Source organism: Apodemus sylvaticus, chromosome 5 (assembly GCF_947179515.1).
Source record: "Apodemus sylvaticus chromosome 5, mApoSyl1.1, whole genome shotgun sequence".
NCBI classification, from domain to species: domain Eukaryota; kingdom Metazoa; phylum Chordata; class Mammalia; order Rodentia; family Muridae; genus Apodemus; species Apodemus sylvaticus.
In genome coordinates, this window is record NC_067476.1 from 149,821,511 (window position 1) to 149,893,427 (window position 71,917).

Genomic DNA, 71,917 nt, shown 5'->3' on the forward strand with positions numbered 1-71,917 from the left:
AATTAGCCCAGAAGCTCTGAATACCGAAGGCACAAATCACATAACAAATGACTCCCATGAAGAAGTATGGAGAGGGTCCTGATCCTGGAAAGGATTGATCTAGCATTGGAGGGGAATATAAGGACAGAGAAACAGGAGGGAGGTGATTGGAGAATGGGCGGAGAGAAGAAGATTTATGGGACATATGGGGAGGGGGGATCTGGGAAAGGGGAAATCATTTGGAATGTAAACAAAGAATATAGAAAATAAAAATATTAAAATGAAAAAATGAATTCCAAAATTATAAAACTTTTTTCCAAACCCTCATTGCATTAAAATGAAAATTATCACTCATTTTTAATCAAAACATTCTTCTAATATGTTCAATTCTGTACAAAAGTTTCCTCCATTTATTAACTGTACCCACCCCCCTTGCACACCTACAAATGCAAGGCAGGAACAGCCATTCAGGTGGGAAATGTTAGAAGAACGTGTGTGCTCATGTTCCCTAACATGTCCAGATCTCAAATTTCTGCTCTAAAGCTGTAAAAGAAGTCTTTCCTTCAGGGCTCTGTTTGATGCATCAAGGTAGAGTCCCAAACCTCTTCCCTACAGCAGAGAAGGCTGTGATTTATGTAAATAAAGAGGTGAGTGGACTCTAGTGCTGAGGAGGCGTGGCTTTGGTAGCTATGCACAAGCCTTGTTCACACAGTACCAGGGGCGGGTCAGAGTCATTTTCTTACACTCAGAATTGCTCTTTCCTTTCCACCAGGGTCAAATTCATTCTTGATTAGGAACCTGTGTCAGTGCAGTTTGTCTGCAGAATCACAGAAGTGTCCTGACCTTATTCTGTTTTGACTATTATGTCAATGCAAGCTTTGAGTCTGCTATAATAACATTACATCCATGTAGACAATAGAGCTTTAATTTTGGAGAAAATAAAGATAGATTTGGTTGACAATAGATATGTTACAGATGTGGAATAGGAAACTAACTCCTCATCCACAGACCTACTTGGTTTGTTTGTTTATTTGTTTGTTTGTTTTCTTCTTCATGGTGATTTCTGCTTCTGGAGGATTCCTTCATGGGGTTCTTCTTAAATATTGGCGCTAAGGCTGGATGGGCATTAGGCTTTGTAACTTGAAGCTCCCCCTTGCCAACCATTGTAGCTGGCCCCTTGATGTGTCCCTTCCACATGGAATTGTTAAGCATATTCTCTTTGTATAAGCAGTAAATGCTTTGAATCTCACATGTAGGGACATTGAATCTTAAAGAAATCTCTACAATGAGTAAGATACTTGAACCAAGGGCAAAGGTATGTTACTGTGGACCGATGGCACTGGAGCACCGACAGATAAAATATTTACTGTGGCCTTTCCGAATGTGTTTTCTCTGACATTTCCCAGGTTTGAAGCCCCACTAGCAAAAGGGTCAAGAGGAGATTAGGGTTAGGGGCATCGTTAGTGACTGACAGAGTCCCAGACCCTTGTGTTGAACGCTGGGTTTCTATCCAGATTTTTTAAAAAAAATATATCTTGTATTATTATTCACCATAGTGATAGAAGAAGGTCACCTCCTTACATTTTAGAACTTAAAGTACAGGAATCTCACTCAGCTCCTAAATGTGTGACAGAGCCAAGAGGTCTCGGGAGTCAAAAGTTAATGATGCAAATTGTTATTTCTTTATTGGAAGAAAGTTCCAGAATAACTGTTAGGTTTAAGAACCTCAAGACAAACAAGCATGAGAGGGAAATGCCATCCAGGGACTGACTCTGAGACCACATGTGAGCTGCATGCTGAAGACATCACGGGGGTGGGGGTGGGGGCTTCGTTCAGGCGGTGTGGCTCCTGGGGAAAGAAAGGGAAAGAGAATAATTCTCAGGGTGGAGAAGTGGGAAGAGCGGCTGCGGCTGTGCAGGCGACCCTCGTGCCCTGGGATCACCTTGCTTGATCCTCCTACGTCTCCTTTGTCCCCATTAGTTCTCGCTTGTCTCTGCTACTTCTCCTCTCCTCTGATTCACAAACAGGGACTTCTCTTTGTACTCACACCTTTCTTTTATCGAGAGGAGAGAGGAGTCTGATTCCTGAATGTGTGTGGTCATTTAAAGAAGATCTTAACTATAAAACTTCCAACATGAAAAGTAAGAAATTAACCTTTGACAGATTAGACCATAAGAGCGAATAAAGTTATAGGTTTACAACTGTAGTGGACATTCGGGGTTTTTTTTTTCTTACCTTGTTGGATTATGCAAGAGACAACCATCAACAATACACACTAAGGGTAGGAACTCAGGACACAGTCACAGCCCAGGTACCTGCTTTGCTGGGTGCTTTTCTCACCTCCTCAGAGGTCATGCTCCACAGCTCCCCTAGCATGGACAGTGAGGATCAATCCCATAATGAGCCAGGGAGTGACCATGACCAACTTCTTTTGTTGTTGTTTTGATTCAAATAATTGTTTATTATTACTACTATTGTTATTATTATTATTTTAGTTATTCATGTTACAGCCAGCTCACTGCCCCCTCCCAGTCACCCTTTCCACAATTCTTCCTCCATTTTCCTCCCCCCTTCCCCTTGTCCTCTAAGCAGGTAGGGGTCCCCTTGGGTATCCACCTCCTTGGTACATCAAGTCTGCCATGCACAACTTATAAACACTGGGTAGGCGTCTGCCTCACTCAGGAAAATCCTTACCAGCATATTGGTCCAGATGTTCAGCTGGTCCATGCAGTATCAACCTGATAAGTCTTGAGAAAACCGGCTCCTCTTCTTCTTCGAATATGAGCTCTCGCCTTCCAGATTAGAACCACCGGAAGTCCTAGAGACATGCTTACTTCTTCTGCTACTACTTATTTCCTCAGAAGCTTCCTCTCCAAAGGAGCCATGTGGCTTATCTCGAGATAATTCATCAGAAGTACTTGACGAAGGGCCTCTGTCTCCAGCGCCTGATACAAAGCTCTCGCTGACAGTTTCTTCCGACTGCAAGAATTTTTCTGATGAAAGAGAAACAAGCTTTGTTCTCTATGTGTATATTTCTATATAGTCTGGGGTTGTCCTAAGTCAGGACACTGCAAACAACCTATGGTTTTGCTTTGATTAGTAAGCTATCTTGTGGTGCAATTTGCCTTTTTAGTTGTCTAGAGACGCCTTGATCTTTTGTCTGGTCAGAAATAGGTTTGATCTGTTTGAAGACTGTCCTTGATAATCCTCTTATAATGTACAATGGTAATCTTTAAGTTACATGACTTCCAACTGTTGCCTTAGAGTCTCCAACTCTGACTCTTAGTTTGTCAGTTCAGTGATATCCACACAGAAGCTATGGTTACAGCTAGCAAAGATTAACTTCTCATCAGAAATTAGAGACTCTAGAAAGTAACACTCTTTAGATTCTCAGAGTACCCTTTAAAAAACTCTGTCATTGTTTTCTTCTCCCCAAGATCATTTCTTCCTACTCACCCTTAGTTTTCCTTCCGATGACTCCTGTCACCAGGAGGAGGAGCAGAGAAAAGAGGAATAGGCTGGTAGACTTCATCTTGCCAGAAAAGATCTTGACTGAAGGCTGAGCTGAGTTTTTAATTTATATATTTCCCAAGTGGGTGTTCCCAGAGTAAGGGAACAACCCACCTTACTTATCTGTAAATGCTGGCTTCTTCCCCTGTGCTTTGCAGGGGGCATTGTCATTATCTCCTGGAATTCTACAAAAGTATATCATATCAAAGACCTTCTTTTATACCTCCAGTCATCACCAATCTTTATCAACTCTTGAGATCACTTCACACAGCTTTGGCATTTCTGAAAGACATTCAGTTGGGACTAAAGAAGAGCATCCCTTCATGGTATAAAGTAACCATACTGTGATCAAGCTTTCCACAGCACAAGTGTATGTCTCTTTCATATGCATCCTTTAACTTTGTGCTTATAATTCTCTCAAATAAACAAATATGTTGTACTGACAAATGGCACAGGGATAGAAAGACACACAATGAACTCAAGAAATTCAAATGAAAACCTCAATAGGGCAGCTAAAAGAACTTCAGGGGAAAGCTTCACCCACAGAATGGGTCATGTTGGAATCGGAAAGTGGAAAAGGCATGGATTCATTCGGTAAAGCTCAACGCGATTTTTTTGGATGCGTCAATGGAACCACAGGAGAGTTTTGAGACACTGAGAAAAGATGTAACCTATGAGTTGTGGACCTAGAGGACAGATGAAAGAATGGCAGAGCAAAGGCATAGAGAACACCTTCAGTAAAGGCATAAAAAAGGCAAAAGCCTAAAGAAAGAGATGTCCATCTGGGCACAAGAGGCTCACTGAACACCCAATAGAAACGACTGGGAAAAAATTCTCTATGATGTAGTTAAAACATCAAAAGCAGATAATAAAGGATATTTAAAACTGACAGAAATGTCATTACTTATAAAGGCAGGCTCACTGGAATAACAGGTGATAACAATAACAGGAATCCTTAAAGCCAGAAGTGCCAAGTCCTGAAATGTCACAACTGTCAACCAGACTATTACACCCAGAAAAAACTAGCTATTCAACTTGGAGGAAAAAATAAAAATATCCCATGATTAAAAAAAAGAAAAGATTAAAGGAACGTATGACTACTAAGCCACTACAAGAAAATACTGGCTGGAAGGAATACTCAGGTCTGAAGAGAAGACGGTGCACAGCGACAAAGTACAGGGAACAACTGCAGAACATTGTATCAAAAGAATCGAATACAATCCTACAAAGTCAGCAAAGTGACAGGAATTGAGATGCAACTTTCAATAATAACTCAGGATTTTTATGTTCATGATCTCTGTTTCACAAACAAGAAGACAAAAGCTAAAAGAATGGAGTAGAAAACAAGATCTGTCTTTTTCCTGCCGCCAAGACACATCACCATCAAAGACAAAGAAAGACCTACTTTCTTAGGGTAAAAGTACGGAAACTGTACCAAACGAATGTAACTAAGAAACAGACCATGTAGCTATTCTAATATACTTCAAGTTTAAACTAATTAGAAGGATAGATGCCAGGAGCCATTCTCACATAGATCTCAAACCTTCTCCTTTCAGCCATCCTACATGCTTAACCCTGCTTTAGAAGGAAAAATACTGGATCCCAGGTTAGCCAAATAGCAAGCTGGTCAGAACAAAGAGAACAGTTGGTCAGAACAAACAGAGCTCAAGGGCAGTTAGGTTACCTGTCAGCTTCTATTCTCTTCACCTCCTTTGACCATTTTACCTAGTCAACATACTGCAGCTGCATCCAGCTTCCCCATGAGACTCTGAGAGACAATTCTGAGAGACTATTCCCTGGAGGCAATGTTTGCCCCCCCTTACCCCCTCCTTACACCCTGCTTGCTCTCCTTTATATTGCAGTGTGAGAAAATAAAAATTTGTAGCTTGATCAGAACTCCTGTCTTGTATCTGTCTCTTGTGTCTCTTGTCCCCCATTCTCTCCTAGGTGGTCCGGGGAACCCCATTCGTTGACTGTCCTGTGGATTGGGACAGATAGAAAGAGACCCTTACTACTCATTAAAGAAAAAAATTCAGTAGTGTAAGCATTAATAAATGGAATTTATTAATAATTAAAATAATTAATTGGAACAATTAATTATTAATGAATACATAGATTATAATTAATAAATGGAACCTCATGAAACTAAAAAGCTTCTTTACAGTAAATGAAACCATGACTTTGCTGAAGAGACAGCCTGCAGAATGAGAAAACCTGTATCAGATATTCATCTGACAGAAGCTTAATGCCTACAATAGACAAAGGGCTTTAATTTTTTTAAAAGATTTACTTATTTATTATATGTAAGTACACTGTAGCTGTCTTCAGACACTCTAGAAGAAGGTGTCAGATCTCATTACGGATGGCTGTGAGCCACCATGTGGGTGCTGGGATTTGAACTCAGAACCTTCCAAAGAGCAGTCAGTGCTTTTAACCACTGAGCCATCTCTCCAGCTCAAGAGTTTTAAATTTTATTTTTTAAAAGGCCCAGCGAGATAAAAGTCATGTTTTCTCTCATTTGGGGGAGTTTGAATCTTCAAATATGTGTGTGCCATTTGGAATATCCACAGAAGTCAGGAAATTATTTTGTTTGTTAGCTGTTGAATAAGGACTTGAAGACTTTTTCAAATATTACCTAGCCATTTGTGTTTGTTCTTAGAACTGTTTATCCAAACCTTTTCTACCTTGATTAGGTGATTTGGAGGCTTTTGTGTATAATTTTCCTTTTTGTTTATTTGAGAGACACACCGAGCCTGAGCTTGCTCTGTAGACCAGCCTGGCCTCCAACTTATGGAAATCCCCCTGCCTTTGCCTCCTGAATGAATGAGCACTCCTGATCTTGCCATGTGACTTTTGAGTACTTTAATACAACGTGACTCTCAAGTCAAGTGTGCAGTTTCAAAGACCTCTCCATTCTGGCAGAAACTCTTATTGCATAAAATCCCCTTTGCCAACACTTGCTATTTTTTTCCTTGGGCGTTTTGCCTCTTATAACCCTTGCCTATGTCCACACTTTACCTTCCCTATGTTTTCCTGTAGAGTTCTCAGTGTTCCGAGTCTTATATTAAAATCATTGGTTGATTTTGAGTATATTCTTGTACAGGACATGGGTCAGTAGTTTGTTTCCCTTACTTACATGTAAGTAGGCAATGCTGTCAGAATTATTTATTAAAAAACTGTCTTTAGCTAACATGGCACCTTTGTGGCCAGAACTACATGGGTTTATTTCTAAGTTCTCCATACTATTCCATTTAATCTGTGTTTTTTATTTGTGTGTGTGTGTATGTGTGTGTTGTGTGTCTGTCTTGCTGGTTTCAACTCTATAGCTCTGTTGTACAGTTGGACGGGGAATTGATTTTGCTATTGCTCCATAATTCCCATTTCTACTCAGGATTGCTTTGGAGACTCAGGATTTATTTAAACAAGAATTTTAGAATTGCTTTGTATACGTTTGTGAAGGATGACATGAAAATTGTGATAGGTATTATACTGAATTTGTAGATTGCTCTTCAGTAAGATGGCCATTTCCACAGTGTTAACTTTGCTAATTAATCTGTGTTCATGGAAGAATTCTGTCTCCTGGTACTTGGCTCAATGTCTTACTTTGGTATTTTATTTTTCATTTTAATTTGTTATTTTATGTTTCAAGTCTTTTGACTGCATGTAGTTCTATGCACCTGTGTGCCTGGTACCCTCAGAGACCAAAAGAAGGCATCAGATTCCCTGGAACTGAAGTTATGGATGGATATGAGCTACTGTGGGTGCTGGGAACTGAACTCCGGACCTCTGGAAGAGCAGCCAGTGCTCTTAACCACTAGGTCATCTTCCAGCTCCCTTCAGCATGTATACTGCACACTTTCACCACACTGGTTTTATTATTATTATCATTATTCTAATAGTATTTCTGAGATTTTATTTTTCAAGAGTTGTATTGGCTGCACAATTTTAAGCAAGATACTCAGTTTCTCTCAACTTTCTTTCTCAAATAATATTTGTAATAATTATTTGAGAATTTCATGCAATTATTTGATCATAGTCACGCCCCAAACTTCTCCAAGACCCACCCCTCCTTTCTAACCACCCAGCTCAGTTCTCTTCTTGTTAATCTATTCAGTCCAATGTACATTGCCCAAATATTTTGGGGTGGAACGCCTGCCTTGGAGATTGGTCACTCAGAACTAAAGAACCTAACTCTTCTCCTCCTAGTTACCAGAGCACCTTAGCTAGGGGTGGGAACATGATCCCCCACCTCTTCCATCCCATCTTGCTGAGATTTTTTTTTTAATGACTTGAATTTTTTTTAAGTCTTATGCATGCTGCCACAAATTCTATGAACTTGTATGTTTAACTTTCAAGTTGGGTTCAGAAAACTCTTTCCTTATCATCAACCACCACAAATTTATATATATACATCAACATCATATACATATATATCATATACCTGTACATATACATATGCATCTGCACATACACATACATGTACAATACATACATATAGATATGCATATACACCATAGACATAGACATCATATACATGTGCATATGCATATACATATCTATCATATACATATACATATATACATATGCATCAACATCATATACATATACAACATGTACATATACAATATATACATATACATATGCATATACATATATATCATGCAATAGACATAGACATCATAGACATGTGCATATGCATATACATATGCATATATATACATCATATACATAGTAAGATTTATTTATTTATTTTATGTATATGAGTACACTGTAGCTGTCCTCAGATGCACCAGAAGAGGGCATGGGATCCCATTATAGATGGTTGTGAGCCACCATGTGGTTGCTGGGATTTGAACTCAGGACCTCTGGAAGAGCAGTCAGTGCTCTTAACCGCTGAGCCATCTTCCCAGCCCCCACAAATGTACATTTTAACAATTTCAGGCATGTGCGTACTGTATTCTGATTCACCCTGGTTGCCCTCTCTTGTTCACCTTCTCCCCCCGCAGAATCATTTCTCATCTAACCTGCTTTTTAAATTTCAAACTTTTTTTGTTGTTCCTAGTGGATAGGTTTGTGGTTTTAATCTTGGGAAACGCAGGTCTTTAAAAGGTATATGACCCGGCATGTCTCACACTGCTGCTCCTGCACAGCCTCTGTGGAAACTGACACCTGACTCACAAAATGATTTTGATGGACAAAGGGGACAAGAATATTTCCTTAAGTGTTGTTTTGTCTTTTGCTTCGTACTATGTCCCCATCAATGGGGACACTATCTTTTCAGCTTTACTCACCAGAACCAGTATACACCAAAGTGGCTCAGATTCCTAAACTTTTTGACTAGGATACAATCCACCATTAAAATATAATGTGTAATTCTATCGGCTTGATGCTGTGCTGGCTAGTTTAATGTCAACTTGACATAAGCTAGAGTCATTTTGGAAGAGAGAACCTCAGTTGAGAAAATGATCTCATCAGATTGGCTTGTGGACAAACCTGTTGTACATTTTCTTGAGTGATAATTGCTGTGGAAGGGTCCAGCTCGCTGTGGGTGGTATCACCCTGGGGATGGTGGTCCTGGGCACCACAGGAAAGCAGGCTGAGCATCTTATGAGGAGGAAGTCAATAAGCAGCACCCCTCCATGGCTTCTGCATCAGCTCCTGACTCCAGGTTCCTGCCATGTTTGAGTTCTTGTCCTGACTTCCCTCTTAGGGAAGGACTGTTGCCTACAAGAGTAAGTCAAATAAAAGCCTTTCCTCACAAAATTGCTTCTGGTTATAGTGTTTTATCACAGAAGCAGAAACCCTAACTAAGACAGAAGCCAAATCACTCCTGATCACAGCTCTCCTAAACATTGCAACTTGTTATTGTCTTCCAATTAGTATATCTTCCAATCGAAAGTATCAAAGAAATATTATCTCTAGAGTATGGTTGAAGGCACTAGCAAAAATGACTTTGTTCCAAGAAGACATTGGTTTTAGGCCCCCATCGGGCCTTGCTCCTGCCCTTCTAAGATGCTGTGCACATGAGCAGACACTGTGCCCATGATCAGATGCTGTACATGTGAGCAGACACTGTGCACATGAGTGGACACTGTGCACATGCTGTGCCCATGAGCAGACACTGTACACATGAGTACACATGAGTGGATGCTGTACATGCAAGCAGACGCTGTGTACATGAGCAGATGCTCATGATCACACGCTGTGCTCATTAGCAGATGCTGTGCATGTGAGCGGATGCTGTACATGTGAGCGGACGCTGTACATGTGAGCGGATACTGTGCACATGAGCAGACGCTGTGCACATGAGCAGACACTGCACACATGAGCAGATGCTGTGCATGTAAGAGGACGCTGTGCACTTGAGCAGATGCTGTGCACATGAGCAGACGCTGCACATATGAGCAGATGCTGTGCACGTAAGAGGACGCTGTGTACATGAGAAAACGCTGCACACATGAGCAGATGCTGTGCACGTAAGAGGACGCTGTGCACATGAGCAGAGGCTGTGCGCATAAGCTGATGCTGTGCACATGAGCTGACACTGTGTGCACATAGTGGACGTTGTGTACATGAGCACACACTGCACATGAGCACATGCTGTGCACCTGAGCGGAGGCCATGCACGTGAGCAAGGACTAGAGCGTTTTCACCTTCACTAGGCTGTCCACCTTATTGTCTCATTCTGGTCGCCTCTAGTCTTTGGTTCCATTCTATATTTAATGAAAAACTCAACACTGTGACGTCTTCTTGACCTAGTGATATAGAGTAAGGAGAACATTCTCTTCTTTCATTCTCTCCAAACCTCAGCAATACTACCCTACGATAAATGGCCAGAGCAGTTCTTCTGGTTGAATTCCCCAAGGCTTTTCATGGATGCATATGAGTATGTGGTTAACCTCAGAGAGAAGTCAAAAGCACCGAGAGAACTGTGGCTTTGGGATTTGACAGGCATGTTTAAAGTCATTTAAAAGTTCCATTTGTTACTCACGGGGACTTGGTCTTGATGACAGATATCCAAGAACGTGGTAATAGATGGAAGCAAATATTCCCACCTTCATAACCTTCTGGCATATACTCACTGTATGTGGTACTGGGTTATACAACATCATTTTCATACCATTATATAATTTATTTTTAGTATATTCACCCACAGCCCCTGCCCTCACCAATCTCCTTTCTTTCATTCCTGGATTCACAAGGGAAAATGCACTAGGATCCTGATACCCTGTCTGAGGTCACATGGTCATCTCTCAGAAAAAAAAAACAAAAAAAAAAAAAAACAAAAAAAAAACAAAAAAAAACCCAAAAAACAACTAGAGCAAAACAATGGCCAGCCTAGAGGATACTTGAGTTACATCGTGTTTCATGTGCAGATTGAGAAAGGGAAACCATCTTCCACCCAGTACTGTTGCCCCGCTCGTGGGTAATCAGGCGCCAGCGTTAAGAGATAGCCAGGCAGGTACCCAGTGTTCATCAGTCTTGACATTTTTCCTGGCCCCACAGCCTCACATATCATGCAGAACAAATGATATGAGAAACCGTCTCCTCGTTATCCAGGACTTCATCACTGAGTTCTAGAGAGGAGGATGATGGGCTCTCCAATTCAGGAAGTGCCCGGGAAAGCACGCGAATCAGAGCCACCATGTTGTGGAGCTAACTTCTGAGAAAGCTCATACTTGATGAATTCAGTTTATCTGAGCTCAGAAAAAAATAGTGCGTAGCGTGGAGGAAAACATTCCAAAGTAACAGAAGGAGACCACCAGGGGCAAGGCAAAGGAAGATGCCATGCAGGCGAAGCTGCTTCTACCCATCTGAAAAGTCTGTTCTCCCTGGGCTCTTTGGCCCCCTTCTTCCACGTGGTTATCACAACATTGTGCCCTATTGTAATCTCAGTCTTCTTGGTTTCTAAAACCTCTTTAGCCTTCCATTAGTAGAGGGAAGGAAGGAGCCCTATATCTGTCTGTCTCTCAGACATCCTTACTTTTTTAAGTGCTGAAACTGAATAATGAGAAAGAGTTTTCCTAAAATAGTTAGTAAACTTGGTGGAAAACCAAAGGGGATACATACTGAGTTTTTTGTACCTGTTCTGATTATTTTAATCAATTTATATGAACATTATTGGTCTTAAAAAATATCCAGAGCTGGTATTGGATAAGTAATGATTGTGCTCTCCGCTGGGGAAGCCTGTCTCCCCCATGCAGCATTTCTTAGTTGTCTGTAGTTCTTTTCTAGGGTTGAGACATCATGGGCTTTTCCCCCCTCACAACAGGAAGTCTATTTTTGTTGGCTTTGTTTAGATCATGTTTAAGCAGCCATACTGGTAAGAAGTTATGGGTGTCGCCTGTGATTTTCCTAGGAGACAGTTTCAAAGCAAACTGCCTGGTCTGCAGGCTCTAACAATCCTTCCACACTGTCTCCTGAAGTGATCTATGAGTCAGGTGTAGAAGTATGCTGTGGATGTGTCAGTTGGGACTGGGCTCCATAAGTCTGCACTTTCGTTGGTTATAGTTTTCTGTAATGGTCTCCTTTAAAACAAATGATAGGAACAATTTGCCTATTTTTATAAACTTAGCATTTTATTCTTCTTAGAAAACTATTTCTCAGCGTACTTAACAAACTCTAATTCTAGAGTTTCTGGGCTCTAGATGTCCTTGTGAAAGTTAATCTCTCAGTACAACGTCTCAAGACTGTTCCATGTAACACTGAGAAAAATAAAACCCCATAAACTTAATTCTTTACACAGAATTAAAAATCTGAGACTTGGGGGAGGGCTTTAAATCCTGTATATAAAAAATACAAAGAAAAATTGAATGTAGATAATTCTTTATCCAGGTCATTTCCCTCTGTGAAGAATAGAGTAGGAGCCAGACATAGGGATGTAAATTAAGAGGCAAGAAAAGAAGAGCTAAGGTGGAATCAGCCTCACTCTCAGTCAGTGGAGGTGAGCAGGGTGTGAAGTGACCTGGAGACTCCTGTTAGGTCACAGTAGGAGCAGGAGCTCAACAGGCTCAGGGAAAGGGCATCTCATGTCTGTCTAGCAGTGCTGGCATCCCAAGCCTGCCTGGTGCTGCCCCGTGGTGAAGTTGGCACAGCGAATGGTTAACATTGCCACCCTGATACTAATTGATGTCATATTGCCCTCTGCATAATGATTCAGTTCTTCCCTAATAGTTTCTGTTTCAGGATCCCACCCAAAATGCCTTATTACATTGAGCCATCACATTTCTCTTTGCCTGAGAATGGGGCTTTTATACATACTTTTTAAAATTAGTTCTCAGAGAATTACATACATTGTATTTTGATCCCATTCACTCCTCCCCCTACTCCACACAGATGAACAATATTCCGTAGTTGCCCAATTGTGTGCCTTCCTTTGATAGATTTAAGTATTTCTTGAGTCTCACACATGAGTACTGTGTTTATATGTATCCCTTAGATCCTCCTATGTCTCCCTTATTCTTTTTAAAATTCATAACCCCTTCTTTAATGATTATTGTTAAATATGTATATATGTTACATACATATAATATATATCATATAACATATACTGATATATGTGTGTATGCACATAGAAATTCAACATGATGAATCGATTTACTGTTGGCCTTATCAGTATAGTTTTAGAACTGATGTGTTTGTGACTGGGTAACCAAATAGGAGCCCTGTCTCTGAAGAACACCAATGCTCCTTTTCACAACAACCATTAATTTCCTGCAGTTCCAAGCTCATGTGGGAAGAACATTGAAAGTCATTACCGAATCTTTGGTGGTTCCTGCTGCTCCACAGGGTATTCTGTGCAAGCTGAGGGCTTGCCTGCCTCAAGGGTCAGTTCTCAATGTTGGGGCTGCATTTGAATTACAACCTTGCCTTCTTTGGGTACCAAAGCTATTGCATGTCCTAGTGAATTTTGACCTGTGGATTTGGCAAGTTCTCACTCACTCCAGAAGACTTTCACCCAAGATAGCAAACAACCAGGCCATGGGATGACAGGTGAGAATGTCAGGGGTGGGGTAGTGAACAAAACAAAGAAATCTACATTGAAACTAAGGTTAAGAGCACTCATTTTTTTTGCACAAGAGTTTAAATGCAGACATGAATTATTGAATTATTGAAATGATCCATGTTCTAAACTCAGTCTTTCACAAGTAAATTCACCATAGAAGAGTTCCTCCTAGTATGTTCTCAACGGAAGTGCATGGAGTAGTGGATAAATGAGCAAGAAAAGGAAGACATTGGACTTCTTGGTAAAGTCAAATCTTGTGACTGGCATCTCTAGTAAGCGATGAGTTATCCTCAGGCTTGGGACACAAAGATAAGATTAGGAGGAGCTCAGAGCTCCTAGATTAAAACCAGCATCCTTGTGTTCTGTTGCATGGCTCAGTGCCTGTATCTTTGTTCCTCCCATGAAGCTTTACCTTAACCCCTTCCACATTGCATTCTTCCAGGTAAATTCACATTGGAGATAGAATGACCTAAAACACCTTTTCACCAGCCTTCTGCTGCATCCCCCTGCAGGGCTGGGTTGAGTGCATGCAGGCTCTCTGCAGAGATGACTGACTCTTCTGTGTTCTGCCCACAGCACTGTCTGCCTAGGAGAGCTGAGGCCTGTCTTAAGGACCACTCAGGGTCTTCTCACAGATGCAGGGAACGTCATGTTTCCAGAAGCAGACAGGCTCCCACTGCATCCAGACTCTGTACATTCCCAATACCCTTCTCTTAACATATTCACCAGGGAGGGCAGACACCAGCAGTGACTGGTGCAAGGTGCTTCTCATCTGCAAAAGAGTTTTCCCTCATTCAGCAGGTAATGTGGATTTTAGATGATTTCAGGAAAATATAAGGAAGCCATTTTCCATTCTCCATGTTCCAACAGTCATCCTGTCTCCAGCCAAATATGGTAAATTTCTCCCATACTTGAGCATCCCTCAGTAGCTCCACTCACTCCTGAGATGCAGCCCCAATGCTGATTCTGCTGAATACATAGACCAGGAAGCCCTCGAGAGCATGCTGCTACACATGCTGCTCTCTGCTGCTCTTCTACCTAGAGATGAGGGCTGCCGTAGTTCACTCAGAGTCCCTCACTAAACCTACTGGTGACAGGAAATGCTGGGGGATTCTCTCACATGGCAGTAGTAAGGTTAGGCATTGTAAAGTTTCTTTTATGCAGGTATATCTCAGTTATTTTTGAAATTTTCTTTGGCTTCCAGAAATTTACTTCTTTCCTGTGTCTTTTTTTTTTCTTTACGTGTATGAACAGACCTATCAGTTGAAACAGACTTTTGTCCATCTCATTGGAAAAGAAGCAAAAGTATACATCCTATTTTTGATAGAGCATGAACTACTAAATCTTGGACAGGCCCTGGATATTTCTGTGATCTAAGCCTTGACTTTCTCCTGGAGACATCAGGTGATGATCTTGAGGGTATGATAAAGATTTAAAGGTCTTCTGGGACATGTGACAAAGTTTCTGACATCATGTGTCTCTAGACTCTAGGAATGTTTACAACATCTCCTACTGAGAAAAAGAGAGAGGCCAGCAAGCCAGATAAGTGAGGCCCGGCAATGCCTTTGGTGACTTCAGCCACATTTCTGCACCCAGCAAAGAACATATAAAGGAGCAGATGAGCTGAGCTCTCAGTGGAGGCCTTCCTGGTAAGATGAAGTCCATCTTCTTCAGCCTTTCTCTGCTCCTCCTTCTGGAGAAGAAAGCAGCCGGGATAGAACTCTATGGTGAGTTCAGGGAGCAGCATGGCAGAGAGGCACTCAGGGAGAATGTCCAAAGGGTGTTCTGACAATGAGACGATCCCTCCACAGGGTGATCTTCTTGATGGACTTTGAGTCTTCTCCACCCACATCCACATACCTGGGTACATCAGTGGGTTGATGGGGGAAATTCTGGGGTAAGACTTGAAAGGGAACTGTCCAGATAATGTAACTCAGATTCTTGTCATCCATTAGCAGGTGGGACCAAAGGACACTTCCTAGTAAAAACATCCCCACTCATATTTATTGGGAAAAGTCCATTTCTCTATGGGCACAAAGAAGAACAGGAAGAGGCACCTGAAGAGAGCATCTTTGTGCAAACTAAGCAGCACACATATGGCCAGGATGCTGCTGCTGCTGCCATGGGAGAGGCTCCCAGCTCCCAGGAACAGACAGGCTTAAAGGAAGACATACTTTGTGATGAAGAAGATGAGCTTGCCCAACAACAATCCCAGCTGCAATCCCAGTCACAGATAAAATCCCAAACCCAAGTAAAATCCCATGCAGCCCAACTCAAGTCCCAAACAGGCCAGCTAAAGACCATAGGGCAGGTGAAATCACAAGTCAAGCTGAAATCCCACGGAACCCCTCTGAAGTCCTACAAAGCAAGATTAAATCTCCGGGAAGACATTCCTCAGCAAATCAAGGGCAAAGGCTATGTCCTGGATGAAGACCTGGCCCAAGTGCGCCAACAGCGTGCAAAGGTTCACAGGCTCAAAAGAAAGCTCGGCCGGTCCAGGAAAATGGCAGCATCCTTACCACAGTTCAGATACCGCTCCCAGCCCAGTCATGGCTACTTTCTGCAATATCAAGAGCAGATGCAGGGCAGTGTTCATCACACAAAATCTTTCCACCAAAGCCCTGGCATGTGCTACTGTCCAAAAGGAGGGTTAGTGCTATACCAAGACGCCTTCACTGGGTAATGCATTCATTAACCACCCAAGAACTAAGACACATTTAGAGGTAAGTATCTTAGGAAACAGGAGAGCCATCCTCCCCAGTGTTTGGAGGTGGTGCATGGTGGACTCCCTGGGCCCACGGTGGGATTGGTAGTGTGTCTAGAGCAGTGGATGTCCTGAGTTGCACACCTTATGGAGTTGAGCTCCATCCCCTGCTGAATGAATCAAGCACCTGGCAGAGGCAGAGAAAGCTACCTGGCTGTCACTGTGTCTCAAATATCTCTCCTTAGTGAGTATTTCCTACATGTAGCCATTAATTCTTAGAGCATGCACCACTTATATAAAATCATGCAAGTTTAAGATGTATTTTGGTAACTTCTTATGCTTTGGATTCACAAGGTTCTGTTTTTTGCTACATTGTTACAAAGTGTTGATGGTTTTGTTTTCCATACCAGTTAATGTTCTTCAGTGCCATTTAGGGTACACTTATCATTTGGAGCCCAGAGACTCACATGGTTTTTGCAGCATCTTTGTGAATACGGGAGGTACGGGAGCCCCAAGAACCATCCTTGTTTGTGATCCAGGGGCCGTGAGACTTGGGCCGCCAGGGTGCTTAGGAATTGGGAGAGCGGGTACTTGCTTTGTCAGGAGAGAAGTCTTAAACCTGGGGAGGAAAAGGGGGTGCTACCTTCATGTTTGCATTAAGGGGCACCTCATGTGAAGAGAAGGCAAGCAACAGAACTGTGGGTTCAGTGGTCAGTAGTAGCCAGCACCCCAAATGGCTGTGAGTTTATTAAAGAGACAAGGGACTTGGTCACAGTTGCCTGTCTGTTAGCCCTCACTAACCTGTGTTACCATCTGTGTCTTCTCTCCATAGGAGTCACCTGACCTGTGTGGACTGTGATGTCCTGAAGATGCTGACCACCCTGTAGTCCTCAACACCTTGCACAGATGCCATGACCCATTCACACCTTCCTTCCTGAGACTTTCTAAAGTTGGAGCAACCTCACACAGGTGCTGTCTAAGAAACAGAGCCTTCCTGACATCAGTTGCTTTTGACTGTCGAATTTTCCAAGTTCCTATGAGTTTTGGTGCTTGGATGCATCTTTTCAAATGATAAACTCACACTGAAAGAAAGAACAGAACACTCTTGAATCGTTACAAATAATAGAAAAGAAGTGTTTCCCAATAAAGACATTGTTTAGGCATCAATTGCTTTTTAATTTGTTTATATATTTTAATTGTGTGTGTATGTATGTGTGCATGTCAGTGGATGATCATTCCTGCCAGGACATGCCTATGGAGTTCAGAAGATAACTTTTGGGAGTTGGTTTCGTTCCTCTCCCATGGGACGCAGAGACTGAACTTGGGTCATCAGGCATGAAGAGTGACTGTCCTTTCTCACTTAGCCCCCATTCAAGCATCCATTACTCTTGCCTATTTAGATCCTTTGGTTCCTGTAGGTGGAGGTGTTTGGAGGGAATACCTCCACGTGATATTCCAATTGCAGATAATAGCAGTCGCAGCCCTGTATCTAGATCTCTTTCTAGAAATGCAACAACGAAAGAAGTGATGGGCTCTCCCGTTACTCTTTGCACAGACTGAACACATCTCCCCACCCTCAAACCCTTTTGTTAGTGGGATTTCAGAAACTTTATACTCAGAAATGTGCCATAAACTGGATTCTTACAAGCCGTGCAGGTTTCTGTGATACACTGGCACCCTCATTTGTATTGGTCAACAATACTTTACTCTTGTTTCAAGAGCATTTTCTTCTTCTGGCTTCCTTTCAGAAGCAAATTTCTCATGCACTCTATCACTCCAGCGAGGTAGAGTGTGTTGATAGAGTCTGTCACTGTGGGCAGACAGAATGACAAACCAAATATAATAGTTGGGAGCAGTGTCTTCTAAGTGGCAACTTCCTGTCTAAATGATCTATTTTCTGGTATCTTGGAAGCTTCCAGACAGGGCGAATTCTTTAGGAACAGAAGATAACATGGAAGAGTAAAGATAGCTTTTCAGTTCCAGGTTAGCCACAGGAACCACGTGTAATCAATAAAAGCTTACATCCTATCATTTGTACACAAGAAAAGTTCAGGTAATAATCTTGAGCCCCCTTTCACATCTGTTGGATGAGATGAGGCAAGGCTGTCCCTGTTCTGTGATTATATGACAGGAATTAACTGACTTATTTATTCTTGAGTATGTTTGAAGCTCTCAGTGTGGTCAAACATCAACACACCTTCCTCTGACAGCACAAGCCCAAAGTCACGTGACTGGAAGTCAGAGCCATCCCTTTGACTTTAGAAAGTGTAATCCTTCTAGCTGTGAACATAAAGCAGTGGCCCCTTTGCCGTGCATCCACAGGGGGTGTCCCCATTTCTCTATGTACAGTAAATAGGGGGAGCATGAAAATGGAGGAATACCCAAGCTTTAGAACATAAGAAAACTGTTTTTATTTTTTCTGAGGTCCAGAAATTTGGAGGCTCTGAATCCATCTTTCCTTTTAAGTTCCTTGTTTGAAAACTGCAATTGGAAGCACATGACATATGTAGGTGATACTAAAGTATTGTTAAGGTACAGCCAAGGGTAGAATAAAGCAGATATTTAAAGATTTAGTCATAGTATGATCATATTTTATATGTGGTAAGGACAGAGGGCAGAAGACAGAATGTAGATTGTTATAGGTTTAGAGTCTCTGCCAAACAAAATGTTGACTAAGTCCTGGACACTCTAAACATCAAAGTATTTGGAAGTAGAATCCTTGAGAAAGTTTACATTCACCCAAACATGATCAGAGAGTGTTTCCACTCAGAGTCAGTCATAACTGGCATCCTTTAATATTTCATTTCTACTATTTTAGAATTTCATACATGCTCATAATACTTTCAATTAAATTTGTTGCCTGGCCCATTTCCTCCGGACTCTCTTCTACCCTCAAACCACTGTTATTCAGTCTCAATTTTATGTGTTTGTTTCTTTTTTTTTTTAATCTACTGAGTCAACTTAGTGTGTGTTGGTGTAGGACGACCTTCTGGACCATGGGCTGGCTCTCGAGGCCTGCATCCCTGAAGACAACTGATTCTCCCTCTCCCCTCGGACATAAAGTGATGATAGTTGCTTACAACCCTCTCCTCCCATCCATGCTGGGACTTTGGCTGGTTTGATGTTGTGCAGGTCTTATGCATGTCGTCACAGCAGCTGTGAGTTTGAGGGTGCAACAGCACTGTCATGTCTGGCAAAGACAACTTCTCTGCAGAGCCCACCTAACTCTCACCATCCTTCCTCTCCTATCTTGAATAATGCTCCCTGAGCCTTGTGGGGAGAGAGTTTAATATTTGTTGGGGCTTGGTCTGGTGCTGTTCTATACTCAAATGCTATCTATCTCCCAAGATCAGGTTACTCCCAATGAGCAGATCCTCCTGTATATCAAGTAATGCTATGGGAATCCACTCCCCAATTTAAAACTTTTGGCTAAATAAAACTGGCAACATCCAATTGCTGGGAGGAACAGAGAGAGGTGGAGTTTGAGTTATCAGGCTGGGGGTCAGAGGTAGGGACCACAAAGAGAAAGGGAGGGAGAGATGGGCAGAAGGAGTGTGGAGGAGGAAAAGACAAAGAGAATGTTTTTAGCCATGAGGGACCAGCAGCCTGTGCCCAAGTGAAATGTCTCTCCAGGACACCTGATTGCAGGAGCAGGCAATTTTCCAACAGCAAGTATTTGGGGAGCACAGTTGGAGAAGTAGCGAGCCAGAACTAGAGAATTACATTAGAGGTAGTTTCCAATCGCACAGAGCCTAATAAATAAATCATAGTTTTGGTCTCATTCATTTGTAAGAGGGGAATATGCATATTTCATATTAATTTACAGATACTACTTTCCCATTTAGAGGTGAGTTCAACAATCTTGATCAGTTGTGGATCTCTGCATTCATCATAACCTACAGTAAAAAGAAGCTGCTTTGCTGATGCTTGAGAGATGTGCTACCTATGCCAACAAAGAAATTTGGGTGCGGTTTATTATTATTATGTCCATTTAGCAGTATGAAAAAGTTAGTTTCTTCTCAGGAGCCAATGATCTAGCCAGACGTGGCTTCTGAAACAGTTAATCAGCACGAGGCTTCCTCCATCTGCCCACCCCTTTGTGTCAGCCACAGTACACAGAGCATGCTCCACCTAGGAACCCATTCGCCCTGCCAGTGTGGGAATCAGGTAGGTGATCCTGGCTTTCCTTCCAGTCCTCCATTTTGAACTCCCTAGTCTCATACCCAGACCTGTAGCATACGACCTTCATTGGGCTGTCTTCCTCCATCTAACTCAAATCCCTGGGGACTCCATCAAACCTTGCAGTAACCCAGTTTTTCTCCTTTGGGTCAAAACCTAGAAACACCTAAGACCTCCACCTCACTCACCCTCAGTGGACACACCTAGCAGGGACTCACAAACACTCCATACCAGGCAAGTCATAGCCATTAAACTTTCCTAAGATCAAGAGGGCCACAGAAAGACCAAAGAACATAATACCCACTCAACAAAGACAGGACCAGGTATCAACATCTAGAACCACAATCATCCCAAACACAGATAGTTGCCTAGATACCAGTGCTAAAACGTAATCATTAACACTGAAGGGACAATATGTCTCCACCAAAACCTGTCACCTTTTCTCCAGTAGGTCCTGAGAAATGCAATAGAGCTGAAGAACAGACAAAGACTTCAAAGTAGTGATTGTGGACACATTCAAGGACCTCAAGGAAAACATGAATAAACCCCGCAAGGAAGTCTGTGAAAAACACATATACACAGTGGGATGAAATGAAATGTTAAATCCAATATAATTCAGACACAAAGATTTCAGGAAATTTGGGATGCTATCAAAAGGTCAAATCTATGAACAACAGGAAGAGAAGGATAAACGTTCAAACTCACAGAAAGCATTGTCAACAAAATTACAAAAGAAAATTTCCTTAACCGAGAAAAGGAGATGCTTATTAAGATGAAAGTATCATACAAAATACCAAATAGATGGGACCAGAAAGGAAATTCCACATGACACGTAGTAATGAAACACTAAACCTACAGAACAAAGAGAGAATATTAAAATCTGAGAGTGAAAAAGACCAGGTAATATATAAAGGCGGACCCATGACAAAATGCCTCACTTCTCAATGAAGAGTGTTAAAGGCAAAAGGGCCTGAATAGATGTTCTTCAAACTCTAAGACACCACAGATGTCAGCCCTACTACATGCTACTATACCCAGCAAAATATTGATTACAATAAACAAAGGAAAACATCCCATTGTCCCCCAAAAAACCACACACACACACACACACACACACCAAATTTAAGCAGTATCTATCTACAAATCCAGTTCTATAGAAGGCACAAGAAGAAAACTTTAATTTCAAGAGGTTGACCAGACCCAAGAAAACACAAAGAATGAATAATTCCAGACCAGTAAGTTAAAAGAGGGGAGTAAACCCACAGGATAGCAAGTGTGGGGGCCCAGCCCAGGCTGTTTTTCTTTCCGGTCCTCTCTTGAAGATAACCTAGAAGGAAAAGCATCTGTGGGGAAGGGCAAAAGTTGACCTTGAGAGATATTTAGGCTGCCTTTTCTAAAGTAAGATGTTTACCTGTCTTAAGTCTAAGCCACTTTGCAGTGGTAGCTGACCAGCCTGAGTTCCTCTGAGGCCACAAAGTACAGTCTTTGGGATTTAGCACCTCAGAGTAAAACAGCTGGGGGAGCAATTAAAAGGATTTATTACTGGTGCTCCTTTCTCTGGTCAATCCACCAGAAGCCTCTCTGGCAAAGGTGGTTAATTCTTTGTAAATTAGAGAGGAAAGAAAGGGAAAGAGTTAAGATGCTTTATACAGGCAAATATGAACAGACACATATACATTCAAACGTTCATAGACTCTGGCCAGGCCCTACTGTCTATCACAATGAACTCCACAAATTATTCATGCATGCTTACGTATATACACATACCTACACAAATATGTATAGAAAAACAGACATACTCATTTGAAGGGATGAATGGATGGATGGATGGATGGACAGACAGACGGACAGATGGATGCCTGGATGAATGGATGGGACAAAGTTCCCCAAGTCAAACCACTCAACCAAAACTTTATTTCTTTTCTCTGGTCTTTTATACATTCTTAGACAAAAAGTTGTTTAGAAAATTACCTCAGAGATAAAATGTTACATAGAATGGGAGTTATAGAAGGATGATGATATTAACTTCAAAGCAGTGTTTCATTATTATAACATGCTTATTATAAGTTCAAAGCAACAGGTTTTTTTCATGGCCTTGCCTTATATAGTGCACACTCGTGACTTCATCCTTGGACCTAAATGTTTTTCCTTGAACACAAATTTGTCCCCCAAGTCTATTTCTCTTTTTAGTGTAGTTATGAAAGTTCATTGCATTTCTTATTACATAGACTTTACTTACTATTATGAGGAGACTAGGCACAATAGAATGAGGCACATTCTATTCTTGAATCTAATTTTATTACATCTTTCTACCAAGGCAACTAAGACCATCTCTAAAGACTTTCTTCTTAAAATAACTTGAATCAAATTAGGAATTCTATAAAATCATTATCTATTTGTCTATAGCATCACTACAAGATAGTACATCTTCGTAGGTCTGTAGAAAACATAGTAAAGCAATATACAGCAAACCAGTAGCCAACATCAAACTAAATGGAGAGAAACTTGAAGCAATCCCACTAAAATCAGGGACTACACAAGGCTGCCCCCTCTCCCCATGTCTTTTCAATATAGTTCTTGAAGTCCTAGCTAGAGCAATTAGACAACATAAGGAGGTCAAAGGGATACAAATTGGAAAGGAAGAAGTCAAACTGTCACTATTTGCAGATGATATGATAGTATACTTAAGTGACCCAAAAAACTCTTCTAGAGAAGTCCTACAGCTGATAAACAACTTCAGCAAAGTGGCTGGCTACAAAATCAACTCAAGAAAATCAGTAGCCTTTATATACTCAAAGGATAAGCAGACTGAGAAAGAAATTAGGGAAATGACACCCTTCACAATAGCCACAAACAGCATAAAGTATCTTGATGTGACTCTAACCAATCAAGTGAAAGACCTATATGACAAGAACTTCAGATCTCTAAAGAAGGAAATCGAAGATCTCAGAAAATGGAAAAATCTTCCATGCTTGTGGATTGGCAGGATTAATATAGTTAAAATGGCCATCTTGCCAAAGGCAATCTACAGATTCAATGCAATCCCCATAAAAATCCCAACTCAGTTCTTCACAGAGCTAGAAAGAGCAATTCTCAAATTTATCTGGAATAACAAAAAACCCAGGATAGCTAAAACTATTCTCAACAGTAAAAGAACTCCTGGGGGATTCAGTATCCCAGACCTCAAACTTTACTACAGAGCAATAGTGATAAAAACTGCATGGTATTGGTACAATCTCAGGCAAGTGGAACAATGGAATAGGATTGAAGACCCAGAAATGAACCCACAAAACTATGGTCCCTTGATCTTTGACAAAGGAGCTGAAAGCATCCAGTGGAAAAAAGATAGCCTTTTCAACAAATGGTGCTGGTTCAAGTGGAGGTCAGCATGCAGAAGAATGTGAATCGATCCATTCTTATCTCCTTGTACTAAGCTCAACTCCAAATGGATCAAGGACCTCCACATAAAACCTGACACACTGAAACTAATAGAAAAGAAACTGGGGAAGACCCTTGAGGACATGGGCCCAGGGGAAAAGTTCCTGAATAGAACATCAATAGCTTATGCTCTAAGATCAAGACTAGACAAATGGGACCTCATAAAACTACAAAGTTTCGGTAAGGCGAAGGACACTGTCAAAAGGACAAAACGTCAACCAACAGATTGGGAAAGGATCTTCACCAACCCTAAATCTGACAGAGGGCTAATATCTAATATATATAAAGAACTCAAGAAGGTAGAACCAAGAGAACCAAATAACTCCATTAAAAAGTGGGGTACAGAACTAAACAAAGAATTTTCACATGAAGAACTTCAGAGGGCTGAGAAACACCTTAAGAAATGTTCAACATCATTAGTCATTAGGGAAATGCAAATCAAAACAACCCTGAGATTTCACCTCACACCAGTCAGAATGGCTAAGGTCAAAAACTCAGGAGACAGCAGGTGTTAGCGAGGATGTGGAGAAAGAGGAACACTCCTCCACTGCTGGTGGGATTGCAAGATGGTGCAACCACTTTGGAGATCAGTCTGGCGGTTCCTCAGAAATCTGGGCATGACACTTCCGGAGGACCCTGCTATACCACTCCTGGGCATATACCCAGAGGATTCCCTGGCATGCAATAAGGACACATGCTCCACTATGTTCATAGCAGCCCTATTTGTAGTAGCCAGAAGCTGGAAAGAACCCAGGTGTCCCTCAACAGAGGAATGGATACAAAAAAAATATGGTATATTTACACAATGGCGTACTATTCAGCCATTAGAAACAATAAATTCAAGAAATTCTTGGACAAATGGATGGAGCTGGAGAACATCATACTAAGTGAGGTAACCCAGTCTCAAAAGATCAATCATGGTATGCACTCACTGATAAGTGGATATTAGCCTAGAAACTTTGAATACCCAAGACATAATCCACATATTAAATGATGTCCAAGAAGAACGAAGGAGTGGCCCCTAGTTCTGGAAAGACTCAGTGCAACAGTATAGGGGAATTCCAGAACAGGGAAGTGGGAAGGGGTACATGGGGGAACAGGGGGAGGGAAGAGGGCTTATGGGACTTTCAGGGAGTAGGGAGCCAGAAAAGGGGAAATCATTTGAAATGTAAATAAAGAATATACTGAATTTAAAAAAAAGAAATCTGCTCAAAAGGGTGGGTCAATACCTAGTTATTGTTATATATTTAATGATAATAGGAAAAGCATATTAATAGAAAGAATCTTTCCTCAAATATAGTCTCCTTTGCCTTGCCTAAAGAAGCAAATCCATCATAGCTTTACAATCCATAGCAGAACCATCTCAGGAAGATCACCTGCTGCATAATAATGAAGAAGAAGAAGAAGAAGAAGAAGAAGAAGAAGAAGAAGAAGAAGAAGAAGAAGAAGAAGAAGAAGAAGAAGGAGAAGGAGAAGGAGAAGGAGAAGGAGAAGGAGAAGGAGAAGGAGAAGGAGAAGGAGAAGGAGAAGGAGAAGGAGAAGGAGAAGGAGAAGGAGAAGGAGAAGGAGAAGGAGAAGGAGAAGGAGAAGGAGAAGGAGAAGGAGAAGGAGAAGGAGAAGGAGAAGGAGGAGAAGGAGAAGGAGAAGGAGAAGGAGAAGAAGAAGAAGAAGAAGAAGAAGAAGAAGAAGAAGAAGAAGAAGAAGAAGAAGAAGAAGAAGAAGAAGAAGAAGAAGAAGAAGAAGAAAGAAGAAAGAAGAAAGAAGGAAGGAAGGAGGAGAATAACAACAAAAACAAAAAATATCTCAGTATATACCAAATTAATTTAAACAAACTTATAATACCTGGTGAAGCAGAAATAGTAATTAAAAGTCTCCCAACCAAAAAAAAAAAAGCTACATCAATATGGATGATTCAGGGCAGAATTCTGTCTGACTTTTGAAGAGGAATTAACAACAATATGCCTCAAAATTATTCTGAAATATAAAAACAGAAGAAATGTTGTCAAATTCTTTCTATAAAGCCATAGTTACCATGGCCCCAACACACATAAAGTCAAAGAAACATAAATATAAAACAATTTCCCTTATGATACACAAAATTATCAATAAAATGTGTGCAAACCAAATCCAAGAACACACCAAAAAGTATATGTATTGGGAACAATTAGGCTTCATCTGGGAGATGCAGGGATGGTTCAACATATGTAAATGGGTAAATGTAATTGGTAATTGATAAATGGAATGAAAGACAAAACTACATGATTGTCTTATTACACACAGAAAAGGCCTTTGACAAAATCTAAAATCCCTTCACGATAAAAGTTCTGAACAGACTAGAGATATAAGGAACATACCTCAACATAGCAAAGGTGTTTAACAGCAAAACCACAGCCAACACTAACCTAAAAAGAGAAAAACAATCAAACCATTTTCACGAAATTAGGAACAAGCTTTCCCACTCTTTCCATACCTGTTCATATTGTACTTGAAATCTTAGCTAGAGCAGTAAAACAACAGAAGGAGATCAAGGTGATACAAATAGAAAGAGAAGGTGATATGATTGCATACATAAATGAACCTAAAATTTCCACCAGACAACGCCACAGCTGGCAAACACTTTCAGCCAAGTAGCATGGTACAAAACAAATACACAAATATCAATACCATTCCTATATACAAATTACAAATAGACTGAAGAAAAAAATCATGGAAACAGTATCTTTCACAATAAACTCAAACAAATATTTTGGGATAACACTAAATAAGCAAGTGAAAAACTTTCGTAATATGGACCAAATCAGTGAAGCCAGAGACTCTATGCTTAAGGTTTTGGATCACAAAGATGGGGTCCTGAAGCTCCTTAACATGAACAGGACTGTTAAGAAAGTGTCAAAATTAAAGTGAAAGGAGAAAGTATAGACCCATCAGAATCGGGTCTTGGAAACAGAATTTATGAAGAATGATGGTGCGGTCAGGGGGGTGGGCAGGGAGGAAGAGGACTTTGCTACTTTGACAATGGAGCACTGAAATTCAGGACACTTTCTTTCATTCACTTGAGGAAGCAGATCCGGTGGCACAGAAAGATCAGAACTGTACTGGCATGCCGAGTCCTCCTTCCTCCAGGCACACACCTATTACACCTCAGTTATCAGGGACACCAGACCCTCAGTGACACAGATGGCCAGCTGAGTTCTCAGCCTTTCAGTCCATAGACTGTATTTATCTGGTGGATTCCTGCAGGGCCTGAGCTGAGCCTGGACTGAAAGTATCCACTTGAATAATCTCTTCTCTCTAGACTAAACCTAAAACCTCTTCTTACCCAGTCAGTTCTCCTGTTTGACTGTCCAGTGCCCAAATTGGCCTTCTACAGTGGTGCCACATGCAGCACCCAGAGAGCCACCACATCTCACACAAAAGGATTCTAGCAGTCATTTCTTGTCATTTATTTTCAGAAGAACCATTTCCAAGTGATACTGTGACATTGTCTGTCCTGCCTGTGTCAGAGCTGGATTCTTGTGGAGGTTGGGAGCAGACAATACACCTGTTCTAGATAACAGTTTTACTTCTCTGTACTTTCCTGTTGGTGTGATACTGTTAATCAAATATACTATGCCTCTCCAAACATTAATAAAGGACTAGAAGAGGTTTTTATAAAACAAACAAAAACAAAAACTTATATAATAAAAACCTTGAAACTTTGAAGAAAGAAACGGAAGAAAATATAGGATGGGAAGACCTCCCATGATCACAGAGCATGGGATTAACATAGTAAAAACTATGGTCATCCTACTGTTGGTTTTCTATGCAGGTCAGCTGCCTTCACCGCAGCACAGGTCACCTGTCTGCCTGCCGAGTGGGCCGCGGGGATGCGGTGGAGACGTGGGCCGCAATGAGATACACCAGGCAAACAGTTCCACGTGGGACTTTATTTAAGATGGGGAAAGGGGTAGCGGGCAGGAAGAAGGAAAGAAAAGAAAGAGAGGGGGAAAAACGCTACCCATTTATATTGGTGATGACATAAACTACAGATAAAGGTGGGCCATTGAATTCTGGGTATATGGCGGCTGTTGCCTTGGCAACAGGCCTATAGTTCTAATTGTCGCCTATATGACCGTCACAGGCCTCACAGGTCTCGGTACCAACACCTACCAAAAGCAATCCCTAGCAAAATTACAATACAGTTCTTCACAGAATGAAATGGCAATTTTAAGCAAAAAAATAATAATTTAATTTTGTGTTAATTTTAACTAAAAAAACCCCACATTAACTGAAATAATTCTGAATATTGAAAGATCTGCTGGAAGTATCACCATCCTGGACTTCAAATTGTACTACAGAGCTATAGTCATAAAAACAGCATGATATTGGCATAAAAATGCACACATTGATCAATGGAACAAAATTGGAAGCCCAGAAATAACTATGGACTGTCATGGCGGTCCCAGCCATGAGCTTTCAGATCCAAGGGGGAACTTTTGGATCTCAGGAGAGGACATAGGTTTGGCGGGATGACAGACAGAAACAACCACACACACATAGAGGTGGTTTGAATCTGAATGTATTTAGGAGCTCTAATGTAAGGATTTTTAAACACGAAGAGTTGGTATTACCATTTCAAAACATGTAGCCAGTGAGGCAGGCACAATTATCATAACCATTTGGTACAAGGAAATGCAAAATCAATCAGGTACAATGTTTCTCATGTAACAGATACAGAGGATCAATTTACAGATGCCATCAAACTTCCTAATTAGAATACAGAGTCACTTATAGTTTACAGTAAACCTTCAAAGAGTTTGAAGTTTCTTATACCCCCTGGGTCTTAAGTTTTTGTGCAAAATCCTTATCTAACATTCAGCTTCTACCTTGTAAAAAAAAAAAAAAAAACTTCCTGACTTAATCAGTGCTTTCTGTACCAGAGTGCCAGAGCCACCCGCACAGCCACATAAACCTGCATGTGGTTGGAAGGTTGTAATTATGTAAATGACTATGAGGCAAAGCGTTGCAATTCTTAAAAAGGAGCTTGTGGTCAGTGAGTTGACTTCAAAGAACGGATTATCGAATTATCGGCCAGGCCGTAGGGGATTTACAGGGAAGAGAGAAAAAGAGGAAGTCCAGAGCAAACTGCTTCTTGAGAACTACGGGCCCATCTTAATTTGTTTGTTTTTTCTAGGTCCTGGCTACTAGGAAGGAGGAGAGTTTTAAAAGTATAGTAAATTGCCAAGTGAGATTTTCGGCTTCTAAATAGAGGTGTTCCGCAAAGACCCAGGAGACATTTCTCGCCCCAGTCTGTAAAATTTTGTTTTACAGATTTCACTGGGGCCACTGCGGCAATGGACACCTAGTTTTTGATAAGGAAACCAAAAACACACTAGAAAAAAGAGACAGCATCTTCAACAAACGGTGCTGCTCAGATTGGACAGCTGCCTGTAGACTGCAAACAGAGGCAGAGTCATCACCCTGTACAGAACTCAACTCCAAATGGATCAGGGACCTCCACATAAGATTAAACACACTGAATCTGATGGAAGAGAAAGAGGCATAGAACTCATTGACACAGGAAGACTTTCTGAACAACGCACCGATAGCACTGGCACTAAGACCAGCAATTACTAAATGGGACCTTGTGAAACTGGAAAGCTTCTGTGTGGCAAAGGTCACATCATTCAGACAAAGCAGCAGCCTACAGAAGCCTACAGAATAAGAAAAGAGTTACCAACTATACATCCAATAGAGGGCTAATGTCTAAAATACAAAAAACAAACAACAAAACAAAACAAAACCCTCAAAGAACTGGACATGGAAAAAGTAAATAAGCCAATTTCAAAAGAGGGTACATATCTAAACAGAATTCTCAAACGAGGAAACACCAGTGGCTGACAAGCACTTAAAGAGATATTTAACATCCTTAGCCATCAGGGAAGTGCAAATCAAAATGGCTTTGAGACTTCATTTTACACCAGTCAGAATGGCCAAGAAATGACAACTCAAGCTGGTGAGGATGTGGGGTCAGGGGAACACTCATCCACTGCTGGTGTGAGTGGAACTTATAGCACCGCTATGAAATCAGTGTGGTGACTCCTCAGGAAGCTGGAGATAGATCTTCCTCAAGACCCAGACATGTCTCTGTTGGGAACATTCCTGAGGAAACCTACATTTTACTTGAGACACTTGCTCCAGTTCCACCCTATCCTTGGCTGCTCCATTCACAATAACCAGAAAATGGAAACTACCTAGGAAACTCTTCAACAAATAAAGTAAGTGTGGTATATTTATCTGATGTAAATGTTTTTCTAAACACTAAATGGTGAGATTTACATGTAAATGGATAGAACTAGAAAAGCAGCCATCCCAAGTGAGGTAACCCCATCCAGACAAATAAGTCTTGAATAACTAAGTCACAGTTGGTATAACCATAGCAGTTTGGTATAGAGTCATGTGTCCATGGGAAGAGAAAGATCTTCTGAAGGAGGGAATTGAGAAATATAGTTATGGATGGATAGGGAGCAGGGGGACTGGAATGGAAAGAAGAAGGGAAGGGGATGATATGGAAGAATATGGGGAAGGACAGCTAAAGCTTAATGTCCTTTAAGGGGTCATATGGAAACACAATGCAGTAGAAATGCATTAGTGATCTAAATGGGATCACCAAATAGTAGGAGAGACAACGCCCCAACTAGACCCCTCTCAACACCTAGCAAATGGGTTAAGTCTAATTGAATTGTTGGTTAAAGGAACCTGTGGACACTCCAAAGCAGCCCAGGCTACTGCCAAGGCCATTGGATGCTCTCCACAAATGGGTGGTAAGGCTCGGTAGCTGAGGACAGCATGCATATCTCATTGAACACAGAGATGTCAAGCTGTTGCCTACCTAAAACCTTCACCTGTACTGACTCCATTCAGTTAATGGTATTGTAAGGTAATCGGCATGCTACCAGAGGAGAAAGGTAAACACGAACCGAGCTAAAGCCCCTTCAGTCTATGATGGTGACCTGCCTGCATGATGTGCTTGTGCAGAAGTAGCATGGAAGTTCTGGGCATAGCCATCCATTTCAGATTGTACTTAAGGCCCACTCTAGGAGATGTACTTATTTCCAACACTATTTGGATAGCCAAGAACCTGACACTAATTGGCCAAGGATATGAAGGAAAACCAAATACTACCTTGGCCAGGAATTCATAATGAAAAATCTTGTGCCTGGCACTGAGACTTTAATTTAATAACCTGGGTTTTCTGGGGACAGCTTTGTCCACAAGTACAGGGTACCTCTCATACAGACAAATACACATTGGTGTGGTTGCAGAACTGTTTACAATAGCAAAACTGTGGAATCAGTCCAGATGTCCACCAAAAATGATTGGATGGTATATAGTGCAGTTTTATTCAACCATAAAGAGAATAAAATTATATCATTTGTGTGCGATGGACAGAGACCTGAACTATAGATAAAGATATCACTATGGTAAATGAAATAAGCCAGAGTCATAAAGATAGACATATGCTTTCTCTTGTGTGAAAAATATTGTGTGTGCTTGTGCATGTGTTTATGTGTGTGCGTGTGTGTGTGTGTGTGTGTGTGTGTGTGTGTGTGTGTACCCAGAATATGGACAGCAGGGTGAAGGATGGTGACCAGTGACAGGTTCAAGATAAGGTAAGGGGAGGGTGAGTATTGAGCCAAGTACACAAAATGTCGCATAAGGAAATGTCACAAGGAAATCCAGTCTTCTGTACTGTGCTGAAGAAGGAACATGGATAAAAATACCAGATTGTCAAGTCTGAGATAGGACAGCTACGTGGTCTCTGAGGAGTCTCTCTAATCCTTTTCTGTTTCCCTCATGCAGGCTTCGGAGATTAGGCTTTGAGAATATGCATCTGACATGGACCACGGTGCCTTGTGTTCTCAGTACCTTCCGGAAATGAGTTCTTACTGAGTGTAATAATGGAAAATATAGGATAATGTCGATCTTACTTATGGGTCAAAGGAGAAAAATCCGTGTCCTATTCTCCATACCAAGGACATGGATATCAAAAAGGAGATTAAGATTGGGGGGAAGTAAAATGAAAGAAACAAACAAATCAGAAAAGGCACTAATTGTGTGATATTATAGCAACAGAATTCAAGGAAATTTGGAAAAAGCATCTCAATGTAGAAAGTTAATGTACTGATATTGATGAGACCCATGTCAGAAAAGGAACTGGGTATCGGGTGCAGAATGGGCTGCAGACCTGGTGTCTTTGTGATGATAGGCAGAGGAGATCCTGAATGAAGAAAGGGAATTTGAAAAAGACTGAAAGCCAAGATTACCAAGAGTCTGCCAATCTAAAACATTGTGATTGAAACATTAGCCGAAGCAATAATGTAAGCGGGGGACATTAAAGGGATACAAACTCTCCATGTCTGCAGAACACATGATACTATACAGTAGAGACCCCAAAAATTCTACCAGAAAATGTCTACCAGTGATAAACTACCCTAAAATTAACATGAAACCACAAAGACCCCAGAGAGCCAAAGCAATCCTGAACCAAAAGAGCTGTGCTTGAGATATTACAGTTGCAGATCAGAAGCTGTGTTACAGAGCCACAGTAATTAAAGAAACACCTAATTAAGAAGTCAGTTGTACATCATAGTTCTAAATTCCCTGGCACCACGGAGAATGCTCTGTGGTTAGGAGAATCCTTCATGCACCTCTTCTGGAACTTCATTTCCACCTTTTTTGTGATTTCTAATATAACTGAGTTGAACTTCCTCTTCTACATTAGATGGAAAGCTGTGTGAAGGAGGCAGGGGCAATGTCCAGAGCTTGCGAACACTGAAGGACCCCCTTTTACCTTCTAATTCTACTGCACGTTTACCCAGAGTGGGCTTAGCAAGAAGGTCTGGGTAGAAAATAGATGTGGCGTCTGGGTCCAGGCAAGAGTAACGATTGTGAATCAGGTGGATGCCTATGGAGTCAGAAAGGAGCAGAATGGTTCTGCAGACAATAGACCCAGTCATGATGCTGCTGCCCTATTGGATCCAAGAATGAAAGGTAAACAGTAATGAATATCTATATCCTGTGGCTACTGGATGCTGAGAGTCAGTTGTACATTTCAAGCCTCTGTGAAACTGTGGGAAACTCAAATGCTATTTGTGTGACATTTATCTCATGATGGTGTTAGACATAAAATCATAACTCTGCTCCAACTTCTGACTTCCTCTCAAATATTACTCAGTAATCAGAAGTGAGTTATAAACTGCTGATATGCCATGAAAATCTCAGAAAACTTGACATTCTCTGGCTTTCTGGTGCTCCCGAGGCTCAGAGAGAGCAGGGAACTTAACCCCTTTCTTGTCTATGCAGAGTATAAATTTGGACTGTAAACTGGTTTGCTGCTGTGATTTCCTGGAATCTAGAAGATGGTCAGAACACAGGGTGCCTTGAAATAACAGGGAGGTGGAGAGTTGGTGGAGATAAAGGTCATGCTTCCCTGCCCGGTACACAGCCTCCTAGGTAAGCAAGACCAAGTCCAGATGGGATCCAAAGACAATGGACAATTGGTCTAAGGTCAAGCTTCCCAGGGGCCCTCATAAAACTGCGATATGCTTATCTCATTAAAGTAATACTATCTCTTAAAGCTATGATTGCAAAGTAATGATTGGCTGTAAATAGTGAGAGACACAAGACTAGGTATGACATTATAGAAACCCTATGGCCAACAATCTGATGGAGTAAGTCATTATATAAAGATAGAAAGAATCTGGACCTAGAAGTGTGGCAGTGTGGAGACCAGTCAGGTGTGCTTCTGATCTCCTGGGTGAAACTGAGAAGACATTTCTCTTAAAGGGCCTGTACAATCCACATAAAGCAATGGGAGAGATTACATCTCTCAAGACTCGTTTTCTTTTCCTTTCTGCTCTCCAAGATCAGAAAAGGTTGTATATCACACAACCTGCTATTTGGAGAGAGAGGGTGGAAAGATTGTAAGAGCCCAAGGTAGTGGACATCCCCAGTGAAAGAGTATTTTCTAGGCATGGCAGGGCTGTCCAGCACATGAACCCACAGCAGCTGTGACCAAGTGACTGAGTCACATCCAAGATCAAATTACTCAAGATCCTAGCGTGGACAAAGAAGGTCTCATGAATTTCCACCAGGACCTGAGGAGTCCTGGGCAGCCGATGTTAGGAGTCAATCTTCTTCAGGGATGAGTTCCCAGAGAGGGGCACAAGTGCTCCCGGAGATGGTCCTGCCACCAGGCACATACGTGCAGCACTAAGTGGACCTGGGGACTTAACAAGAAGCACATGGAGTTGGGAAGGAAAGGTGTCACAAGGTCATGAAGGATTTGGAAGATGGGAAAAGTGTGTGGTTTTTGTCAGAAACACTGAACACATTTCTACATATTTCTTAGCCATGTTTGTCTTCTTTTTGAGAACTCTCTATTCAGGACCCAGTCCCACTTTTCAAATGGATCATTTTTTTTAACTTATTTATTTTTTATGTGTATGAGTGTTTGGTTTGAATGTAAATCTGTCCACCACATGCATGCCTGGTATGCACAGAGGCCAGCAGAGGGCATCAGTTCACCTGGGACTACTGTAGCAGCTGGTTGTGAGCTGCCAAGTGGGTGCCAGGAATTGAACTTGGATCCTCCGGAAGAGCAGCCAGTGCTCTTAATTAAAGAGCCATCTATCCCACCCCTAATTTGTTTGGGTGGATTTTGTTTTATTTTCTCTTGTCTCATCTTTTGAATTCTTTTTATATTCTGAATATTAAGCCTCTGTCTGATGTCTAGTAGTTCCTATCCTGTGAGCTTCCTCTCCACCTAGGTGATTTTTTTCTTTAGCTGTACATAATCTTTTTAGTTTTGTGAAAAATCTACTTGTCAACCTTTGGCCTTAATCCTTGGACAAATGGAATCCTATTTTTGAAGTCCTTCATACACCTACATCACTTAGGCATTTTAGGGGTCATGTTTAGGTCTTTGATCCTTTTGGTGTGTATGCCTCTCTCCCTGTGTGTGTCTCTTTCTGCCTCTGTCTCTGACTCTGTGTGTGTGTGAGTGTGTATGTGTGTGTGTATGTGTGCACACACACGTGCACAAGATGAAAATGCAGGTCTAATCTCATTTTTCTGTATGTGAACATCCAGGTTTCCTGTCCAATCTTTTCCATGACTAGCCAACTCCCTCTAAAACTTATGGCCTCTTTTAATTTAGCTGATTTTAAATATATATGTATGTGTATATAAAACCTAATAAGGCCTAACCATATGGTATTGGATATTAGGGGGGGTCATTCCTAGGAAGGAATAATTTTCCCTCTGTCAGCATCCCCCTTACAAGTAGGCATCTCTATTGGTGGTATCCTTGTCCAGGTCTTGTTTAAGTAGTCATGTTGTTGAAGTGTCATGGTTGAGGTTGTCCTGCCATTTAGAGGAGACCCAGTCTCACAGCAGATCTCCTTGTCTTCTAGCCCTTACCAATCTTCTGCCTCTCCTTGGCAGTGTTCACCGAGCCTTGCGTGTAGCATTGTGTTACAGATGTGTCAGTTGGGACTGAGTACCCCACAGACAGCTGCTCTCTGAGTGTTTACCAGTTGGAGTTTTCTGTAATGCGTTGCAAAGAGCAGCTTTGAGGAGACATGAGAATTACCATTATCTCTTGGTATGAGGATAAGTATGTAGAATTCAGGTAGGACTCATGCTGGCTTAGGAGAGTGTCCACTTAAGGGTCTCCTCTAAGACCCCACTATCTCACTAGCCCGTGGTGATTGGCTAAGTTTCCAGCACAAGGCATGATTGTTGAGTGGGCCTTAATTTAAGTCCATTCACTCAGCTTTTGCTTATCGAAGGACAAGATATGAGCTACCACTACATCCTTAGGTATATTTTGTCATGCTGGTCATTTCTGTGACTCATAGACACTACAGCTGGAAGTTCTTAGCAGCTTGCATAGCACATTTGTCTGGAATGTTTGCTCAGCAGTTCATTGCTGCCTATTCATAATAGACAGGAAATGAAAACACCCAAAAGCTAACTGGCAAGTGGACAATGAAAATGTAGGACATAAATGTTATGCAACACTAGACAGGTGTAAGAAAATGACATCATTAGGGACTAGAGAGATGATTCAGAGGTTAAGAGCACTGACTGCTCTTCCAGAGGCCCTGAGTTCAATTCCCAGCAACCGCATAGTGGCTCACAACCATCTGTAATGGGATCCGATGCCCTCTTCTGGAGTGTCTGAAGACAGCTACAGTGTACTCACATACATAAAATAAATAGATCTTTTTAAAAGAATGAAATCATAAGATTTATAGGTAAATAGACAGAACTAGAAAACCAAGACCCAGAAAGACAAATGCTACATGATCTCCCTTAGCTGTGGTTCCTAGCTCTTAATCTTCAAGTAAGAGTGTATGCCCTTGGGTGGCCATAGAAATGAAGATGGCAAAGAAGGTGCAATGTGAAGGAGCACTTGAGCAGGGACTGGAAGAAATATAAGAGATAAAAGGAAACTTTAACTGGAGAGCAAAGCCAATACAACACAAAAGAGAAGGAAGATAAATAACACTAAGATGTTTGAAAGACCCATACAAAATTGGCTTATTTTTGTTTATCTCTTTTGTTTATATGAATGTGTATACATATATAAACTAATTGAAGAGGCAGTACTTCGGCTCACAATGATACCCCAAGAACCATCTACTATCTAACAAAAATCTCAACACTGTGCACAAAAAGTTTACATTCAAGTTGTTGGTCAGATGGGTCCAAGAGACCCACAAAACAATACAGGCTGTTGGTATTGCTCTTGGTTGCCTCCAAGAGATTGAAGGAAGGAACATTCCTGTTTGCTGAAGACACCAGGCACTTCAACCACAGGACTCCGGAGAGGCTAGCTGGGTCCAGTCTGGGAGCCTCCTCCTTGAAGACCTGGTTTTAGATGAGTGTTACTGTGAACTAAAGAGAACTTCAGAGTTCTCTCCATAATGAAGCCTGTCTTGAAGGGCATTGCATGCTGGAGAATGAAGGCATGATTTGTCCTATAGGCTTTTGCAGCCCAAAGTCTCTTCCCCACTCTGAACTGAGATATGTTCAGGAAGTAGAAAAGCTACCGTAGGATGTTGTCAAAGTAAAAGGGAAGATTTCTGGGCATGACCTGATGTTGTGTCCGTGGAGAGGTCCAGGAAACAGTACCAAGACTCCTGCTGAGCAGAGAGAAGGAAGCTGACATTGGCTGATAAGAAAGGTCGTTTGCCTTCAAACCTGCAGGCAAGGCCAGTCAGGAAATATATAAAGGAGAGCCTCAGCTCCACTCTCAGCCAAGACCCTTCCTGGCAAGATGAGTCCCACCAGCTTCTTCCTCCTTACGGTGCTCCTCATTCTGGTGACAGAAGTAGCTGCAAGGCCCCGTGGTGAGTGGCAATTTTGTTCTATGAGAAAGATATTTGAGAATGATGTTCTCAGAAGGGTCTGCCCATAGTCTTCAGAATGCTGTCTCCACAGGGCTTCTGTCCCTGAAGGAAACTGAGTCTGTTCAAGCCTTAACCACAACCCTACTGTGAATATCCATGACTTGACAAGCAAAATGTTGGTACCAAGGGCTGAGAGGGGTTTTGTCATCAGCTTCAGGTAATGTCCTCATTGTCAGGTGTGAGGGGCTGTTTGACAAGCAGATCCCTGAAAACTAGGCTAAAAAGTCAATGGCTTTAGAAACAACAAAACAGCAACAGGGTACAGCCAAACACAGGCCCACAACCAGCACTGCAGCACAAGCTCTTGATGGAGTCCTGATGCACAAATGATCCAGAGTCCACAGAAAGACAGACATAGAGACTGAGACATGCTTTTCTCTCAACAGAAAAATTCTCTCAGTCAGCTGAAGAGTTTTCTAGTGAAACTTCTGAAGTAAGTATGGTGGGGGGTGGGCAGTGGGGGATCAAGTTCTACCCAAGACACATACTGCCAAAGTAAAAACTCATGGTGTTCCTTTAAGGCAAAAAATCCAAAAAGCGTCATCCATGAGGAGGTCTATGAGGAAAAGAAGTTTAAACAAAATACGGCCAACAGCGATGATGATGATGACAACAAGAGGAGTGCATCCGCAGGGGAGATAGAGAGGTCTTACACACGGAAAAAGGAAAAGCAACGGTTTGCACAAGAAATGAATAAATAAAATGGCTACGAAGGAACTGAAGACCTGGACAGAAATGATGGTAAGGATCTTACCAGGTATGGGGGAGGGGGGATACCAACCCAATGTTAGAAGTTGTGGGTGGGTACTTCCTGGGCCACTGTGAGACTGAGCCCTGCTATGCACACCAGGGGAGCTGTGAACTACCACCTATGGGAAGGTGGGGAAAACACCCTGGCAGAGCAGAAACCAGTACCTGAGTTGTGACCATGTCTTGACTTCCTACCCTTAGTGTGCTTTCAATGTATTTCCCTTGTGTTAACCAACAAATAAACAAATTTAGGTATGTGCAACCTCTACGGGTGTATCTATCAGGCTGTAATCCAAGCTTGTTGCTTCTTAGAATTTTGTTAGTCATAAGTTGATTTTGTGCATATCATGGAACAGAGTGTCATAGTACTAGTCTCTTCCCATGTCCGCATAGCCCTGTTAGGATGTATTTATCCCTTTCAAAGATTATAGGTCCAATAATTACCATCTGTTTCTCTCTCAATAAAATAAGAAGGATTAAAAAAAGAAAAAGAAAAGTCCCTTTTGTGACACTCTAAAGTTGGAAATAGAGGTAATAAAAGTCATAAGACTAAGGGCGCCGCCCACCTTACTCTGTACTCAACAGTGTCACACCTCACAGGCAGGCCTCTCTTTCCCCAGGAGTCACGCAGTGTGAATGAAGCTCCTCATGTCTTCAGGATGGAGACTCCCAGGAGGTCCCAGACAGGGCTCATGGATTTCATTTACTTCTCAAACTTGTTTTTGAGATTCCTAAGCCCAGTGGTTATGAAAATACCTTCTTTCCAATAAAAAGACAACATTTTGCATCGCTAAGTTTTGACTCGTGAAATCTCTTTATGCCACCAAATGTAGGGACTGGGTGGGATTCCTGGAATTAACAGTTTCACAATTAAAGGAAGTGATTTTCTTGTGTCACTGCTGTGGAGTGAGACATATCATTCAATAGAAGGCACTGGAATTCTACCAGTCACTGTATGTGTCACTAATCCTAAATCTCCCTCTGACACTTTTCCTAGTTGGGTCTTCAAAATGGCAACCTAGAAAATGTCCAAAAACATGTGTTCCAATAGAACATGGCAAATTTCTGGTCTACTGGTTCCTGTGGTCCCGCAGTTCACAGCAGTACAGTTGCACTTGGTCCAGCTCTCTTGCTCATGGTATATATTCCTTTAAGATTCAATGTCCCTAAGTGTGATACATGAAGTATGTACAACTTATACAAAGAGATTATTGACAAACAATGCCATCTGTGGGGAGACACACCAAAGGACAAGCTATAATGGCAAGAAAGGGTGTCACCCAAGTGCAAATAGTAATGCTCACACACCTTTCTTTCAGTATTTAATGACGATTCCAGGGTGTGAATCCTCTGAGAGTAGAAATAATTATTTCAGAATTAATTCAGAGCTAAAAACACCATAGCCCTGTGGATGAGGAATTTGGTTTCCACGTGCGCCACAGGAAGCAAGCTCACCTTCAAACAAATCTGTTGTTATTTTCTCTAAAATTAAATCTCCACTGTCAAAATGGATATAATGTTAATATATCAATTTTAAACCTCGTTACAACTTCATAGATGAGACAGAGGCACTTCTGTGACTCTGCAGATAGATATCACTGACAGGTTCTTGGTTAAGGACCTGCTTGTCACTTGTCTGGGTGAGAGCAAATGGCAAGTGACCTGCCTGAGACACCATGAGAACAGCCATGCATGCCCAGAGGTCAGAACCACACCCCAAGACTCTGGAGATGGGGAGCCATCTCTTTATTTGCATATCCTTCAGAGTGGGAAGTTAAGAGGTCTGGGCCATTACCTTGATGTGCCCAGAAAACAGAACATGGAGAACAGCATTCTGCTGCAGCTTTTCAGCAGAAGTCTGTGTTCTAGACATTGGGGTTGGGGACGGGGCTTGAGCTCATATTTTCCTGCAAAGTCTCCCATTGTAATGGACTCACCCACCCTTCATGTGCTCTGGAAATGCATTGCTCTTCTGGTTTCACGGTTTATAAATGGAGACTCCTCTTCAGAATTTCCCATTGGGAGAACACATTAACTTAAAGCGAGTGATGGTTTCATTTCAGTCTCAATGTGTGGAGGCTGGAGAGCAACTTTGGATAATTTGAGAATAGATTCAACATAGTTGGCTTTGGGATAATGAATAATAGCTTAAGGAAGGCAGCAAGCTGTTACAAACTGAATTGAGTCTTTTTAAAACATATGTTTATCTTCATAGCACCCACTGTGGGGATATGTGGGAAGAGGGGCCTTTTAAGTACCATCACTCTCACACAAAGCCCCACCCCAAACTTTCCCTCTCCCAACATCTTCCTCTCAAGTTCATTATTTCTCCTCCTCATCTTCCCTGTCTCCATCTTCTTCATCAGCATCATGACTGTCCTGCCCCTGCCCCTCAACAATAGTTGAGTCCCATTAGTGCCCCCTGTATGGTGCCACTCCATGGTGATGGAGGACATCAGCTTCCAGAGCATGACCAACCTATGTCAGGCAATACTGTCAAAGAAAATGGACTCCTTCCCACAGCAGCTGTCAATAGCCAATGGCCCCTCTGCTAGGTGTGCAATCTCTGAGTCATATTCTTCTGTGGGTTCTACTGTTCACTGGTTTACTCTTGTGCAGGGCTTCTGCTGGCAAGCACTGCTACCATGAGTCATGAAGGCAAGGCACTGGCCCTTTCATGTCCAGAAGCTTGACACTAGTATTTTATGCTATTATTTTATAGCAATATCCCAAGACCTCCAGTTCTTACCATCTTTCCACTCCCTCCTCAGTGATGTTTCATGAGACTTAACAAGGAATGTGACAGGGAGAGGGCAGTATTTATGCCCTGGTAAACCACAGTTAACTTGCTCCTTATAATCAACCCCATACCAACACTTCCCATGCCCTCCAGGGAAAGCCTGTAGCCACGGTAGCCACTGCCCGGCTTTGACTCCTTCTGCTGTGCACATCAGCTCTGCCCTTTCCCTTCAGAGCTCTTCCTCTCGGAGTTGTAGTCTACATTTAGATATTATTAAAGTGTTTCTACTTTCATGTTTAGTGCTTGTTTGCAGGCCCATGTACTAATTCAGACCTTTCTGTTTACAAAAATGTTTGAAATCCACTCATTATATGATACTGGCATATAACAAGCTTATTATATGGAAGATAATGGTATCTCTGCAGACAAAAGTAAAAATATCCCAAACCCTAACCCTAACCCTAATCCCAATCGTAACCTAACATATGTCATATGTGAAGATAGCAATACATCGTAAGGGTTTTTTCTATATTATTTGTTTACATTCCAAATGATTTTTCCCTTTCCCGGTTCCCCCCTCCCCATAAGTCCCATAAGCCCTCTTCCCTCCACCCATTCTCCAATCAACCCTCTCCTACTTCTCTGTCCTGGTACTCCCCTACAATGCTAGATCAAGACTTTCCAGGACCAGAGACCTCTCCTTCCTTCTTCTTGGGACTCATTTGATATGTGAATTGAGTCTTGGGTATTCAGAGCTTCTGAACTAATATCCACTTATCAGTGACTGCATTCCATGTGTGTTCTTTTGTGATTGGCTTACCTCACTTAAGATGATATTTTCCAGATCCAACCATTTGCCTAAGAATTTCATGAATTCATTGTTTTTAATTGCTGAGTAGTATTCCATTGTGCAAATATACAACATTTTCTGTACCCATTCCTCCATTGAGGGACATCTGGGTTCTTTCCAGCTTCTGGTGGAGCATGTGTCCTTATTGCATGCTGGGGAATCCTCTGGGTATATGCCCAGGAGTGGTATAACAGGGTCCTCCAGAAGTGTTATGCCCAGTTTTCTGAGGAACCGCCAGACTGATTTCCAGAGTGGTTGTACCAACTTGCATTCCCACCAACAGTGGAGGAGTGTTCCTCTTTCTCCACATCCTCGCCAACACCTGCTGTCTCCTGAGTTTTTAATCTTAGCCATTTTGACTGGTATGTGGTGAAATCTCAGGGTTGTTTTGATTTGCATTTCCCTAATGACTAATGATGTTGAACATTTCTTAATGTGCTTCTCAGTCATTCAAAGTTCTTCAGGTGAAAATTCTTTGTTTAGTTCTTTTTTAAAATAAGGTCATTTGGTTCTCTGGGGTCTAACTTCTTGAGTTCTTTATATATATTGGATATTAGCCCTCTATCACATGTAGGGTTGGTGAAGATCTTTTCCCAATTTGTTGGTTGCCGGTTTGTCCTTTTGATGGTGTCCTTTGCCTTACAGAAACTTTGTAATTTTATGAAGTCCCATTTGTCAATTCTTGATGTTAGAGCATAAGCTATTGGTGTTCTGTTCAGGAACTTGTCCCCTGTGCCCATGTCCTCCAGGGTCTTCTTCAGTTTCTTTTCTATTAGTTTCAGTGTCTCTGGTTTTATGTTGAGGTCCTCAATCCACTTGGAGTTGAGCTTAGTACAAGGAGATAAGAATGGATCGATTCGCATTCTTCTGCATGCTGACCTCCAGTTGAGCCAGCACCATTTGTTGAAAAGGTTATCTTTTTCCACTGGATGGTTTCAGCTTCTTTGTCAAAAATCAAGTGACCATAGGTGTATGGGTTCATTTCTGGGTCTTCAATCCTATTCCATTGATCTACCTGCCTGTCACTGCACCAATACCATGCAATTTTTAACACTATTGCTCTATAGTACTGCTTGAGGTCCAGGATACTGATTCCCCCAGAAGTTCTTTTACTGTTGAGAATAGTTTTAGCTATCCTGGGTTTTTTTGTTATTCCAGATAAATTTGAGAATTGCTCTTTCTAGCTCTGTGAAGAACTGAGTTGGGATTTTTATGGGAATTGTATTGAATCTGTATATTGCTTTTGGCAAGATACAGATTACATTTTAACTATATTAATCCTGCCAATCCACGAGCATTGAAGATTTTTCCATTTTCTGAGGTCTTCTTCAATTTCTTTCTTCAGAGACCTGAAGTTCTTGTCATACAGATCTTTCACTTGATTGGTTAGAGTCACCCCAAGATACTTTATATTGTTTGTGGCTATTATGAAGGATGTCATTTCCCTAATTTCTTTTTCAGCCTGTTTATCCTTTGAATATAGGAAAGCTACTGATTTGCTTGAGTTGATTTTATAGCCAGCCACTTTGCAGAAGTTGTTTATCAGCCATCATGAGTTAATAGAGGTTTGTTTCAAATTAATCTAAATGGATTATTTTAATTAGCATTTTAGTTATTACATTTACTTGTGTGTGTGTGTGTGTGTGTGTGTTTGTATGTGAATATTGAGTACCTAATTTTACCTCCTAGTATTACTAGATGCTAACCATGAGTGGATTTAGCATGAAGATCTGAGTGCAAGATAAGACTTAGTAACCACTTCCAGCCAAGAGTCATGATCATGGCTCAAGTTGTTTCTCTGTTGGTTTCTCTTCAGATGTCTCCTGAAAATGAGAGATTCCTACTGCAGACAACAGACCACGTCCTGTTGCATGATACATTTTGGACCAAGGAATGAAAGGCAGAAAGAAAGTGAACATTTGAATCCCATTGCTACTGGATGCTGTATACTTCAAGCCTCTGGGAGGAATTCAAATGGCATTTAAGTTTCCTTAATCATGACAGTTAGGCCTAAGTTCATAATTCTGCAGCAGTTTCTCACTTCCTTCGCAATATTATTCAGTAATCAGAAGTGAGTTATAAACTGCTGAAATTTCATTAAAATTCTCATGAACTTGACATTCTCTAGCCCTATCTTGCCCTTGAGGCTTAGGGAGAGCAGGGACTTAGCCCCTTTCTTGTCTATGAAGAGTACAAATTGGGTCCGGAAGATGATTTGCTGCTGTGATTTCCTAGAATCTAGAAGACAGTCAGAACACAGAGTGCCTTGAAGTAACGGGGAGGTGGAGACTCGATGGAGATAAAGGTCATGCTTCCCTGCCCAGTACACAGCCTCCTAGGTAAGCAAGACCAAGTCCAGATGGGATCCAAAGACAATGGACAATTGGTCTAAGGTCAAGCTTCCCAGGGGCCCTCATAAAACTGTGATATGCTTATCTCATTAAAGCAATACTATCTCTTAAAGCTATGATTGCAAAGTAATGATTGGCTGTAAATAGTGAGAGACACAAGACTAGGTATGACATTATAGAAACCCTATGGCCAGCAATCTGATGGAGTAAGCCATTGGCCAACAATCTGATGGAGTAAGCCACTGTGATGTAAGGACAGAAGGAATCTGGACCTAGAAGTTTGGCAGTGTGGAGACCAGTCAGGTGTGCCTCTGATCTCCTGGGTGAAACTGAGAAGACATTTCTCTTAAAGGGCCTATACAATCCACATAAAGCAATGGGAGAGATTACATCTCTCAAGACTCATTTTCTTGTCCTTTCTGACCTTCAAGATCAGAAAAGGTTGTATATCACACAACCTGCCACAGGTTCAGGGGCTATTTGGAGAGAGAGGGTGGAAAGATTGTAAGAGCCCGAGGTAGTGGACATCCCCAGTGAAAGAGTATTTTCTAGGCATGGCAGGGCTGTCCAGCACATGAACCCACAGCAGCTGTGACCAAGTGACTGAGTCACATCCAAGATCAAATTACTGGAGATCCCAGCATGGACAAAGAAGGTCTCATGAATTTCCACCAGGACCTGAGGAGTCCTGGGCAGCTGATGTCAGTTGGTGGGGTGGGAGTCAGTCTTCTTCAGGGATGAGATCCCAGAGAGGGGCACAAGTGCTCCCGGAGATGGTCCTACTACCAGGCACATACGTGCAGCACTAAGGGGACCTGGGGACTTAACAAGAAGCAGGTTGACTTTAGAAAACATATTAGCAGGAAGTAGTGGAAAAATTAGGAGGAAAGAAATGTTGGATGGATTTCTTTGATCACAATACTTTATGCACATATGAAATTCTCAAACAATAATTTTAAATAAACATCTTTAAGGTGTGTCCACATCATTTTTCTCCTTGCTCTCCATCCTCCACTCATCCCAGTCCCACTCTACTGTCCCTTAAATTCATAATAACTTCTTTAATTATATTGTTGCACATGTAAAAGTGGGTATATTCACATAGACAGACTAAAAGACAAAAGCCACATGATCATGCCTTTAGGTGTAGAAAGAGCCTTTGAAAATATCCAACATCCTTCATGATAAAAGTCTTAGAGAGACTGTGAATACAAGGGACACACAATAAATGTGATTTACAGCAAGCCTACATCTAATGTCATACTAACTGGAAAGAAAAAGCATTTCCACTAAAATCTAGAATAAGGTGAGAGTTTCCACTTTCTGATACCTATTTGCTATAGTACTTAAATTCTTAGGGCAGTAAAACAACCGAAGGAGATCAAGGAAGTACTGTGAGGAGAGGAAGAAATCAAATATCCTTATTTACAGTATAGTTTTACACATATATGACCCTAAAGACTCTACTAGGAGACTTCTACAGCTGATAAACACCTGCAGCAAAGTAGCAAGATAACAAAACAAGCACACAAAAATCTTATTTACCAATTATACTGAGAAAGAAATCAGGAAAACAATACTCTTCACAATATCCTAGAAAAAAAATACCCTTAGGATGTCTATATCCATGCAAATGAAAGACTTGTATATTAAAAACTTTTAGACACTAAAGAAAGAAATTGAAGACGCCAATAGATGGAAAGATATTTCATGCTCATGGATTGGAAAGAAAAACATTGTGAAAAATGTCTGCCCTAGTGAAGGCTTCTACACTGTGGTGAAACACTATCAACACAGCAACTTGGGTTGGAGGGGGTTCATTCAGCTTACACTCCATATCACTGTTCATCATCAAAGGAAGTCAGGGCCGGAACCCAAGCAGGGCAGTAACCTAGAGCAGAAGCTGCTGCAGAGGCCATGGAGGGATGCTTCTCCCTGGCTTGGCCCCCGAGGCCTTTTCAGCCTGATTTCTTATAGAAGTCAGGGCCATCAGCCCAGAGATAGCACCACCTACAATGGACTGGGCCCTTCCACATCTGTCACTAATTAAGAAAATGTCCACACATTAAGTTTTCATATTGCTCCTCTAATTCCAGTCATCTCTTCCCATACTCCCTCCATCTCTCCCTCACTCCCCTGGTGCAGTAGACACTCCCAGGATTCAACAGAGTGATCCTAGCAAGGACTTTCAGTGATGGAGGATGTAAAGCCTGAACCAGCCATCTTCTGTAACCAGGCAACTGCCACTAGTGGGAGTGGGATCCCAACCCAGCCACAAGACCTCCAGTCTATTCTGCCTACATGAGATGCTGCAGCGGAGCTGGAGAGATGGCTTTGTGGTTAAGAGCACCCAATGCATAGCTCACAACAATCTGTAATGAGATCTGATGCCCTCTTCTGGTGTGTCTGAAGAAAGCAATTGTGTACTCATAAAACATTAAATAAATAAATAAATATTTTAAAAAAAATGATATGCTGCAGCAATGGAGACACAGAACTTGTGGGAGTGGCCAACCACTGACTGACCTAATTTGAGGTCATGAAAGGGAGCCAATGTCCCAACACTGCCTGGATGTCCAACAACTAGAGGTTAGATAGCCCAGAGATCTAGGATAGGGAAAAATCAATGAAATGATTCCTAATTATATTCTGTTATATTCATAGATTAGTGTCTAGCCCAATCATCGGCAGACTTTCTCTGGCAGCTGAGACCCACAGTCAAACATCAGGTCCCTCCTCTCAGAGTTCAGGGAACCCCATAGAAGGCAGAGAGGAGACACCAGGACATCAAGGACAGACACCAGGAGTACACAGCTTATTGAAATAACAAATCAGGACTCAGGGTCCCACAGAAACTGAAGTTGCAATCACAGAGCCTGCATGTGTCTGTGCTAAGTCGTCTGCAAATATGTTGTGGTGGTTAGTTTGGTGTTTTTAACAGTGGGAGTGGGAAGTCTCTGACTCTTTCTATTGCTGTTGGGGCCCTTTTCCTTTTATGGGTTTGCTCTCCCAAGCCCTGATGTGAGGGTTTGTGCCTAGTCTTCTTGTCACTTGTCATGCTGTGTTCAGTGATATCCCTTGGAGACCTACTCTCTTCTCAAGTGAACCAGAGGAGGGACTTGAGAACTATGGGACAGAGGAGGGGACTGGGAAAGTGGAGGGAGAGCAAACTGTGGTTGGGATGAATTGTATGACAGAAGAATTTGTTTAAATCTATGTTTTATATTAAATTCGTGCCTTACAAACTATAAAAAAAAGAAGGAAAAGGAAAATATTCTACAGGCTTGAGTATAGCCTAATCTTCCAGAGGACCTTTCTCAATTGAGATTCCCTCCTCTCAGATGATTCTAAACTATCTCGAATCGACATAAAATTAGCCAATACAAGGCCATATTACAGAGAGCAATCTACAGATTTGATGCAATTTCTGTTAAAATTCCAAAATAATTATTCACAGAAATTGAAAAAATAATCAATTTCATATGGAAACACACACACACAAAACAAGATAGCTAAAACAATGTTGAATAAAAAGGATTTTCTAGAGTTATTACCATCCAAGATTTCAAATTTTAATATAAATCTATAGTAATAAAAAACAGCATGATGTTCACATAAAAACAGACATGTTGATAAAATGAATCAAAGTGTAGATCTAGACATAATTTCACAGATCTGCCAACACTTGGTTTTTGAAAGAGAAACCAAAAGGACAAAGGGGATAAAAGCCAGCAACTTTAACAAATGGTGCTGGTCAGGCTGGATGGCTGCATGTAGAAAAATTAAATCAATCCATATCTACCACCCTGTGCAAACCTCAACTCCGATGACCTCAACCTAAGGCCAGATACCCTGAATCTGATAGAAGAGAAAATGTAAACCTGAACTTGTTGGCATAGGAGAAGACTTTCTGAACAGGACACTGGTGGCACAGTCACTAAGAGCAACAATTAACAAATGGAACCTGTGAACTGAAAAGCTTCTGTAGAGCAAAGGGCGCCATCACTGGAGTAAAGTAGGAGACTATGAATAGAAAAAGACATTTACTAGGTGTGCACCCCAGAGAGGGTTGGTATCCAGACTATATAACGAACTGAAGAAAACTGAACACCGAGAAAACAAATAAGCCAATTTGCCCAGCTAAACAGCTGATTCTCAAAATATGAAGTCTTGGACATACATCGAAAGGACTTTATCCTACTGCCAATAGAGGGTCAGCATATTCGTTGCTGCTCTTTTCATAAAAGTCAAATTTGAAAACAGCTAGCTATCCATCCACTGATAACAGATAAGGAAAATGTGCTACATTTACCTGCTCAAATATTGTTCAGCTATTAAGAAAAAAGAAATTACAAAACTTGCCAGTAAATGAATAGAGCTAAAAAAAATCATTCTGAGTAAAGTAACCCATACCAAAAGACTAATATTTTATGTTTTATGTGGTTTTTATCTTTTAAGCTTTCAATATGTAAGCTTTAATCCAAAAAGACCACAGACATCAGTTACCTAGTAAGAGACCATGGGGAAAGAAAAGAACATTCCAAGGAAGGGGAAATGGAATATAGTGTCCTAAGGAGATAAGGGGGTCTGAAGAGATGGCTAAGCTGTGGTAGGCAAGGCACACAATCAAAGGGGAAATTGGATGTGAGGAAGGGTTAAATGGGGGTGAAGATGAAAGGGCAGAGTGAAAAAGGACTATTGGAAGGGATAATTAACACTAAAGCCTTTACAGAGCCATATGGAAATCTACTACTGTAGAAGCTTCCTAAATATATACATGCAGGAAGGAAATTTAATGGAAATCACCATATGTGGTGGTTTGAATATGTTTGGTTCAGGGAGTGCCACTATTTGTAGGTATGGCCTTGTTGGAGTAGGAATGTCACCTTGGGTGAAGGCGTTAAGATCCTCATCCTAGCTGTCAGGAAGCCAGTCTTCTCCTACTGGCCTTCAGATGAAAATGTAGAACTCTCATCTCCTCCTGCACCATGCCTGCCTGGATGCTGCCATGTCCCTGCCTTGATGATAATGGACTGAACCTGTGAAGCTGTAAGTCGGCCCCAATTAAAGGTCCTTATAAGAGTTGTTTTGGTCATGGTGTCTGTTCACAGCAGTAAAACCCTAACTAAGACACCATATAATGGGGGAAACAATGTCCCAACTAGACATCTTATGCCACCAGATAAATCTTCCAGTGCCAGGAGTACTCCTAATGTGTCTGAAGAAAGCAATTGTGTACTCATAAAACATTAAATAAATAAATAAATTTTTTTAAAAAAAAATTATATGCTGCAGCAATGGAGACACAGAACTTGTGAGAGTGGCCAACCACTGACTGACCTAACTTGAGGTCATGAAAGGGAGCCAATGCCCCAACACTGCCTGGATGTCCAACAACTAGAGTTTAGATAGCCCAGAGATCTAGGGTAGGGAAAAAAATCAATGAAACGATTCCTAATTATATTCTGTTAATTTCATACCAGGAGTAGTGCTTGTTGCTATACACACATACACACACACACACACACACACACAAGCATCACAAGCTACTGTCAAGACTGTTGACTAACCTTCATAACCCAACAGAATGTGCTATTGTTGAAAGCACCACTTACATCATCGAATATGAAGAAACTGGTCTGGTCCCAACAAGAAGCTTCATCCCTCCTGACTAGTGCTCATGGTGCTGGAAGGTACTCTTTGCACAACCAGAAAATACAAGGAATCATCAATGTCACCCAGCTAGACTCTGCAACCTACAACAGAGACCTGTTTGCAAAATATTCTGATACAAAGTGGCAGAAATTTATGGAAGTAACCAACCACTTTTTGTGGGACTTACTCCCCATTCCACGAGATGGAACCCATATCTGACACTGCTTAACTGGCCAAGAACCTGAGACTACATAGGCTATGGTGGGTCTAGGTAAAAACTTACTACTGTTACTATGCTGAAGGAACGTAGCAATAAAGTGGCTCCAGGGGGCATATTAGTACTCTACCTATAGAACAGCCCCTCACTCAATCCTCATGAGAGACTCTTCTACTTACAGTAGATAAGAACTAAGACAAAGACCCACGATTGGACAATGTTCAGATAGTACAAGATTATGGAGCACTAAGCCTTAAATGGGTGTCTTTATCAAAACCCTACCCTCCAGGCTCAGGGATCTATGTTGAAGAAAATGTGGAAAGATTGCAACAGACAGAGGTAATGAATGACTCCAAAGTAACAGTGTCTTCCAAACACAACAGGGTTGATATACATTTGAACTTGCAGAGACTATAGCAGCATTCACAAGACCTGCACAGGTTCAAGCCAGATGGGGTCCCAGCACTAAAAGGGGAGAGTGGACAGGGAGCCCCACCCCTAACCAAGAAGCTGTTTGCAATTAATACCTAGTTGGAAAGGGAGAATCAGTTTTCTGTAATGATGTGTAACTGGATGTATCAACGACATTCCAGAGCAGATCCCTTATTTAGGATAGCTTGTCAACAACAAAATTCCATAGTGTGCGTGTGTGTGTGTGTGTGTGTGTGTGTGTGTGTGTGTGTGTGTGTGTGTGTTTTGATACATTCATTTGGATTTTAGTACTTTCTGTGTTGTGGGGGAGAGTTGTTTTGTGATTTTGTTTTTGTTTTCTATTTGAGAAAAAGAGGGAGAAAGAGAACCAGAAGAGAAAGACAGACAGACAGGCAGGCAGGCAGGCAGGCAGACAGAACCTGAAGTTGGGTGGATAAAGGGGTGGGATGGATTTGGAAAGATATAGAGGAGGGAAAGGAAAATAATTAAAATACATTGTATGAAAAGTAATTTAAATAAAAAATAATTCTCCTGAAATAAATAAACGTATGTATATTTGTGAACACACACACACACACACACACACACACATATATATATATATATATATATATATATATATATATATATATATATATATAAAACCTAATAAATCAACTTATTATTGCTCATATATGTGTGTCTGTTTATAGCTGAGCACCTAGGATTGGATAACCTGTCAGGGATCTTGTTCATGGGGAAAAAGCTGGGTCTCCCTCTCTCAGTGGGCATTGATTATCTTCCTCTAGTATGGAGCTTTGTGAACTTTTCCTCATCCATGTCCTGGTGACAGCTGCTGTAATGATGCAGGTCTTGTTTAGGTAAACACAATGTCCTGATTTCATGGATGCAATTTCCCTGTCATAGCTAAAAGACTTTCTCACCAAAGGCATCCCGAACCTCTGGGACATACAGTTTATCCACCTTGACTTCTGAAATATCTTGTATGCCTTAGGTGTAGGAGTCATTTAGCAGATACACCAATTGGGGTTGGGTACCCCAGGACCACTAATTATCTACATTTCGACCAGCTATGGGTCTCTGTTTTAGTATTCATCTCTGCCCAAAGCAGCTTCCTCAATGAGAAGTGAGGATGTCACTTGCCTGTGGATTTAAGGGTAAGTATTCGGAACACAATTGGAAATTAGATTGGTTTGGAATTATGGCACTAGTAGGCTCTCCTGTGGGATTTATGACCTCTCCAGCAATAGGTACCTGGCTAAGTTTAAAGAACCAGGCATGAATTTACTCCTATTGAGCCGATCATAAGTCCAATTAGATAGATAGATAGATAGATAGATAGATAGATAGATAGATAGATACATACATACATACATACATACATACATACATACATACATGCTGGTATGGATGTCATCACTGGAGATATCTTTCCAGACCAGTCATTGTGGCCTATAGGCATTATGCATGGGCAGGACTACTTCGTGCATAGTTCCTTCTGATAGTATGAAAGCTATGGAAGTTCTAGCTCAACTTCCACAAGCCCTTGCCCAAAAGTTTGTGGTGTGTTCAACAATAAGGTCTTACCTTCAAATTCTAGAAGGTAACCAAAGACAACGTCAATTACCTGGATTGTTTTTGAGAGTTTCTTGGACACTGTCTTAGTTAGGGTCTCCATCGCTGCTACAAAACACCATGACCAAAAATAAGTTCCTGAGGTAAGGGTTTATTTGGCTTATACATTCAGATCATAGTCCATCACTGGAGGAAATCAGGACAGGAACTTGAGTAGGGCTGGAACCTGGAGGCCATGGAGGGGTGCTGCTTACTGGATTCCTCCCCCTGGCTTGCTCAGCCTGCCTTCTTATAGAACCTAGGACCACCAGCCAAGGGATGGCACCACCCACAATGGACTGGGCCCTCCTCCATTGATAACCAGTTGAGAAAATGCCTTACAGCTGGATCTCATGAAGGCATTTCCTCAACTGAAGCTCCTTTCTCTCTGATGACTCTAGCTTGTGTTAAATTGACAAAGCCAGCCAGTACAACTAACTGACCCCTTGTCAACCTGACACACAAACACATCTCTATTAAGCCACAATCTTTCCTTTCTTATGTATCGCCAAGATCTCACCATAAAAGCAAATAACTTTAAATGCCCCCACCGGCTTTATAAATTCAAACACATTAAAATTTTGGTCTCTTTTAAAAATCCAAAGTCTTTTAAAATTAAAGATGTCTTCATTGTGGGCTCCAGTAAAATATTTTCTTGCTTCAAGAACATGTAATTTGCTTTTTTATTTTGATTTTACAAGGGGTCACAGCTAAGAGATCACCTTGAGTCTCAGAGGAGACTTTGAACTTTGGAATTTTACACCTTGTTGACACAGTGATAGATTCTGGGGACTTCGGTAGTTGGACTAAATGTCTTTACAGTATTTATGCGGTTTATACTTTTTAACTATTCTTGAGATACATGAGTGAGGTTTTTTAATATTTTAGAAGTTGCTAAGTGATTTTGTATAGAATTGAGGAAAGCATTTAGTTTTTCTCATATTTCCCTTAAACATATTATTCTCTAATTTTATGACATTGTCAGGTACAGGTGACATTGTTTTAATATTCTTAATTTTTTTAAACATTTCCACACAACAGAATGTCATTTATGTCACCTACACTGGCTATAATTACACAACACACTGGTTTGGCACTCTCAATGCTGACATTCAAACTGTGTGCCATTATCTGTTTTCAAAACAATAATCCAGCAAGTGTTACTTACACAGCCAACTGGAACCAATATGAACATTGGATTATCCTGTTTTGTCTCTGCTGCCTGGGTTGCTGGTTCTCACTCTTGTTCTGATGAATGCTTATTTTAATGAGTTCCTTATCAATATCTAAGCATAAGACTGTGTTCTGTGATTTCTGGACCTTTTTTTTTTTTCAAATATGTTATCTGAACCTTTTGCACAGTAGGTAATATAATAGATTAATTCTTTAATCTAAAAATGCAATCAAGTCTATCAGATACTTGCTTCATAGTCAGTTTCTGTGAACAGCAGTTCCTGGAGGTTTTCCAGAAGAAGAGAAGTAGGTAGAGTGGAGGTATGCAGGTACAAGGAGCAATGTCCTGTCAGGAAGGTTCCAGGGTGATCTACCAAGGGCTCTGCCCGGAGGAGGAATCAGCACCCCAGAACAACGAGAGAACCATCATAACAGGGCCACGTAAAGGCCACCGTTAATGACACGTCACTTCATTTGTTTTCTTTTCCTAAAAACCTGTTTCTCCTTTCCCCTCACCTTGCACACCATGTTCCCTTAGCAGATTAGAATTTAGGATGAGAGAAAAGAAAGGAAACTCTACCTGTTTTCCCTTCGGAGCAACACCAGCTCTGTTGAGACCACACCCAGGCTCATTGCAGGACTGGTTTTCCTTCTCCCCTGTTGTGCCCACAGCACAGACTCCATACCTAGATGGAAAGAACGATGGACTGAAAGCTTTAGGGTGGGCGCATGACTGTAGAAATGCAGACTTCCACCCGAATCAGAAAGCCTCACTTTGATTCCCACTTACATATTTCACTTGGTTTAAAAAGATCTTATAGAGAACTTTCTCAAGAGGACATTGTAAGGGCAGCTGGTTAAAACCATCATGGGGAGTTCTCCCCCCCCCCAACAAAATATGCTCTTCAGAATCTAGGGGTGGGGAGCATCGTGTGGGTAGAGTGTGAGGAGAAGTAATGAAGGAAATAGGATGGTACAGGTGACCTAAGGGGGAAATGGGACACACCTGGAGGCATCTAATTAGGGAGGAGGGAGGAGATGAATACAAAAGAGGGGAAAGGAGAGTCATGTAAGTGTAAGGGTGTTTGAAAGTCTCTTAAAGAACTGTACTATTGATGATCAATCTAAAAATTCATGTAACCTAAACTGTATACACACACATATACAGTTTAAATGAAAGCTCTGGCAGTTCTCCCCAAAAGCCATAGACTAGTAAACAGAAACTCCAATACCAGTCATGAGAAACTCTCTTTTGACTTGTTGATCGGGGTTGCCCAAGAAACTCCCTAAACATTATAGGCTCTTGCTGTTGTCTTTGGTTTCTCCCAGAGAACTGGAAGGTCAGTCTCTATTGCTGAAGACAGCAGACATTTAAGACGCAGGGCTTAGAGACCCTGGAGCTGGAACTGACCTGAAAGCCTCCTTCCTGGGGCCAAGTTCTCATGGGATGAAAATGCCATGCATGGTTCCAAAGGAATGAGGCGAAAAATAGTCCTACCTAGGACGGAGATGCTTACCAACCACAACAATGGGCAGAAGGTGAGATTACCCTAACTGCAGTAGAGGCGTCCATAACTTGCCAGTCACCAGTGGCTATCTAATTGGACTCAAGACCCACTCAACTAGATGGAATCATGACTCATACTAGAAACCCATAGTCCTTACCCCACATCAGGGAAACTTCTCTTTGTGACAGAGAACATTACAGAAAACCACAACCACGCAAAATGCAAGTGTAGAGCCCAGTTCCTACTGACATCTATAACACAGCCCTCACACCTAGGTTCTAGGTTATCATTTTGGGAGAGTAGGCAGGAAGATTGTAGGACACAAATATACAGAGAGTTTGCTGCGAGATTGCATCTTCTAGAAAGGTCAGAAGCTATTCCCGCACAGTCTCACAAGCATGATTACCTCAGTTTGAGCTGAACATGGACAAAACCAGTCAACATAACAAAGTGGATGGGGAAAGCCTATGCGGCCTCAACCCTAGACCCATAACCTCAGGCATGGTTCTCAGGCATGCTGAGACCAGGAGAAATCATTTTCCCCAGTGAAGAGCATACTAGTGGCTTATCCAATACTAAATGCTCAGCACTGGAAATATGTACTTACTAATAGAAATATATAGACTGAACAGGTTGTATGTAGTAGTGTATTTAGGGACATGTATATAATAATATGTTCAAGAAGTAGAGAGGTCACTGTTGGATGTTCTCAAGGTGAAAAGGAAGATTTCTAAGAAAGCTCTCATGTTGTGTCCTTGGAGAGGTCCAGGAAACAGTACCAAGACTCCTACTGAGCAGAGAGAAGGAAGCTGACATTGGCCGATAAGAAAGGTCGTTTGCCTTCAAACCTGCAGGCAAGGCCAGTCAGGAAATATATAAAGGAGAGCCTCAGCTCCACTCTCAGCCAAGACCATTCCTGGCAAGATGAGTCCCACCAGCTTCTTCTTCCTTACGGTGCTCCTCGTTCTGGTGACAGGAGCAGCTGCAAGGCCCCGTGGTGAGTGGCAATTTTGTTCTATGGGAAAGATGTTTGAGAATGATGTTCTCAGAAGGGTCTGCCCAGAGTCTTCAGAATGCTGTCTCCACAGGGCTTCTGTCCCTGAAGGAAACTGAGTCTGTTCAAGCCTTAACCACAACCCTACTGTGAATATCCATAACTTGATAAGCAAAATGTTGGTACCAAGGGCTGAGGGGGGTTTTGTCATCAGCTTCAGGTAATGTCCTCATTGTCAGGAGGGGGCTGTTTGACAAGCAGATCCGTGCAATTTCTAACTAGGCTAAAAAGTCAATGGCTTTAGAAACAACAAAACAGCAACAGGGTACAGCCAAACACAGGCCCACAACCAGCACTGCAGCACAAGCTCTTGATGGAGTCCTGATGCACAAATGATCCAGAGTCCACAGAAAGACGGACATAGAGAATGAGACATGCTTTTCTCTCAACAGAAAAATTCTCTCAATCAGCTGAAGACCCTTCTAGTAGTAACATGGGTCTAAAGATCCGGGTGAGCAGCAGGGGATCAAGTTCTGCCTCTGAGGAATACAGCCGAAGTGAGGACTCCTGGAGTAACTTGAAATCAAAACGTCCAAGCAGTGTCAGCAGTGAGAGCTCCCATGAGGAAAGCAGTAGCGAAATGAGCAGTAGTAGCAGCAATTTTGGTCTCAAAATGAAAGCATCTCAAGGAGGAGAAGGAATGGGTTCCTTTAAAACCAAGGTCAAGAGCCGGATGAGTGTCAAATAATGTGTTCCCTGTCTAACTGAGACTGGAGCCAATATGCAGGTAAGTGTATCACCAGGTGAAGGTTTCAAAGCTACACACCCTTATTCGCTGAGCCATTGTGGCATTGTGCACGTCAGTAAAATCGCAGTGACGGGAGGCAGGGAAGGCACCTAGCAGAGCAGACAAAGACACCCGAGCTGTGACTGTCCTGAGTTCCTAGCCTCAGTGGGTATCATCCACAGTGTTCCGCGCGGTCTAGCAAGTGTTAAAAATCAAGCAGGCTCCACCTGGGCAAAGCATATGTGCAAGCTTATAATAGAATCTTGTCGCTTCTTGTGTTACGCTTGGCGAAAGTTCATTTCATGTTTCTCATAGTACAAAATATTGTGGCCCATACAATCTCCTCATGTCTACACAGCCCTGAGAGAAACAGTGAGCTCTTTCCAAGGTCATAGCTCCAAGAATTTCCTTCCTCTTTCCCCTCAACAAAAGAAAGAGAAATGTGTCTGTGTGGGACACACCAGAGATGAACTATAGTAGTGCCTGCAGTAAAGGGAGCCCCAGAGCCGTGGAACCTACACCAAATAATCCCTCTTGTCTTCCCTGTCCTCTCTCACAGGTTGTCCCTAGGCGTCACTGAACTGAGAGAAGTCTATGATGTCTTCAGGATCCAGGCTCCCATGAGGCCTAGAAACAGCCCGTGCTCCTCACTTCCTCCTCACACTTGTTTTCCTTAAGATTCCTAAACATGACAATATTCAAATTCTATCTTTTCAATAAAAAAGATACTATTCTGCATCATTATCTCCTGAAATCTCTTGCTTCTGCAGCACAGGGCCTGGGTGGGATTCCTAAAATTACCAGTTCTGCAATTAAAGGAAGTGCCCTTCTTGTGCCCATAGGGTGAGTTGTATTCAGAGACACATTTCCTAGACTCTGAATAGAAACTCATCACTCAGTAGAAGGCACTGTAATTCTGCCAGTCAGTGTGTACACCATTTATCTTTAAGCCCGGTTTGCCTCTCTTCTTAGTGGGGCTTCAAACTAGTAACCTGGAAAATGCCAGAGGAGACACGTTCCTTTAGAACATGGCAAATACCTCATCTCCCAATGCCTCCAGTTCCACCAGACCATAGTAGCACATCATAATATAGATTCCTTTAAGATCCAATTTCCTTAAGTGCAGTACATCAAGTACCTAGCACTTATGTAATGAGTCAGTGCTAAACGATGTCATCTGGGAAGAATCACACCACAGGTCTAGCTATGGTGGGAGAGAGGGATATCTACAGAGCATAAAACCTGATGCCCGTATGCCTGTCTTTGAAAATATAAGCCCCCCACCCCCCTGCAGCTGTCTCTGTCACCAGAACGAGGAGCACCGTAAGGAGGAAGAAGCTGGTGGGACTCATCTTGCCAGGAAGAGTCTTGGCTGAGAGTGGAGCTGAGGCTCTCCTTTATATATTTCCTGACTGGCCTTGCCTGCAGGTTTGAAGGCAAACGACCTTTCTTATCGGCCAATGTCAGCTTCCTTCTCTCTGCTCAGCAGGAGTCTTAGTACTGTTTCCTGGACCTCTCCAAGGACACAACATCAGATCATGCCCAGAAATCTTCCCTTTTACTTTGACAACATCCCATGGTAACTTCTCTACTTCCTGAACATATCTCAGTTCAGAGTGGGGAAGAGACTTCGGGCTGTGGAGCCTTCAGGACTTGATCAGGCCTTCATTCTTCAGCTCGGTATCTCTTCCAAGATGGCATCACTGAAATCAGTCACAGACAGCCCTGGGCTTGAGTTCTCAGAACTTCCCTCACGCACAGAGCTTCTATCTGAAAAGGAGTGAACACAGGGGTGGAAGGGCCCAGGGAGACATGGTGCTGAGAAGTATCCAGAGAAAGGAAGTTTAAACAGTCCCTAGAGGATCTCACTTAGAGTCTTCATCTAACACTAGTAGGGCCTTTACTTTAGTTCAGAACACTGCAGACTAGACTCAATAAATAAATAAATAAATAAATAAATAAATAAATAAATAAATAAATAAATAGTGCGGGGGGGGGGGGGGAGTCTGCCCTGACAGGGTCAGGTGCTGAGGTGGGATGACAGCCAAAGGTTGAGGAACTATGGTCTCTAATTCTCTCTTACTGTTCTGGAGGCCCAGAAGTTGATGGCTTCTGGCAATTTCTCTCTCTGTCTCTGTCTGTCTGTCTGTCTGTCTGTCTGTCTGTCTCTCTGTGTGTGTCTCTGTCTCTGTTTCTGTCTCTCTGTTTCCCTCTGTGTGTCTCTGTCTCTCTGTCTCTGTGTGTCTCTGTGAGTCTCTGTGTGTCTCTGTCTCTCTCTGTCTCTCTGTCTCTCTGTGTCTGTCTCTCTCTGTGTCTGTCTCTCTCGCTGTCTCTCTCTCTCTCTCTCTCTCTCTCTCTCTCTCTCTCTCTCTCTCTCTCTCTCTCTCTCTCTCTCCCTCACCCCTACTATCCAAGGACCAAAAGCTGATGGCTTCTGGCTATTAACTCCTGCTGATAGCAGCAGGGAATTAAGTAAAGAAACTTAGTTTCTTGGATTCTTTTCCCTTCAACTCAGGGGCCAGGGAAAACACTCCATGAAAGTTCATCTTCATATTGATCTGCAGGAAATTTGCCCAATAGGGTGGGCTATCACTCAGCATGTAGTCACACCAGACTATGGGCAGTGAGGGTCTCCTGGTGTCCACTCACACGAAGCCACTTAAATGAGGAGTGTGTCAATGACAAACATGAGAAATCACATCAGTTACAAGGAGCAATCCTGGAACAAAGTCTCTGGGGCTGTGCCTCACCAATGCGCACTCAGCGCAGCTGATCACCATGGCAGGCCATCTCCAGGGAGCTCACTCGCCCACTGCAGCTCTTCCTTCATGGTGTCTGCCCAAATAGATAAAAAGAAAAAGATAGAGATACACCAACATTGAATGCAGACCTGAAGTTTATAATCCTAATTATTGACAAGTGCCCAGTGCTCTTCAACACTTGATGTCGGCTCAATGCAGAAACCGTCGCTTTGTTACACGTGCAGTGAATTCTACTACCCTTGATGTCAACAGGCCAGTAAGTTTTGTTGTGGTTTTAGCTGGAGGATGGACAGAGACACTTTCCTCAAATGTTTGTATGTGTAGTGGAGGGAGAGGAAAAGATCTGCTCCCTGGAGTGTGAGGAGAGAGGTGGAGATGTTTGAACAGGAGTGGAGACGCTACTATTGTGAGTGACCAGAGGAATGGGTATTGGGAACGCAAGAAAGAAAGCTGGCTGATTCCTTCACAGGTTCTCATCATGACGTCTACCTGTAAAATAGTGTGTGTGTGTGTGTGTGTGTGTGTGAGAGAGAGAGAGAGAGAGAGAGAGAGAGAGAGAGAGAGAGAGAAAGATTTGTGTACTAAAGAGATGTTATAGGGAAATAGCTAATAGCAGTATAATTCCTTATGACTTTTATGACTTTTTCAGACATCTTTATTTCTATTTTACCCCCTCTTCTTTTTCTATATTTTTCTTCCTCTCTACTCCCTAATTAGAGGCCCCCTCTTTTTTTTTTCCTATTTCACCAAAATATTGCTTCCTGGATTTTCTTTAAGTTTGGTTTGCTGGTTATAATTTTTTAAAGATTTATTTTATGTATGTGACTACACTGTAGCTGTCTTCAGACACACCAGAAAAGGGCATCAGATCCTATTACAGATGGCTATGAGTCACCATGTGGTTGCTGGGAATTGAACTCAGGACCTCTGGAAGAGCAGTCAGTGCTCTTAACAGCTGAGCCTTCTCTCCAGCCCTGGATATAAATTTTTAGGCTGTTTATATCATGAAAAGTTTTCTTTCTCCTCAATTATGGCAGATAGTTTTGTTGGGTATATTTTTAGGCTTATATTTTACAAAACCTATTTTAATAAGTGTACTGAAATACTTTAACCTTCCCTCTAGCCAACTGCCCACCAGAGGTAGTGGAAAGGAAAGTTACTAGGGCAAAGGAGGATGTGGACCTGTTTAGAAATAGTTCTTTGGGGGGTGATTCCAATCTTCATTGTCAGGATATCAGCAGTTCAGTTCACACAAATCAGCTGCAGTAGCTCAATCTACTTGCAAACACCAATGCAAGTTTCATTGCAAACAGCAATGAAAGTTTAATCCAGAAGAAAACCAAGGCTCTGTCAATCCTCCTGAGTCCAGAGACGTGGCAAGAAGCCACTGAAACACCATCAGTTCTATGGTGCATTTCTCTCCCCGAAGTCATGAAAAACAACATCAGTAAAGAAGGCAAGGCAAGCCAATGCTAGAGTGTCATCAGCAAAGACCAGCATCAGCAAGGCTCAACAAAGACCAGCAGAGTGGCAAGGCGAACCAACACCACACAGCCCCACCCACTGTCGAATGGGTTATATTTATACTCTTTCCAAACACCACATGTTCTCTCAAGCATCTGCTCTGGCAAAACATCACATGCCCTTTCCCAGGTGGCTTCCAGAAAGCATCACACATCTGTTCTCAGCAAAACATCCTCCCACGTGTCTGTTTCAACAAAAACATCCTTTTTTAGGAGATAGTTTCCAGGAAAACATCACATGACACAACTGAGTCTCCACAGAAACCAGACATTTCAACTTCATATATTAGTCTAGGCTGTCCATTGTAGCCACTTAAGACTTGGAATGCATTGCTCCAGGATCCTCTGGCTTCCAACGTTGCCATTGAGAAATCAACTGTTATTGCGATGGCTGTTCATTTACACGTGACTTTTGTGTTTTCTCTTGCCACGTTCAATGCACTTTCTTTGTTATGTATACCCTATGTTTTAACTGTGATATGCTGTGGATATTTTGGTTTCTGGTCTTATCTGTTTGGTGTTGTGTGCCTCTTGTGTCTATAGGGATGTGCCATTCTTTAGCTCAGGGAAGTTTTCCTCTATGATCTTGTTGAAGATCTGGTCTTCAACCATTGACAAGATTCTTCTCCCTTATTTATGCCTATGACTGAAAGATTTATTGTTGTTTTTTTAAGATATCCCACATTTCCTGTATGTTCTTTAACTGGTTGTTTTTTCATATTCTTTGCTTCTTTGGTCTAGGTCTTCTATTTTGTCTCTGAGTGCTGATATTCTGTTTTCTGCTTGGCTCATTCTGCTTGTAAGGCTTTTCTTTGAGTTTTCTAGTTGAATTACTGGATTTATCAATTCCATCCTCATTTCAACTTGATTTATTTTCAATGTTTTTATCCCCTGATTGAATTCTGAGCAGAGGCTTAGAAGTAGGCTGTAGCATAGGCAGGGGTGGACAAACAAAGCTGTGACACTGGATGTGAGACCCCAGCTAGATCTGGTGGCCGGAAAGAAGGTATAGAAGAGGAGGTTCAGGAAGACTCACCAGGATAGATCCTGGAGAGGAATGTGGAAAATCTGGCTGGGTGGCTCATGCTTAGTTTTTTAATTCACTGGAGTTTGCCCAGTGTATTAGTCAGGACTCTCTAGAGTCACAGAATTTATGGAATGTCTCTATATATTAAGGGAATTTATTGTAATGAATTACATTCAGTCCATAGTCCAACTAACCCAACAATGGGTAACTGAATGGGAAGTCCAGAAATCCGGTAGTTGCTCAGTCCCATGAGGCTAGTTGTTTCATCTGGTCTTCTATAAACTGGAAATAGGTTTTAACAGATGTGCTGGCAAATAAATGCAAGCAGGTGAAGAAGAGCGAGGCTTCCTTCTTCCATTGTCCTTATATAGGCCTCCAGTAGAGGTGTGACTCAAATTTAAAGGTGTGTACTGCCACACCTGGGTTTGGAACTTGCTTTGTCCCATGCTGGCCTTGAACTCAGAGATCCACCTGCCTCAGTCTCCCAGGATTAAAGAGATGTACTATCTTGCCTGGGCCTAAGCTTTTCAAGGCCTGTATGCCTCAAGATCTCCATGTCAAGATCTGAGTTAGAACCCTGTGTCTTCCAGCTTTAGGATTTGGATCACAAGTGTGCCTTCTGTTTCTAGATTGTAGTTCATTCCAGATGTAGTCAGGTTGATAACCAGGAATAGCCATCACACCTATGTTGATCTCCTTGAAGTATTTAGAAAAATCTCCCTAATGTGCTCACTTTAAAAACTATCTTATAGAGAGCAGCGCCTTGGAGGGCCCGTGCATCTGTGTCTTGCTTCAACAGTGTTTGGACGGAACAGACCCGGGGACTCCCACTTCAGCTTCCGGTGGCCTTACTAGTCTCTCCAGCCGCAGCCTCCGGGACCATCTCCTCGCCGCCTTCGGCTCCTAGGACCAGCCTGCACCATCCTTGCGGTCAGCCCCATACTCCGGATCAGCCATGACCTCTCAGATCTGTCAGAATTATTCCACCAAAGTGGAGGCTGCCGTGAACCGCCTGGTCAACTTGCACCTGCGGGCCTCCTACACCTACCTCTCTCTGGGCTTCTATTTCGATCAGGATGATATATTTTTTTTAATTTTAGAATTTGTTTTTGTATTTTTTTTAATTTATTGATATATTTATTTCATTTCAAATGATTTCCCCTTTTCTGGACCCCCACTCCCCGAAAGTCCCATCAGTCCCCTTCCCTCCCCCTATTTTCCCACCCAACCCTTCCCACTTCCCTGTTCTGATTTTGTTCAATACTGCTTCACTAAGTCTTTCCAGAACAAGGGGCCACTCTTCCGTTTTTCTTGTACCTCATTTGATGTGTGGATTATGTTTTGGGTATTCTAGTTTTCTAGATTAATATCCACTTATTAGTGAGTGCATACCATGATTCATCTTTTGAGTCTGGGTTACCTCACTTAGTATGATGTTCTCCAGCTCCATCCATTTGCCTAAGAATTTCATGAATTCATTGTTTCTAATGGCTGAATAGTACTCCATTGTGTATATATACCATATTTTTTGCATCCACTCTTCTGTTGAGGGATGTCTGTGTTCTTTCCAACTTCTGGCAATTATAAATAGGGCTGCTATGAACATAGTAGAACATGTATCCTTATTACATGCTGGGGAATCTTTTGGGTATATGCCCAGGAGTGGTATAGCAGGATCTTCTGGTGATTCAGGCGCAATGAACAGGAGACATAAGAGGTAGGAAGCATGGGTGTCTGTAGGGCATTTACAGTCAGTAGAGAATGTATAAATGCACAGAGGAGAAGAATGTTCCCATAGGTGTGAGTTAAGTGGCATTTCATCTACAGAGACAGCAAGTGGCAGGAGTCATGGGAGACAGCTCACTATTCGAAACCTCACATTCAATCTAGAATGGTTAACTCAACTGGAACCAACCCCAGACCCTTTAAAGTATGCACACCACTAATGCCCTCTTCCCCTGGGAATCATCTTGCTGCATGAAGTCTCTAATACTTTCATGATATAGGCTCTGAGGTGGTCCCAGATCTTTGCTCCAGGAACAACAACTCCTATTCACAATTGCTCTCCTTGAAGTTTCTGCACTTCCTTAAACACTTGGTTTCCAATAAAGAAATAACTTCCTGAGAATGGATGGAGAGAAGAAGGTTTATGGGACATATGGGGAGGGGGGATCCGGGAAAGGGGAAATCATTTGGAATGTAAACAAAGAATATAGAAAATAAAAATATTAAAAAAAAAAAGAAATAACTTCCTGCACAAACTTCTTCTCTGATCTATCATTTCCTCCAAGTTTAGAAGTTCTGGGGCACAACGGACCATAACAAAATAAAAGAAACATTCTTAGAGCACAGTGGCAAATACTAATCAAAGACACATTACTGAATTTCTGGCTAGGAGTTTAACAGGCAAAAGTTTACCAGGCATTCATCATAGCATACCACCAACCCTAAGGCTCTGCCTTGACCCTTTTCCTAGTGGGGCTTCAGAAACTAAGAACCTCCCAGAAATGTCAGGATGGTGATCTCCAACAGGACATGGGGAAAGCTCTCATGGCAAGAGTCCTTCTATGCCACTGGGCCACACTGACATATTCTTGAAGTTGCTTCTAACATTCTGATCCTCCTTCAACATTCTCTAAGACACAAGCATTGCAAAGAGTGACATGACAAGGCATATACCATTTCACCATAAAAGATCCAAGGAAGATTCCAGAAAAACCCAGTCTTCCAGAAATATAAACCCGCATGGAGAAATAAAAATCACTGGCCTGGGGACAAAAGTTTGTATTCCAGCTCAATCTGCCACAGAAGCATGTCTATCTTCAATTTAACTGTATTTTTTAATATATTAACAATTGACCTTTCTAGACACTAGATGTATCACTAGATGTAGTGATTCTACAAGCAGGATCTGAACCAAGAAAAAAAAATAGAAAGCTACTTGGCTGTGCTGGTTTGAATGAGAATGGTCCCCGTAGGCTTATACATTTGCCTGCTTGGACCCCTGTTGATAAACTGGCTCAGAATTAGGAGGTGTGGCCTTGTTGGAGGAGGTGTATAGCCAGCCAGGGGGGGTGGGGGGGTGGGGAGTGTGGGAGGGTGGGGGTGGAGGGGGTGGGCTTTGGGGTTTCAAAAGTCCATGTCAGACCTAGTCTCTGTCTCTCTGTCTCTCTCTGTCTCTGTCTCTGTGTCTCTGTGTCTCTGTCTCTCTCTGACTCTGTCTGTCTCTGTCTGACTGTCTGTCTGTTTCTCTGTTTCTCTGTCTCTCTGTCTCTGTCTCTTTGTCTCTCTGTCTCTCTGTGTCTTTGTCTCTCTCTCTCATTCTCTCTCTCTCTCTCTCTCTCTCTCTCTCTCTCTCTCTCTCTCTCTCTCTCTCTCCACCCCCTAGCCCACTGCCCCAGCTGTAACACTCTCAGCCATTGCTCCAGCACCATCCCCGTCTGCTTCCCACTGCAGTGTTCAGGGACTAAACCTCTGCAACTTCAAGGCTTTCTTTTCGGAAGAGTTGCTGTGGTGATGGTGTCTCTTCACAGCCATGGGACAGAGACCAAGACATTAGTGCAGAAAATATTTGGTGCTGGAGGAGAAAAAGAACTGTGACTCTGAATGTAAGAAATGACAGAAACCTGTTCTTATCTAAATAGCCGAGAGAAATATGCTCAGAGCCCAAAGACATTACCACTTTGACTCTAGAATTTGTATCCATCTCTTTAGTTACAAACATTAGGTTATTCCTTACTATGGGTTCAGATGTGTGGTCTATTCTCTGTGTATTGCCTGTGAATACAGTCATGGATGCAGAAGATAACTGGCCCTTCCCAATTCAGGATATTTTTAGAACATGTGTCCACATCTCCTTGCAATTTTCCCTGTTGAAATAGACATATCTCTTACATCAGTTACAACATTAATATTCTCATGTTATATTAACTTTATGATATCATAAAGCAACATTAACTTGATGATAGCATAGTTCACATACAGAAACTAGATATTTGATTCAGGTTGACTATATAGTAATTGATATAACCTAACTTTGAAAATAAGGAATGAACCAGACATGCTGAGGCGTGTGGGTAAACCCAGCACTTGGAAAGCGGATGCAGGAGGATGAGGCAGAGTTCAATGTTACCTTTGGCTACACTGTTGTGAAACACGGCTGAACAGAATCCTTCAGGACAGGGGTGACCTGAGAACACCTGTGCCATCCAGGGAAGGGCCTGGGAGCAAGAGATTGCTCCCAAAGAGGCCTCTGTTGTGACGAAGGTCAAGATCTACTGGATGAATCACATTCAGAACTAGGAAAGCCATACGGTAGAAGCAAGACAATGTCACCATGACTGATATTCCACACAGCTTTTGGTCTTTTCTCTGCTTTTATGTCTCCTGAAGCTCTGACGATTTGTCTCCTCATTATTTTATCCTGTAATGAAAGTGAATATTTGGGCAACATATCTTCATTTCCTCCTCAGATGATTTTAAGTACCTGTAGTAGAGAGGAATCTGTAGGCAAACTCCCATGGCCTAGAAACAGAGAATGCCAAATGGACAAATTACCTAACAGGAAAAACACAAAAGATGGCCCCCAATTTGAGAATGGCACACTACCCTGCCCTGTTCCCACTCCAATCTGAGCTCAAGATATTGAGAAAATAAAAAATCAAGGGAAAAAAATCTGAGTTTCATGAGTAATATATTCATTCGTTAAGTCTAATAATGAGATAAATCGCTCATCCCAGCTTAAAAGCAGCCTGTGGGGATTCTCTTGGCCCACTATAACCCTGATGCCCAGTATACACACCAATGGAAATGATGTGTCACAAACCTGGGGAGCAACTCTCGGGGGAGGTGAGCTCCCTGGCAAAGAAAGTGAAAGCTACCACGCCCCGGATCCCCGCCATTAGTGTTTTCAATGGTCTTCATTTGCACCTATGCGTTTTACTTAAAACTTTGTGTATCATCTAAATAAACATATTTATAAATTCAAGGTGCAATTTGTTCTTACAATATGAATTAGTCAAGCTCTGTTGCATATTTACATTGCTGTAAATTATAATTGTAGGGCATTGGGGGGCCCCAAGCCAGTGAGGTCAAGAATGAGAGAGAGGGTATCCAAATGAACAAAATTAGGACAGATGTCTGTACCTTTCTCTTGTGGATTTATTAAGCCTATTTCCTGCAGCCTGGTTTCCATGATTCCAAAACATACAATGCGAGCTGCCAAGGATGGGCGCAAGCAAGCAGATCTACTCAGATGAAACATCTATACCAAGGCCATGACCAGCATAGAAAGATGAAGGTACGGTAAGTGACACCCACCTGCCAGTAGCAGCCAACACCTGTCTCACTGGACATGAGGCCCAGTCAACAGGAGGGAATTCATGTCTGGTACTAGAAACCTAGCCAGTTTCCTGGGACTAAGAAAGTCACGGATTTTAGTTAAGAGCACTGACTGTTCTTCCAGAGGACCCAGGCTCAATTCCCAGCACCCACATGACAGCTCTCAACCAAGATCTAACACCCTCACACTGACATACATGCAGGCAAAACAGCAATGAACACAATTACTAAAAATTAAAATAAGCTAGGCGGTGGTGGTGCATGCCTGTAATCCCAGCATTCTGGGAGGCAAAGGCAGGCGGATTTCTGAGTTCGAGGCCAGCCTGGTTTACAAAGTGAGTTCCAGGACAGTCAGGGTTATACAGAGAAACCCTGTCTCGAAAAAAAATGCAAAAAAAATTAAAATAAAGGGGCTGGAGAAATGGCATGGTGGTTAAGAGCACTGGCTGCTCTTCCAGAGGTCCTGAGTTCAATTCCCAGCAACCACATAGTGGCTCACAACCATTTATAATGTAATCTGGTACCCTCTTCTGGCCTGCAGGCTTACCTGCAGGCATAAGGCTGTGCATAATAAATAAATATTAAAATAAAACTAAATAATAAATAAAAAGAAAGGAAAAGAATCTACTACCACTGCTTTGCTAGAACAGCATAATTTCTCTGAATCTTGTTCTTATATCTGGAGACCAGGATAGCTACCACCTCTCATCAAACGAGCCTCTCTCTACAGCAAACAGAGACAATCCCAGAAAACCACAACTGGACACGATGCAGAGACCCACAGTATGGAGATCCTAGCACCCCAAAAATACATTTGCACCACAGCTACCTCATCTGTAGCCCAGGGGCCATGCCAGAGGAAAGAGTGCCAACATTGTAAGAGCCATTGTGCAGGAAGTCTGCAATCAAACAGCCCCTAAAATGGCTACACAAATGAGACCAGAGCAATAGCAATATAGATGCACATGTTAATGTAGGAGGAAGAAATATGTGTGAAGTTCCAGCCCTAAAGAAAAAACTACAAGCACCTATAGTCTGCTGAGAAAAGAAGAATTAGCCTCTCCCGTGAATGAGTCCTCTTACTGTTTGTCCAATACAGTGGTCATCCTGAAGCCATATCTATCACCCAATCAACAGATTAACTCAGCACTATATATTTATGTATTGTATATGTTTTATATTATATAGAGAGGGGAGGCTGCACTCTGACTAATTTTACTAGCTCTGCTTTATCTAAAAACCATAGGTTTATAAACAAATTATCTGATTCCTTTAATGACTTGTGGGTTTTCATCCAAATAACAGTGGGCCCTTATAAATAATACATTTTAAAAGGTCGACAATTCCTGGTTTGACAGAAATCCATGGATGACCACATGACTCACCTATTTGCACATACACACATGTGTGCGTATGTGTGTGCCTGTGTGTAATGAACATAGTCAGAGATAAAGCGGCTATCAGCTGGGAAGTCTGGGAAGGGTTCAAGGTGAGTGACTGGGGTGGGCTTGAGAGAGGAAAGGGAGGGAGAAGTGGTACCATCCTATTTGAATTAAAAACACTAAATAAAAAGAAATCCCAAACAATGAAAAAAAACTTAAAAACAAAATTAGATAAATGTGAGAAGGGAATAAGAAATACAAATGGCAGCCGGGTCTACAAAGTGAATTCCAGGACAGCCAGGGCTACACAGAGAGACTCTGTCTCAAAAAACAACAGAAAATGAGGAGGGGGGGGAGGAGGAGAAGGAGGAGGAGCAGGAGGAGGAGGAGGAGGAGGAGCAGGGGGAGGAGGAGGAGGAGGTAAATAAAAGACAAGACAAGAAAAAAATAAAACAAGCCTACTTAAATTTTAAAAACCAGTGAAAAGGCCAGGTATGGTGGCATTGGCCTTTATTCTCAGAAGGCAGAGGAAGGTGGCTCTCCATGTTTTCAAGACCACGAGGTCTTCATAGCAAGTTCTAGGCCAGCCAGAGATATACAGTGAGATCCATCTCAATAGAAAGTGTGTGTGTGTGTGTGGGGGGGGGGGGTCCTCAGGAGTTAAGAACACTCACTCCACTTACAGAGAAACCAGGTTCTGCTACACACACACACACACACACACAATGGCAGCTCACAGCCACCTGTAACTCCAGTTTTAGGGATTTTGGCGCCCTCTTATGGCCTCTACAGACACTGAACACATGCTGTGCCCTTATATACAGAGGCAGGCAGACAAAACACTTGTGACATGAAAATAAAGACAAATAAAACTGTGAAGTAAAGTCAAAATATTACACAATAATGAAAATTATGAGTGAGATTAGACAGATGTATGAAAGGAAATAGCAAATAATATACTGTTTAAAAAATACTGATGAAAAGGGAATTTCAAGGTCTGAGAAAGAGAGAGAGAGAGAGAGATTTTAGAGTAATTCCTTTACTACGGCACTCAAAAATTGGACACTACCACCAGTTTTGGAGGTAAACGGGTCAGTATGACCCATGGACCCATTCCCATGGTTAACTCTGCTGCTGAGTCTGTAGGACGGTTAAGAGCCTGTTATTAACCAAATCCATCTTCACCCAAGTACTTATCCTTCTTTGCACACTGGAGCCCTCTGCTGGCAACACTTAAATTTACAGTCTGAGGCCTGTACAGCAACAGAGAAAATATTTATAAATCATATATTCATTGAGAGGTTCATAGTCAAGCACATGAACAATTTATATGACTCAACAGCTAGAAATGACCTGGTTTGGGACTGTATTTTATAATGTAATATGCAATGTAATATTATTAACGTGAGGACTTGGGCATAAACAAGAAAGGAAAGGCTATGGTTTAACAGTGATAGCTACACATCCAGTTGACAAAGAATCCATTTTTTCTTTCAGTTTGACACAACATTGAGTGGGGTGGGAGGAAGAAACTCCAATTGAGAAGATGTCTCCATCATACTGGCCAGTCTGTGGAATATTTTCTTGATTCATGATAGATATGGGAGGGCCCAGCTCACTGTAGAAGGTGCACCCTTGGGCAACTGGACCTTGATTGTAGAAAAGGGCAGGCTGAGCAAGCCATGGAGAGCAAGCCAGTAAGCAGCATTCCTCCATGGTCTCCACTTCAGTTCCTACTTCTCTCTGCTTTGGGTTTCTGTCCTGTCTTCCCTTAGTGATGAACCAAGACACGTAAGCCAAATAAACCTTTTGTTCCTCTCCCTCAACAAAAAAGTTAAACATAAACAAGAGATCTGATTATGTATATTTCCAAGAAAGAGATATGAGTGGTCAGCAAATAAATGAAGAAAGTATCCACTGGCACTAATGGCTGTGGATATGCAGAGTTAAATACCAGCCCCCCCCCACACACACACACACACATCCGTGGGAGTGACTGCCGGAAAAAGAATGAACCAAACATTTGGTAAGGATGTAGAAGATAGAGCAACCTTGTGCGCGACACCAACGAAGATGTAAATTGCTACGCCTGGTTTGGAAAACTTTACACAGGGTTCTCCAAATGTCGAAACCACATAAAGTCAGATGTGGAGGCACATTCCATTCATCTCAGCACTAGCACTTGGGAGGCAGAAACGTATAAACCTTCATGAGTTCGAAGCCATCCTGGGGTGCAAAGTGAGACTCTGTTTCAAAAAAGAGTAAAAGCACACATTGTTCCCATGCTCAAAAAAAAAAAAAAAAAGTTTAAAATCGAGCTACCGTGAAGTCCAAGTCATCCCAGTTTTCTCTATGTGTGGAACTTGATACAAAGTCAGTGTGGTAAAAGCTGACTACACGTGTATTTATTACAGCAGAAGGCACAGGATCAAGGTGATTGTCCATCAGTATAAGAGAAGACAAAGGTGTGTGGCAGTTAAAATTAAATATACCTGTAAAATGAACCATGGGTAATCAGTGGATTAATCTGGCAGCTGTATTTCTTACCTTTCCTTGTCCCTGATCACCACACAGAGAAACCAAGATTTATTTCAAGCAGCACCTCAATATCTCAGCAGTTAACCCCTTCTGCTAATCTGGTTACCTCCCAGCCTCAGCGCTAATATTGTTTTAGCTACCTCCGCTTCAGATGTTTCTTCCCATAGTGTCTTCTCAGACATTCTCCTCGTGGCTGATTTGAATCTCCTTCACCCTCTCTCCTCCCCTGGCTGATGGAAGTTTCCACCCTGTTCTCTCTTCTGCCCAGCCATTGGATGATCTGAATTTATTGACAAGGTAGAGAATGAATGGTGAGAATTGTTTACACAAACTTGAAACAGGAGATTCTTGACCTAAGAATTACAACGCCATGTCCAGACTGAAACAAGATAAGAGCACAGAGAAACCAGCATTTGGATAATCCAAGGATAATCCTCACTCAGTGCACAGCCATTCCTCTTACAGCTATCCAAACAGGGACAGATTGGAGGGCAAAGGTTTTGTGCCTAGGTTGGTGTTTACATTTCTTTTTGGGTAGCCTGCAGAATACCTTCCCACACCAAAGACACTGGAATACAAGGGTAAAGGCTCCACATTGGCACCAGACGGACTTCTCCACCTTCAATGAGTTGTGTAGGTGTTGTCTTCAGCAATGTTTACAGAGAGCAATCCGCTGTCTTGGCAACCCAGGGGTTGTTTGAGGATTTCCAAGGGACTCCCTTGGCCAACAACTCAATGGAATGAAGTCCATTTCCAGTACTGGAAGCCAGTTTGGTGACAAGAAATGGCCAGTTGTGACTCCATTACTGCCATTATTAGGAGACCTCATCGGGATGGCCTTCATTTATTTTAGGACGTTTCCACTGTACTAGGTTTCCATATCATTCCTTAACTACCCCCCCCCCCAATTCTAGCTGTCTCTCCCCAAATTTCCTCCTTCAACCCTATTTCTCCTCCCATTCCCTACCTAATCTATAAAATTATAAAATCTATTTTAT

At 41.9% G+C, this 71,917-nt stretch overlaps 4 protein-coding genes across 4 annotated transcripts; 3 read left to right on the plus strand and 1 right to left on the minus strand.

Moving 5' to 3' along the window:
* Positions 1-2,712: 2,712 nt before the first annotated feature.
* Positions 2,713-3,511, minus strand: LOC127684986 (seminal vesicle secretory protein 4-like). The gene is made up of 2 exons (XM_052181731.1): positions 3,436-3,511; positions 2,713-2,972 (listed from the first exon to the last, which is right to left on the minus strand). The coding sequence occupies exons 1-2, from the start codon at positions 3,509-3,511 to the stop codon at positions 2,713-2,715; spliced, it is 336 nt and encodes a 111-aa protein (XP_052037691.1).
* Positions 3,512-15,149: 11,638 nt separating this feature from the next.
* Positions 15,150-17,086, plus strand: LOC127684987 (seminal vesicle secretory protein 3A-like). The gene is made up of 3 exons (XM_052181732.1): positions 15,150-15,222; positions 15,454-16,174; positions 17,032-17,086. Exons 1-3 carry the CDS (start codon positions 15,150-15,152, stop codon positions 17,084-17,086), a joined length of 849 nt encoding a protein of 282 aa, XP_052037692.1.
* A 20,057-nt stretch (positions 17,087-37,143) lies between these two features.
* On the plus strand, positions 37,144-37,977 carry LOC127684689 (seminal vesicle secretory protein 6-like). Its single transcript, XM_052181563.1, has 3 exons — positions 37,144-37,216; positions 37,663-37,709; positions 37,798-37,977. The coding sequence occupies exons 1-3, from the start codon at positions 37,144-37,146 to the stop codon at positions 37,975-37,977; spliced, it is 300 nt and encodes a 99-aa protein (XP_052037523.1).
* Positions 37,978-55,490: 17,513 nt separating this feature from the next.
* Positions 55,491-56,308, plus strand: LOC127684739 (seminal vesicle secretory protein 5-like). The gene is made up of 2 exons (XM_052181610.1): positions 55,491-55,563; positions 56,013-56,308. The coding sequence occupies exons 1-2, from the start codon at positions 55,491-55,493 to the stop codon at positions 56,306-56,308; spliced, it is 369 nt and encodes a 122-aa protein (XP_052037570.1).
* The last annotated feature ends 15,609 nt before the right edge of the window (positions 56,309-71,917 follow it).

Excerpts from the sequence above, each read along its gene's own strand:
- LOC127684689 (XM_052181563.1), top strand. The coding sequence starts at position 37,144 with ATGAGTCCCACCAGCTTCTTCCTCCTTACGGTGCTCCTCATTCTGGTG. Across the intron at positions 37,217-37,662 it reads AGTAGCTGCAAGGCCCCGTG|AAAAATTCTCTCAGTCAGCT; the intron begins GTGAGTGGCAAT and ends TTCTCTCAACAG. Across the intron at positions 37,710-37,797 it reads TTTCTAGTGAAACTTCTGAA|GCAAAAAATCCAAAAAGCGT; the intron begins GTAAGTATGGTG and ends TGTTCCTTTAAG.
- LOC127684987 (XM_052181732.1), top strand. The coding sequence starts at position 15,150 with ATGAAGTCCATCTTCTTCAGCCTTTCTCTGCTCCTCCTTCTGGAGAAG. Across the intron at positions 15,223-15,453 it reads AGCCGGGATAGAACTCTATG|GTGGGACCAAAGGACACTTC; the intron begins GTGAGTTCAGGG and ends ATCCATTAGCAG. Across the intron at positions 16,175-17,031 it reads TACCAAGACGCCTTCACTGG|GAGTCACCTGACCTGTGTGG; the intron begins GTAATGCATTCA and ends TTCTCTCCATAG.
- LOC127684739 (XM_052181610.1), top strand. The coding sequence starts at position 55,491 with ATGAGTCCCACCAGCTTCTTCTTCCTTACGGTGCTCCTCGTTCTGGTG. Across the intron at positions 55,564-56,012 it reads AGCAGCTGCAAGGCCCCGTG|AAAAATTCTCTCAATCAGCT; the intron begins GTGAGTGGCAAT and ends TTCTCTCAACAG.
- LOC127684986 (XM_052181731.1), bottom strand. The coding sequence starts at position 3,511 with ATGAAGTCTACCAGCCTATTCCTCTTTTCTCTGCTCCTCCTCCTGGTG. Across the intron at positions 2,973-3,435 it reads CATCGGAAGGAAAACTAAGG|AAAAATTCTTGCAGTCGGAA; the intron begins GTGAGTAGGAAG and ends CTCTTTCATCAG.